The sequence below is a fragment of the Pelecanus crispus genome, chromosome 2, assembly GCF_030463565.1.
Source record: "Pelecanus crispus isolate bPelCri1 chromosome 2, bPelCri1.pri, whole genome shotgun sequence".
NCBI lineage: Eukaryota > Metazoa > Chordata > Aves > Pelecaniformes > Pelecanidae > Pelecanus > Pelecanus crispus.
The window spans coordinates 715,066-776,013 of NC_134644.1; the positions used below are offsets into that span (position 1 = coordinate 715,066).

Sequence of the window (60,948 nt, forward strand, 5' to 3'; positions counted from 1 at the left end):
TTGTGCATTCCCGTGGGCACCCCCGCGTGTAGCCGGTCCCTGCACCCCCGTGATCACGCATCCCCAGTGGGCACTTCCCTGTGCACCCCGTCCCTGCACCCCCGGGATCGCGCATCCCCCGTGGGCGCTTCCCTGTGCACCCCGTCCCTGCACCCCCGGGATCGCGCATCCCCCGTGGGCGCTTCCCTGTACACCCCTGGGTGCCCCTTCCTCTGCACACCGGTGTTCCCACCTGTGGTGCACCCTGTCCCTGCACCCCCGGGGAGCCCCCGAGCACCCCCGTGATTGCTCATCCCCCGTGGGCGCTTCCCTGCGCACCCCGTCCCTGCAACCCCGGGATCGCGCATCCCCCGTGGGCGCTTCCCTGCACGCCCCGTCCCTGCACCCGCCCCGGGTGCTGCATGCACCCCCGGGATTGTGCATTCCCGTGGGCACCCCCGCGTGTAGCCGGTCCCTGAACCCCCGGGGAGCCCCCGGGCACCCCCGTGATCGCACATCCCCCGTGGGGGCTTCCCTGTGCACCCTGTCCCTGCAACCCCGTGACCGTGCATCCCCCGTGGGCGCTTCCCTGCACACCCCTGGGTGCCCCTTCCTCTGCACCCCGACGTCCCACCCGCGGTACACCCTGTCCCTGCACCCCCGGGGGAGCCCCCGAGCACCCCCGTGATCGTGCATCCCCCGTGGGCGCTTCCCTGCACCCCCAGTTCCTGCACCCCCGTGATCGCGCATCCCCCATGGGGGCTTCCCTGTGTGCCCCATCCCTGCACCCCCACCGGGTGCTATGTGCACCCCCAGGATTGTGCATTCCCGTGGGTACCCCCGCATGTAGCCGGTCCCCGCACCCCCGGGGGAGCCCCCGGGCACCCCCGTGGTTGCACATCCCCGGTGGGCGCTTCCCTGTGCATCCCGTCCCTGCACCGCCGTGACCGTGCATCCCCCGTGGGCGCTTCCCTGCGCACCCCTGGGTGCCCCTTCCTCTGCATGCCGCTGTCCCCACCCGCGGTACACCCTGTCCCTGCACCCCCCGGGGGAGCCTCGTGTACCCCCGAGATTGTGCATCCCCAGTGGGCACTGCGCTGCGCACCCCTGGGTGCCCCCCGCACCCCCTTCCTTTGCACCCCGATGCCCCCACCCGCGGCACTCACTGTTCCTGCGCCTCTGGGGGAACCCCCTGCACCCCCGGGATTGTGCGTCCCCCGTGGGCACTTCCCTGCCCACCCCGTCCCTGCACCCCTGGGTGCCCCTTGCACCCCTGTGTGCCGTGCACCTTGACACCTGGCGCACACCGCACCCCCACCCCCAGGGCGGCCGTTGTACGCCTGCGCATCCTGGTGCCCCCCAACCCTGGCCAAATTGATGGGTGCACCGTGAATGGCACCCCCCACCCCAAGCACCCTGTCCTCTGTCCCCCCGTGGGTGCCCCTGGCACATCCCACCCCCTGCACCCACGTGGTGGGTGCTCGTACCCCGTGTCCCACGCGCCCTGATGGGCACCTGGGTGCACGCTGCCTCTGCACCCCTGGGGTGCCCCTTGCACCCCGTGCCCACGCATGCCACGCTCGGTGCACCCCCCTGCACACCCCCGGGAACACCCTCGCCCCCGTTCATTCTGGAAGGCATCCGGGTGCCCCCTGCACCCCTTTGGGGGGGCCCTGGCACCCCCTGCACCCAGATAGACACGTCCCGGTGCGCCCTGCCCACGCACCCCTCAGGGTGCTCGTCGTGCTCTCCGATGCTGCTCAGTGCCCCGTGCACCCCCCTGGGTGCCCCCTGCACCCTCCGCCCCGTGCACCCCCACAAGCAAACCCCCGGGGCAAACTTACCCAGCACCCCAACGGGTCCCTGGGTGCACCCTGTCCCGTGCAACGGGCGCCTCGGGGACCCCGGTGCGGCAGGGGATGGCAGCGGTCACCGCGCCAGGGACAGGGAGCCCATGGGTGCCTCTTAGGGCACACGGTCCCACAAACACAGGGCGGGGGCTGCGCAGGGGACCCCCGGGTGCACACGGGTCGTCAGCCGGGTCCCCGCTGCCCGTGGGTGCTGCCCGTGGCCCTGGTACCCGGGTGGGGACAGCATGCGTCGGGGTGCTGCGGGGGCCCGGGAGCGGCTGCAGTGACCCCAGGTCAGGGCGAGGGAGGGGAAGGGGAGTTTTGGGGTGGCCCCACCGCTCCGGGCAGCCCCGGGGGGGAGCACAGGGGCTCTGCCCGGCTCATGGTGGGGCTGGATGCGACATTAAAATATTACAGCCACCACCCGCGCTGCGCTTTGCTGAATTCTGCTTTTTTTTAATGCCTGGTGCAAACCTCCGGGCACCACGTGGTGACAGCAGCCAGTGGCACCCGGTCCGCCCGAATCCCCGCGGGAAGGAGCCACAGCCCCTGGCGCAGGGACACCCCACGCCCCCCCACCCCAGCAAACACAACTACCCCACTGGGGGCAAATCCCCCCCTGGGAGGCGGCTCCGCGATGGCTCCCGCTGGCTGCAGAAGCGAACGGGGAGAAGGTTTCGGCAGCGGGTTCGTGCCTCCGGCGCTGCCACCGCCAGCCCCCGGCACTGCCGCGATGGGTGACATCCAGAGCGCGGCGGCTCCGCAGCCCCCACGCGCGGTGCTCCCTGCCGGGCACCCGCTTTGCCCCCGAGCCATGCGGACCCACGGCAAACCCCACGGCACAACTCCGCTGGCACTGCCGCCGCGGACGGTGGCCAGGCCAGGCCGGTGACAGCCCCGGTGAGCGCCGGTCCCCGTCCCAGGCACGAGTGGGTCCAGGCATCCGCTCACTGCTTGGGAGGGGTGTCCCCAATGAGGGCTCGCCCGGAGCTGGCCGACACCATGTGCACCACGTCCTCCAGCTCGTAGAAAGCCTGGAAGAGGTCCGGCGAGGTGGCCCGGCACTCCAGGTACCGCCGCAGCGTGGCCAGGCTCCCCCAGACCTCCCGCTCCGAGGGGCAGGGCTGCACTGCCGCCGGCTCTCCCATGTCCTCGCCCTCCGCTGTCCCTTCATCCCCATCCGCCTCCGCCGGCTCCCCGTCGCGCTCCAGCTCCTCGTCCACCAGCGTGCGGTGCTCCAGCTGCTCCCGGCTGAGCAGGCCGGGTGCCAGGGTGAGGGCCGGGGCCTCGGCGCTGGGGCTGAAGCCGGCGGCACGGAAGCAGCTGGCGATGAGCCCCGGGCGCACGTCGCCCCAGGCTTGCGCCAGCATGTGCAGGGCATCCAGGAGGGTCGGCTGCTCCGTGCCGCGCTCCGCCGGCAGCCACCTCAGCAACCGGCGCCGGTAGTGGCCCTTGAGGTCGCTGGCGATGCCGCAGTCCAGGGGCTGGGCCAGGGCGGTGGCCGGCGGGACGAAGACCATCCTGACGTTGGAAAGCTGGAGGTAGGGGTGCGCCTCGTGCTTGGTGAGGAGGAGGAGGACGCTCTTCCCCCGCCGCTGCATCCCCTCGTTGAACTCCTGCAGCCACTCGGCGAAGAGCGAGGCGGTCACGCCGGCCAGGTTGCCGGCGCGGTAGCTCCAGGGCATCTGCCCCAGGTTGATGCCCTGCAGGCAGCGGGGCCGGGGGCTCTCCCCCACCGCCCGCAGCGGGGCCTTCTCCGAGCCGTCGGCGTTGGCGCAGAGCAGGAGCGTCAGCTGGTTGCCGGCGCTCTCGCCCTTGCTGGGGGAGCTGGCTGGGAGGAAGACCCCCGTCTCCCCGCAGGCGTAGATCTCGGACAGCGCGTAGCTGTGGAGGAGGCCGGGAAGCACCGCACCGGCCCAGTGCTCGGCCGTGGGCTGCTCCGCGTCCCCTTTCTCCGCCGGAGGCTTCTTGAAGGCGAGGTTGTGGCGTGCCCCGAAGCGAGCCAGCCAGCCGCCGCTGGGCTCCGGGTCGGGCCGGCCCAGCGCCTCGGCGAGGTGTTTGGCCTTGAGCTGGAGGAGCGGGCCGCTGACGGGCAGGTCGGCGGTGCGGGCCCCTTCCACCCAGCGCAGCAGGGCGGCCTCGAGGGCCGTATCCTTCCCCTCCCGCTTGCGTTTGCGCTCGGGGTCGCCGTTACGGTGCCACTCGCTCAGGATCCGCTCCTTGTTCTTGATGATGCGGCAGATCTGGGGCTGCGACACCCCGAAGCGCTTGGCCAGCTCGCTCTGCGACACCTTAGGGCCCTCCAGCATCTCCAGCACCCGCACCTTCTCCGTCAGAGACAGCTCCTTCCGCTCCTTCCGCGGTGCTGCCGTCCCCTCTGCCGTCCCCGGGGAGCGGCCGGCGCAGGGGGCCAGGCGGCAGGGGCTGCCCGCGGCGGGGGATGCGGCCCCCAGCCCCGCCGGCTCAGCGAAGCCTCTCCCGCAGCGGCCGCAGGCGTGGGCGCGCTCCCCGCTGTGCACCAGCCGGTGCCGCACCAGGTCCGGCTTCTGCCCAAAGCCTCGGCCACACTCGACGCACTCGAGCGGCGGCTCCCCCGGCCGGCAGCGGCGGCTCTCGAAGGCAGGCGGCGGGGGGACGAACCCCCCGTTACCGGCACCAGGATTCAGCTCCGGCTCGGGGACACCGCAGTAGCTGCAGCCCCGCTCCCGCGGTGGGATGGGGAAGTCGCCGGGGCCGGTGCGGCGGGTCGGGGGGGATCCGGGCGGCGGGGACACCCCCTCCTCACTCTTCACCTCCTTCCCCAGCCAGTCCCCTGCGGAGACAGGAGCGCGTTGGGGAGCGACCCGCTCACCGGGAATCCCGCGGGGGCCGACCCCACCGGTTCGGCAGGATTTGGCCCGTGACCCAAGCCCGGTCCCACCCGGCCCCCCGCGTCCCGCTCACCCTGGGAGGGGCCGGCGGGTGCTGCGTGCGGCCGGGGGCTCCGGTGCTCCCCGTAGCGCCCGGCCGCTGCCGCCGCCTCGTCCCCTCGCTCCACCTCGGCCAGGATGTCGGGTTTGGTGACGGCGTAACCTGTCGCAGAGACAAGAGGGCTGGCCGGTGACGCCGCCGGCAACGCCGCCGGCGATGCCGCCGCACGGCACCGCGGCAGCCGGTCGTGACGGGCCTGGGCTGACGTTCCCCCTGCCACGGTTCCCCCATGGGGACGGGGACACCGACAGCCCCGCGGTGACCCCGCGGCTGCCGCCACGCCGGTGTCACCGTGCCGCCGGCCTCGCTCACGGCCAGGCCGTGACCGGCAGCGCCAGGGCTGGTGGCGGGCAGGACCCGCGTGCCTCACCCAGGGCGACGGGGTGCTCGCGGTCCTCCTTCATGGCACCGGCACCGGCACCGGCACCGGCACCGGCACCGGCCCGGCTCCTCGGGGAGATGCAGCGGCCGCTCCCGGTGCTGCTCCCGGCGAGGCCTCGCCTGCGGGAGGGACGGTGGCGGGTGAGCGATGCGGTGACACCGCACGGCCGACCGGCAGCAACCCCGCGGCAAGGCCAGGGGAACGGGGCAGGCGGCGGGGCCGCCGGGGGCGAGCGGCCGGAACCGGCGAGCCCCGGTGGGCCGCGGTACCGGTACCGGTGCCGGTGCCGTACCTGGACCGGGGCCCGGGCCCCGTCCCCTCCCGTCCGGCCGCGCCCGCTGGGGCCCGGTGCAGCCCCGCCGCCGCCGCCGCCCCGCTCGGCCCCGCTACCGGCGGCGGGAGCGCGCCTACGGGCCCCGCCCAGCGCGCCTGACGCCCCGCCCCACTCCACCCAGCCATTGGCCCGCCGCCAGCGGCCGCCGCGCCGATTGGCCGAGCCGCCGTTCAATCAAGCGCGCGGTGGGAGGGGGAGAGGGGGTTCGGAGCCGCCTCCCGCTTTGCTCTCCTCCGCGCCTTTGCGCGGTCCGCCCGCCGCTAGGTGTCGCTGCGGCGGCCGGCCCACCGCCGTCGCCGCTCCCAGCGTCCGCCGCGCTCTCGGCATGGCCGCTCTGCCCCGCCGCTGCTGAGGAGGCGCCGGGCCCCCCGCCGCCGCCGCCCGCCCCGCCCCGCCGCCGCCCCCCGCCGCCGCCGCCCCCGCCGCGCCCCGCAGGGCCATGGCCGACTGGGCCCCCGCTCAGGTAAGCGCTGCCGCCGCCGCCTCCCCCCGCCCTCCACACACGCACCGGCCGCCGCCCCCCCGGCCTGGCCCCGGCCGCCGGGCCCGAGGGCTCGCGGCGCCGGTGCGGGCCCGTCCCGTCCACCGCGGAGCCCCGCTCAGCCCGCAGCCGCCGGGACGTGGGCCGGGGTACCGCCTCGCTCCGTCGGCGAAGCCCACGGCCCGGTTTGTGCCCCCGCAGGACCTGGAGTGGGAGATGGAGTCCCAGGAGCTGGCCCTGGAGCAGCCCCTGCCCGCCCCCGAGCAGGGCCCCGCCGCCGAGGCCGAGCTGCCGGCCGCCGAGATCTCCCTGACGCTGGTCACCGAGATCCAGGCCGTGGACAGGAAGGTGGACGCCCAGGCCGCCCAGCTGATGAACCTGGAGGGGAGGATGAGGATGGCGGAAACCAAGCTGATCGGCTGCGAGAAGACGGCGGTGGAGTTCGGGAACCAGCTGGAGAGCAAGTGGACGGCGCTGGGCACCCTCATCCAGGAGTACGGGCAGCTGCAGAAGAGGCTGGAGAACATGGAGAACCTGCTGAAGAACAGGAACTTCTGGATCCTGCGGCTGCCCCCGGGGGCGAAGGGGGAAGTCCCCAAGGTAACGGTTCTCTGCTCCGCTCCACCTTTGAAACCGGGTTGTTCCGCTCGTACCCTGTGCTCGCAGCCCTGTTTCGGTGCAGCTGCAGTGCTGAGCGGGACACAGCTTCCCTGCAGCGGCGTCTTTCTTTTAGCGCTCGGCGAGAAGCACCAGCGCGGGTCCCTTTGTGTTAATTGCACACCACTCGTCCTATGTGCGTGAGCCTTGCCAAAAAGCATCGGCCGCTCTGTGCAGGGTCGCAGGCTCCTCAGCCTGGCTGGAGCCGTGCGGAATCACGTGGCTTGGCCCTGCGTGCCTGCCCGGGTTTGGTAACACGTGCCCAGTTCCTCTTCAGAGGCAATTGTGGCAGAACCGCGTCAAAAACGAAGCGAGAAAAGAGTCAGCGTCGGACAATGTGCATGAGACGTCGGCCGCAGCGCGAGGGGGCTGAGCAGGGGGCGAGGTGCAGGCAGGTGACGAGGGAGAACTCAGGGGTGAAGCTGCCTGAGCCAGGCACGGGGGACGAGCGAGGCACGTGGGAAGGAGCGGGCGTTGCTGCGTGGAACTGTCTTGTGCAGTGCGTGAGGAGTTTGAATGAGAAAACATCCCCGGCTGTTTTCTTCGACAAGAAGTAAAACATCTGACGCTTCTAATTGCAGGTCCCCGTGGCGTTCAACGACGCTTCGTTTAACTTCTCTGAGGAAGAGTGGAAGAGCTTGAATGAGTGGCAGAAGGAGCTTTACAGGCATATCATGAAAGGCAACTACGAGGCCGTCATCTCGATGGGTAAAGTCGGGCTAGGGTTCGCCCTGAGCCTTCTGCTGCACCAGGTTTTCCCAGGGCCTGGCGGATGGAAGCACCGCTGTGCCTGGCGGGATCAGGGAGGGTGGATGGTGTGCTGGTCTGGGAACGCGTTCTGCCGGCTTTCGATAGCAGCCCTGGCAATTAGTTCAGTCCTCACTAGTTCATTTGAGTGGTGATGGACGTCATGAGCGTCGCCGCAGTGACTGCGACTCCCTGACGGTCTCTGTGGCCGGTAGGAGCCGAGCGAGCACCTGGGTCGTGAGGAGGAGGGGAAGCGAGAGGACCCTCGAGCCAAGTAAAGACGGGGAAGAGGGGAGTTTCTTTGTCATGCAAAGATCCACAGATCCACTGCGCTGGGTGCATCAGCCTGCTCGCCGCTTCGGGCAGCAGAGGGGTGCCCTGCCTCTGAGGGTCCTTCCAGCCCTTTCGGTGGGCGATCGGTCCTTCAGAGCCTTTCGTGAAGGAGGGGAGCCAGGCTTGCCTGCCTTGGTGCTCTGTCTCCCCTCATCCCAGGGAACGATTCTTTTGCAAGCTGTTGCGGTATCTGCTCCTGCGTTGCCGGGGGTAGAGCTGGGGAGAAGCAGCAGGCGAAGGCGAGCTCTGCCTTCTGCTTTCCCCTCCAGCAGCTCAGGGCAGCACGTTCACAGCTAAACGAACGTGCTCTGCTCGCTCCTTCCAGTCCCGGCTGCGGGGATTCCCTCTGGGGGACATGTTGCCTTCATGAGCACCTACGTGTGTTCTGAGAAATGACCTTGCCTCAGCTGGACGTCTGCCTGCCGTGGGTGGGAGCGCGGACGCAGGCCCTGGTAGACAGGCGTCTCCTCCCTGTGCTGAGGCCACTGGCGTGCAGGCTCACCTGCCATCCCGCTCTGGGTGATCCAGGCCTTTTGTCCTTTTTTTTTTTTTTTCTTTCTTCCTTTATTTTTTTTTGGACAGAGATCTTCTGCAGTCCCTGCGTGCAAGGGGAAAAATGTGAAGGATAAATACAGCCCCCCATTCTGCTGTTTAAAAACCTAACCCTGCGCCCTACTCTAGAGGCGCAGGAGTGTAACGGTTCCACTGATGGGGATCTGTGGATCTGAGCCTGGAGCTTAGAAAAATGTATCTGTGCTTCATCTGAAGGTTTCCTTTGAGTAATGAGGTTTAGGGGTTTGGCTTTCATATAAGGCAAACGGATCCACCAGAGCGGCAGTGGAAATTAATACCCAGAGACTCACACTTGTTTGGAAATGAAGTTTTCCGCTCTCCGCCCTAGGAGAGGTTGTGATTGTCCCCTTTCCCCCACCAAAATCCGCAAGCAGCCTGTGACTCGGACGAGTAGGATGGAGCGGTCCTGGCTGGAGGGATCCGTATGGGGAGGGCACTTCCCCTGCTGCCGCTGGCTGACAGCTCTGGTGCTGTCCCTGAGCTGAAGTCCCCATTGTAATGGATCCGCGGACCTTAGCAGAGAGGAGAAGAAAGGAAGCCTGGAGGTAAGCACAGATGCATTTTCTTATTCTCCTCCTCACGCTGCAGGCTGGGAGGTGCTCCTCACCTGAGCAGAGTGTGCTCCTGCAATCCGCTCATGTTCCCAGGGCCCAGACAAGGTGAGCGGTGCAGATGTGTGAGAGCATCTTCTTAAGCCTCTCTTTCCATTACCCGTCATCCCCAGCAGCGAAGGAAGGTTGGTGGGCGAAGGTTTGAGAGTCTCTCTCTTGCAAGGGCAGAAGAAACGTTCTGATCCTCTTTTTATGTGCAGATGCTGCCATTTCAAAGCCTGACCTCCTGTCGCGGATCGAGCAAGGAGAGGATCCCAACGCGGAGGATCAGGACGACTCTGAGGGAGGAGACACCCCTACAGACCCCAGCACCGGTGAGCCATAAGGTTCCTCAGACTCAGCGGAGAGGTGGAAAGCAGGCCCGTGGCTGCCGCTGCCCGCCTGCGCTCTTCCACTTGCCTCTGCTGTTGAGTTTTGCCAGCTCTGTCCTTGGCTACAGGGGTGACTTTGCTTTCCTAGTTGGCTCTTGCCCGATGTGGCCAGCTCTCCTGAAATCCTCTGTAAAGCAGCTGGGAAGCGTGCGCGTGAACTCCTGTCGTTCTTTCTCTTGTGCACAGAGTTTTCCTTTCCTGGTCCCGATGACAGCTCGTGGAGTAAATACGAAGAGACTCTGGCTGAAAGCCACGAGGGCTCTGAAGAAGAGGAAAGCATGGAGGTCCCTAGTACATGTGAGTTAGAAGCGCAGAGCTTCGCTGAGCGCTGCGCAGAGGCCGGGGCTAGAGGTGGGCTTGGGCTTTTGTTGCTTGCTGGGGATTGCCGGGGGCAAGATCCTGCCTTCGCCGTGGTCTCTGCCAGGCTTGCCTCAAAGGTCAGCGCGGGAGCTGAACGGCAGCGGAGGCAGATGGATGGCACGCATGCAGAAGAAGCTGCAGTACATGGGCAGTAGGGTGGAAAAGCAGCTGTGGGCTGGCTAGGGCGTGCAGATCACCTGTACGGTGCCGCGTCGCTCGGCGAGGTAGCGCGTTTGGTCAGCCTTGAAGTGGAGATGAGCAGGAGCATGCGTAGTGCAGGCAAGCTTCGATGGCGTTAGCGACAAAGTTCTTAAAAGGCTTTTCCATGAGTATGTCAAGTGACATTTTTCACAGCTTTCTCTGTCAGCCAAATGTGAGGCTTCTTGTGACGCAGCAAAAGGGGCGTCCTTGTCGCCATCCTGTCGCTCCAGGTCCCTGCTCGGAAGCACGGGGACACGTGAGCCGCTTTGGGAAGCATCCCTTGCTAGGATGTGCTTTTCACTTGCTGGCCTCATTCTCAGAAGCAGCTCAATGTTCTGGCTGATGCTCTTCCAGAGTTTCAGCCTGATGCAAACAAAGCGGCCCAGTTCCAAGCTGCACGTTTAGATGTAAAAGTAGATGTAAAAGTAACAAGCGGATGAAGGACCCTGTGACAGGGAGTGCCGAGTGGTCTTCTCTGGGCACGCAAATGCTCAGCACAGCTTTACCTTCTCGCGTTCTGCAGAAACCTGTGGGTTTTTCAGCCCTCTTCTCCACATCCCCAGATCCTCTGGGCTCTTTTCACCCTCCGTTTGCCAGGGTGCTTTGAGTTACTGCATATACCATGGGAGATCCTTCGGCCCCAGTCACTGTACAAGCCCAGAAGGAAAAGAGGTTTTATTTCCCTTCCCTCCTTTTTTTTTTTTTTTTTTTTTGCCTTTATCCTAAACCACATGTTCTCAAAGACCTGTTCTGCTTCACCTCCTGCTGAGGAACCTGCTTTTTCCCTTTGTCTAGTTACATATAGAGATCTCATAATTGTACTGTCTGAGCTTTCCCGAGAAGTCTTTATCAATGATCTGGACGAGCGGATCGAGCGCACCCTCAGTAAGTTTGCAGATGACACCAAATTGTGTGGGACTGTTGATCTGCTCAAGGGTAGGATGGCCCTGCAGAGGGACCTGGCCAGGCTGGAGCGATGGGCCGAGGCCAGCTGTCTGAGGTTCAACAAGGGCAAGTGCCGGGTCCTGCACTTGGGGCACAACAACCCCATGCAGCGCTGCAGGCTGGGGGAAGAGTGGCTGGAAGCTGCCTGGCCGAAAAGGACCTGCGGGTGTTGGTCGACAGCGGCTGAACATGAGCCAGCAGCGTGCCCAGGTGGCCAAGGCAGCCAACAGCATCCTGGCTTGTGTCAGGGATAGCGTGGCCAGCAGGAGCAGGGCAGGGATCGTCCCCCTGTGCTCGGCACTGGGGAGGCCGCACCTGGAATGCTGTGTCCAGTTTTGGGCCCCTCGGCACAAGGAGGACATTGGGGTGCTGGAGCGTGTCCAGAGAAGGGCAGCGGAGCTGGGGCAGGGTCTGGAGCACAGGGCTGGTGGGGAGCGGCTGAGGGAGCTGGGGGTGTTCAGCCTGGAGAAGAGGAGGCTGAGGGGAGACCTGATCGCTCTGCAGCTCCTGGCAGGGAGGGGGGTCGGGCTCTTCTCCCAAGGAACCAGCGATAGGACGAGAGGAAACAGGCTCAAGCTGCGTTAGGGGAGGTTTAGATTGGATATTGGGAGAGATTTCTTCACAGAAAGGGTGGTCAGGCATTGGAACAGGCTGCCCAGGGAAGGGGTTGAGTCCCCATCCCTGGAGGGATTTAAAAGACGCGTAGACGTGGTGCTCAGGGACATGGTTTAGCGGTGGTCTTGGCAGTGTGAGGTTAACACTTGGACTCGGTGATCTTAAAGGTCCTTTCCAGCCTAAACAATTCTGTGATTCTGTGATTCTCAGTCAAAATACTTTGGTTTTCTTTGTATTCCAGTACTGCTTAGGTAGCTCCCAGACGGGAGTTGCAACCCCGTAGTAGCAGGTACTGTGCTGAGCGTGCAAAGCAGAGACCACCTCTGCCCCGAGAGAATTGCGGTCTAAATAACGAGACAGTTGTTAACTCAAAGAAATGACATGAATGTCTCTGCTCTGCCAGATGAACAGCAGTGTGATGAGGAAGGTCCCGAAAGCCTTGAGCTTCCTAGCTCATTGGCAGGAAAGTGGGAAGAGGTTTTCTCGAGCCCAGAGGAAGAGATGAAGCCAAGCAGCAAGAGCCGTAGCGGATCGACCCCGCAGCAGAGAACCGCAACGGGCAATGGGCTGAGGCGCTCCGCTCGCCGCGGGAGAGACTTGGCCAAGAAGGACGCTCCCGAGGACGCGGCCGCGGTAGAGGGGCCGTACATCTGCTGCGAGTGTGGGGAGAGCTTCCTGGACAAGCAGCTCTTTGCCACCCATCAGAAAGCGCACGCCAGCGAGGAAGCCTGCACTTCCCTGGAGCACGGAGAAAGCTTCAGGCAGAAATCCAAAACAACCCCTACGAAAGCCCAAGGGCCCTCCCGCTCCAAACCGTCCAAGCGCCCCGACGGGGAGAAGAGCTCTGGTTTCAAGTATGGCTTTGTCAGGCACCAGGTGAACAACATGGTGGAGAGACCGTACACCTGCTCCCAGTGCAAGGAGAGCTTCAGCCTGGAAGTGAGCCTTATCCTGCACCAGAAGCTCCATACGGGGAAGGGCGACGGGCCGCTGACGTGCACCTACTGCGGGAAGGACTTCCGAGACCTCTCCAAAGCCATCCGCCATCAGCGCATCCACACCGGGGAGAGGCCGTACCAGTGCACCGAGTGCGGGAAGAGCTTCATCCGGCGGGACCACCTGCTCAAGCACTGGCGGGTCCACACCGGCGAGACCCCCTACCAGTGTCCCGTCTGCGGCAAGCACTTCCGCTACAAAGAGTCTCTCAATTGTCACCAGAAAATCCACTCCCGCAACCCCCGGCCCATGGAGGATTCGCAGCACAACCTGGAGTCGGCAACTCAAACCGGCCATTTCTGCGTGAAAAAAGAAACTAAGCAGTAGCGCTTGCGGTGGGCGGCCGGGGCAGAAGGGCTCGCGGTTACGATAACGGTCTAGCAGGTGGACGTGCAGCATGATGCGGAGGTGAACTTGTATCGCAGCTAATCCATGTGGTCATGCTACAAAGCCCGCTTTGTTGAAGCATCAAAGGAATTCCTCTTAAAAACTCTGATCGGACGGCCTAGGCACCTCTTCGACCCCGCGGGGTTATGTGGGACTTCCATAGCGGCGTAGGCCTTGTACTAGTTGTCCCCTACGCAAGTTTGGATTTTGCCTGTAGAGAATAATCCCGAGCGATTCTCTGGGGTCCGTATTTAGCAGGTGTTTCCCCACCTATCTTTGTGCATATTCAGGAGTGACGAGCTTTCGCTTTCTTTTTTCCACTCGTTTCACCGCAAGGCTGGAAGCGCGAGGGAGGGAGGGAAGGAAGGTGCCATTCCCAGGCAACTGGCCGCCCGCTCCCGTTGCGTTGCCGCACCTCAAACGGCAGCCCCGCGCTGCGAGGCCAGGGCTGGGATGAAGGGAAGAGAGGCGAGGCAGAGACGTGGTTAGGGGCACGGCGCAGGATTTGTCGAAGGCAAAAAAAGCCGAGAGGAGAGAGCGGCAAAGAGCAAGGTGAGAAGAAGTAGGTGCAGGAGGAAAGGACGGGCAGGAGAAGGGGCTGAGGACATTGGAGCTGGAGGAGTCGGGAAGGGCAGCGTGTGGAGGCGCGGTCGGGTAACTCGCCCGAGGAGGACACGTCTCTGTTCTTTTGAAGGATGTTACCGGCACCAGTCGGGCTGTAGTTTCCCTCTGGCCCAAGGGAACGGAGCCGCTGGTCCGTCACACGAACTCCTGTCAATGAAGGCAATTTTATTCTTATTTTTTAACTGGGTTTGGTCTCACACTCAGGTAAGTCAGATGAGTGAAAGCAACTTCTCCTAACCCCTGTAAAGAGCTGTTTGGTTTTTAGTTAATCTAGAAGTAGTATATTATTATTATTATTATTATTAATTATTATTATTATTATTATTATTGTTATTATACTACTACAAGGAAATGTGTGGCACTATATTTCACAGTTGATCTAAAACTCTTAAATGTATGAGATAACTGACCGGAGTTTTTCAGATGTCTGTGTAAATATTGGTTGAGTTCTCGGAGCTAATTGGTGTTGTTCCTGAGGTGGCTGTACGTGGTGTCTCTTCCGCTGTGTTATCGTCAGCTGCTGGTTCGTGATCGTGTTTTGTAATAACTTTTGTAAAGTCTGTCAATACAGTGTTTCCATTCTGAAGCCCGTGTCGGGTGAGTGATCGCAGCCCCGGTCCCCTCGCTGGCCTCTGTGTTTCGTCCTTGCTCGCCCCTCTCCTGTGGCGACGCCTGCAGCACCCTTGCCCGGCACCCGGCTGCTCTTTATTAGCGTTTTCCAGGTAACTTGCAGAACTGGGGAACCGTGCAAGCCGAGCGGGCTCTGCTCAAGTCTGTTACTGTCCACGCTGAGCATCCAGGGAGCCAGATCTGGCAAACGCTGCTCGGCGCAGCGCTGGGGCTGCTGTGGTTGGTGTCCGGCATTCGGGGTTCATGTTTTTAAGCTTTTTCTCTGCTGCCGCTATGGCTGGAAGCAGACTTTGGTTTTATGGGGGAATAACGTCGCCGCTCCGGGAGCTGGCCTGCGCCACGCGCGAATAGGACTGCGGCAGCGGCCGAGGAGTCGCCGGTCACAGCCGGGCTCTGCTGCGGCGTAGAGCCGGGACAGTCCCGTGCCGGGAGAAGCGCCGGTGTGTGCGGCCGCAGCGCTGCCCTGCACCTCGGAGCTAGGATGTCGTGGACTGGCCCTCCGGCACTGACTGTGGCCTACCGCGGTGGGCGAGAAGAGCCCCGGCGTGCTCTGCTGAGGGTCCAGCCGCCAGCGCTGCGGGTTCGTCTTTCGCCAAACGGTGTGACCTGGCCCCCCATGGCATCCCCACGGAGCTGGAGGGACCTTGGCACGCGGGGCCGGGCTCGCTCGTGCCTGCTGCCCATCGGAGCCGCCGAGCCGCGCTGGATTTGCATCGCCGCTTCTTCCTCACTCGCACGTACCCAAGCTCTTTGTACCGGGGCTGCCAATAAACTCTTCCTGCCAGGCCTGGCCCCGCGGGGCAGGGCGCCGTTTTGTCTCGCTGCGCCAGGCCCTCGTGCGTCCCGGGGAGCGCGGCGTCGGCGCTGAGCCGCGTGGCCCTGGGGACATGGGTGCCCTGCGGTGTCCCAGGAGGGTCCTGCCCTTCCCCAGCAGCGCGTCCCCCAGCGCTGTGCCCGGTTGGGCTGCACCCCTTCGCCCCTCATCTCACCGTGGGGCGTGCCGGGGGGGTCCCCTCTCTCCTGGGGTGTTTGCGGAGGGGAGACTGGCGCAGCCGCAGGCCCCCCTGCCCGGAGGCTGGGTCCTGCTCGCCTGGCACCAGCGTCCTGGGCTGCACCCAGACCTCGCTGCCCTACGTCCCCTCTTCCACCTTCCCCCCGTGCCGTGACCTGCTCCTGCAGGGTGGTGGCCGCGGCTGCAGCAGCTGGATCCCAAACCCTGGCTGGTGGAAGCTCCTGTTTTTCCCCGTTCCCATCCTGGCGCGGGTGCAGGGCAGCCGCCCGGCTTCCGCTCCCCTCTGCAAGGAGCTGCCGGCCGTGCCGGGGTGCCCAGGCAGTGCCACACACGGGGTGCTGGGGGGGACTCCCCAAGGCTCTTCCCTGCCGGAGCCCAGCACGGGGGCACGGTCCCCTCTCCCAGCCCTGCCCGCGGTGCAGCCTGGCCTCACCGGGGCACAGCCCCCGGAGCTCTGCCGAGGCCCGAGGGGTTGTCCTGGCTTGGGACCAAACGCGGGACGTGGACAGGGCAGCCCGTGGGGCCTGTCTGTGGGTCAGAGCTGGCGCAGGGACGTGGCACTCGTGGCCCAACAAGTCCCCGGCTTCACTGCCGGGCTGAGACCGGAGGGTGCCCGGGCTCCTCAGCCATCCCAAACCATGCCGGGTGCCCGCAGAGCCGGAGCGAGCGACCCCAGCCCAATCCCGCTCTCTGGAGCGAGCAGGGATGGGGCTGCTCCGTGTGGGGATGGAGATGCTGGGGGTGGCGGGGAGGGAGAGGAGGAGGGGAAAGGGGTGAGTGCGTGGGACGGCTGGCGGCAGGGGAAAAAGCGTCGTGCCGGATCCGGCAGCCCAAGCGCAGGGCGGCTGCCAGCAGCGAGGCTGAGCCCGGCTCCGGGTACAAGCACATGGGGACACCATAAATACCCACATTTTGTGCTTTTATGGTGTATGCGTGCGCTGTCTGTGTGTGTGTATACTCATATATTCATGGCTGGCAGCACAGGTCACGGATGCACAGCGCTCTCACGGACACAGCACCAGCAGCCGCGTCCTGATCCCTCTCTGGCTGATCACAATGCGGATCCACTAGTGGGAAATAAATATACGGGATTAATATACATTTATATCTTTCCATATGTACAGCGCGGGTGCCTCCAGCAGCCGGGCTCAGGCACTCCCCCTGCCCAGTGCCTGCTGCTGGGTCCCAGTCTCCCCAGTTGCGCTGTACGAGCCCCGGGGCAGTGGCCCCCCTGTCCCATCCCCAGGGCTGCTCCCGGTGTCCCGGCGGGTGTCACCCCCGGCCGGGATGGGGCTCCCTGGGACAGCCCGGACAGGGGGTCCCTGGTTGGGGTCCCCACCTGCCATCGCTCCTCTGTGTAGGTGGGGATGGGTGTTGTACCCCCCCCAAAGCATGGGTGCCGGTGGGCAGCCCGTGCCCCCCATTCCGCTATCGTGGCAGTGACGGGATGCGGCCTCATCCTGTCCCCCTCATCCCCTCCCTTTTTCCGCAATCCAAAGGGTTTCCTGCCTTTCCCTGTGTTCCGTGTCACTGACTTCCCCCCATTGTCACCCTGTGCCCGGGGGTCCCCGAAGTCGGGACCGGGAGCGAGGTCGTGTGCCCGGGGGCTGCTGCCATGCACGGGGCCCTGCCGGGGCTGTGTGCGGGTGCGCGGCTGCACCGGGGCGGGAGGGGACAGGATGGGATGGGATGGGACAGGATGGGATGGGACAGGGTGGGACGGGACAGGGCGGATGGGATGTGATGGGGTGGGACAGGGTGGAATGGGACAGGGGTGGTGGGATGGGATGGGACAGGGCAGGCTGGAAGGGATGGGACGGGATGGGACAGGATGGATAGGACAGGGCAGAATGGATGGGATGGGATGGGATGGGACGGGACGGGACGGGACGGGACGGGACAGGGCAGGCAGGAAGGGATGGGATGGGACGGGACAGGATGGATAGGACAGGGCAGGATGGATGGGATGGATGGAATGGGATGGGACAGGATGGATAGGACAGGGCAGGATGGATGGGATGGAATGGGATGGGACAGGATGGGACAGGATGGATAGGACAGGGCAGGATGGATGGGATGGAATGGGATGGGGATGGAACAGGGCACAAGGGAGTAGGATGGATGGGATGGAATGGGGACAGGATGGGATGGGACAGGACAGGGTGGATGGGATGGGGATGGGACAGGGGCGATGGGGTGGCACAGGGCAGGATGGATGGGGTGGGAGGGGATGGAACAGGGTGCAGTGGGGTAGGATGGGATGGGACAGGACAGGGTGGCTGGGATGGGATGGGACAGGGTGGGATGGAATGGGACAGTGTGGGATGGGATGGGACAGGGTGGGATGGAATGGGACAGTGTGGGATGGAATGGGACAGGGCGGGATGGAATGGGACAGGGCGGGATGGAATGGGACAGTGTGGGATGGATGGGGTGGGAGGGGATGGGGATGGAACAGGGTGCAGTGGGGTAGGATGGGATGGGATGTAATGGGACAGGACAGGATGGGATGGGATGGGACAGGGTGGGATGGATGGGGTGGGAGGGGATGGGGATGGGACAGGGCACAATGGGGTAGGATGGATGGGATGGGACAGGACAGGGTGGATGGGATGGGGATAGGGCACAAGGGGATAGGATGGATGGGATGGGGCAGGATGGCATGGAACGGAGACAGGACAGGACAGGGTGGATGGGATGGGGATAGGGCACAAGGGGATAGGATGGATGGGATGGGACAGGATGGCATGGAACGGAGACAGGACAGGACAGGGCAGGATGGGATGGGATGGGACAGGATGGAGCTGGATGAGACAGACGGGATGGGACAGGATGTGGTGGGCTGGACAGGGTGGGACGGGACGGGATGGGACAGGAGCGGCCGTGCCGTGCCGGGGGGTCCGGCGGGAGCCGCGGGGGGGGTGTGGTGTGTGGGGGTGCCGCTCGGTTTCCATGGCGACGCCGCCCTCCGGCCGCCATTTCAGAGGCCCGCGGGGCGCGAGGCCGCCGGGCGACGGGGGGGGCGGTCTCGGGGTGGGGCCGCCAGGGGGCGCCCGCGCCAGCCACGCCCCCGGCCATGGCGGCGCCCGACGGGGCGGGCCGGGCCGGGGCAGCCGCCCCCGCTGCCCCCCGGGGCCTCCCCAGGGACCCCCCCCCGGGTCCCCGCGCCGCCCCCCGGCCCCCCCGTGCCGCACCGGTCTCCCCCCAGTTCCTGCCCAGCTCCCTCCGGTCTCTCGCGCCTCCCCCTCACCCCCCCCGTCAGCCCAGTCCCCCCGGTGCCCTGCGTTACCCCCGCCCCCCCCCCAGCGCCCCAGTTCCCCCAGGGCCTTCCCAGTTCCCCTTCACCCCCCCCCTCCAGTTTCCTCAGCCCCTCCCCAGTCCTTCTCCAGGCCCCCCAGCCCCTCCAGCCACCCCAGTCCCTAATCCAGTCGCCACCAGCCCCTCCCCAGTCGCCCCCAGTCCTCCCCGGCCCCTCCAGCCACCCCAGTCCCTAATCCAGTCGCCACCAGCCCCTCCCCAGTCGCCCCCAGTCCTCCCCGGCCCCTCCAGTCACCATAGTCCCTCTCCAGTAACCCCCAGTCTCTCTCCAGTTCCTCCCAGTCCTCCCCAGTTCCTCCCAGTCCTCCCCAGTTGCCCCCAGTCCCTCCCCAGTTCCCACAGTCCCTCTCCAGTTCCCCCCAGTCCCTCTCCGGTCACCCCCAGTCTCTACCCAGTTGCCCCAGTCCCTCCCCAGTTCCCCCAACCCCTACAGTCACCCCAGTCCCTAATCCAGTCGCCCCCAGCCCCTCCCCAGTACCCTCCAGTCTCCCTCCAGTTCCTCCCAGTCCTCCCCAGCCCCTCTCCCCAGTTGCCCCCAGTCCCTCTCCAGTCACCCCGTCTCTACCCAGTTGCCCCAGTCCTTCCCCAGTTCCCCTAGCCCCTCCAGTCACCCCAGTCTCTCTCCAGTTCCCCCCAATCTCTCCCCAGTTCCCCCCAGTCCTCCCCAGTTCCCTCAGCCCCTCCAGTCAACCCAAGCCCCTCCGCAGTGCCCCCCAATCCCTCCCCAGTTCCCCCAGTCCTCTCCAGTCTCTCCCCAGTGCCCCCCAATTCCTCCCCAGTTCCTCCCCAGTCCTCTCCAGTCTCTCTCCAGTTCCCCCGGTCCTCTCCAGTCCCCCCCCAGTGCCCCCCAATCCCTCCCCAGTTCCTCCCAGTCCTCTCCAGTCTCTCTCCAGTTCCCCCGGTCCTCTCCAGTCCCCCCCCAGTCCCTCCCCAGTTCCTCCCAGTTCTCCCCAGTCCTCTCCAGTCTCTCTCCAGTTCCCCCGGTCCTCTCCAGTCCCCCCCCAGTGCCCCCCAGTCCTCCTCAGTTCTCCCCAGTCCTCTCCAGTCTCTCTCCAGTGCCCCCCAATCCCTCCCCAGTTCCCCCCAGTCCTCTCCAGTTCCTCCGGTCCTCTGCAGTCCCCCCCAGTGCCCCCCAGCCCCCCCCAGTCCTCTCCAGTCTCTCTCCAGTTCCCCCAGTCCTCTCCAGTTCCCACCAGTGACCCCCAGTCCCTCCCAGTTCCCCCCAGTCCTCTCCAGTCTCTCCCCACCGCCCTTCATCCCCCCCCAGTTCCTCCCAGTTCCCCCCAGTCCCCCCCAATCCTCCCCAGTTCCCCCCAGTCCTCTCCAGTCTCTCCCCAGTGCCCCCCAATCCCTCCCCAGTTCCCCCAGTCCTCTCCAGTCTCTCCCCAGTGCCCCCCAATCCCTCCCCAGTTCCCCCCAGTCCTCTCCAGTCTCTCTCCAGTTCCCCCAGTCCTCTCCAGTTCCCCCCCAGTGCCCCCCAGTCCCTCCCCAGTTCCTCCCAGTTCCCCCCAGTCCTCTCCAGTCTCACTCCAGTTCCCCCGGTCCTCTCCAGTCCCCCCCCAGTGCCCCCCAATCCCTCCCCAGTTCCTCCCAGTCCTCTCCAGTCTCTCTCCAGTTCCCCCGGTCCTCTCCAGTCCCCCCCCAGTGCCCCCCAGTCCTCCCCAGTTCCCCCCAGTCCTCTCCAGTCTCTCTCCAGTGCCCCGCAATCCCTCCCCAGTTCCCCCCAGTCCTCTCCAGTCTCTCTCCAGTGCCCCCCAATCCCTCCCCAGTTCCCCCCAGTCCTCTCCAGTCTCTCCCCAGTTCCCCCAGTCCTCTCCAGTTCCCACCAGTGACCCCCAGTCCCCCCCAGTTCCCCCCAGTCCTCTCCAGTCTCTCCCCACTGCCCTTCATCCCCCCCCAGTTCCTCCCAGTTCCCCCCAGTCCCCCCCAATCCTCCCCAGTTCCCCCCAGTCCTCTCCAGTCTCTCCCCAGTGCCCCCCAATCCCTCCCCAGTTCCCCCAGTCCTCTCCAGTCTCTCCCCAGTGCCCCCCAATCCCTCCCCAGTTCCCCCCAGTCCTCTCCAGTCTCTCTCCAGTTCCCCCAGTCCTCTCCAGTTCCCCCCCAGTGCCCCCCAGTCCCTCCCCAGTTCCTCCCAGTTCCCCCCAGTCCTCTCCAGTCTCACTCCAGTTCCCCCGGTCCTCTCCAGTCCCCCCCCAGTGCCCCCCAATCCCTCCCCAGTTCCTCCCAGTCCTCTCCAGTCTCTCTCCAGTTCCCCCGGTCCTCTCCAGTCCCCCCCCAGTGCCCCCCAGTCCTCCCCAGTTCCCCCCAGTCCTCTCCAGTCTCTCTCCAGTGCCCCGCAATCCCTCCCCAGTTCCCCCGGTCCTCTCCAGTCCCCCCCCAGTGCCCCCCAGTCCTCCCCAGTTCCCCCCAGTCCTCTCCAGTCTCTCCCCAGTTCCCCCAGTCCTCTCCAGTTCCCACCAGTGACCCCCAGTCCCCCCCAGTTCCCCCCAGTCCTCTCCAGTCTCTCCCCACTGCCCTTCATCCCCCCCCAGTTCCTCCCAGTTCCTCCCAGTCCCCCCCAATCCTCCCCAGTTCCCCCCAGTCCTCTCCAGTCTCTCCCCACTGCCCCCCAATCCCCCCCCAGTTCCTCCCAGTTCGCCCCCAGTGCCCCCAGCCCCTCCCCCGTTCACTCACCCCCCCCCGGTCCCCCCGGTCCCCCCGCAGCCCCGCCCGGCGCGGGGGCCCCACGGGCCCGATCCCGCCCCCCCCAGGGCCGCCCCCGCTCCTCTCCCCGCCGGGGGGGGCCGGCGGCGGGGCCGGGCCGGGCGCTGCGGGCTGGGGGGGGGGCGGGGGGGGCGGGGGGGGGGCCCTCGACGGTGCGCGGCGGCGGCGGCGGCGCGGTGATGCCGTCGGTGCGGCAGGGGGCGCTGCGGCGGCGCCGGCCACCCCGCTCCGCCCCGCCCGGCGCGGCCCCCGGCGCGGCCCGCGCGCGGCGGCGGCGGCCCGCCCGCCCCCTGCCGGCTCGGCGGGGCAGCGGCGGGGCCGGAGCGCCCAGCGCGGAGCGGCGGAGCCGGGACCCGGAGCCGTGCTCGGTCTCTCGCCGCCGCCGCCCCCCCCCCCCCCCCGCCCCGGCCTTCCCCTTCCCTCCCCCGGCCGGGCTCGGGTCCGGCCGCGCCCCGCCCCGCCGCGCCGCCCCGCCGCGCCCCCGCCCCGCCGCCGCCGCCCCGCCGCGCCGCGCCGCCCCGGGCCCAGCCCGATGCCCGGCGGCGGGCGGAGGTGAAGGAGCGAGCGGGCGCTGGATCCTCCCGGCCGCGGCCCCCGGGGCCCCGGGCAGGGAACAAAGGGCCATGGCCGAGGGGGCTCCCGCTCAGGTAAGGGCGCCCCGCCCGCCCCGCGGGTCGCGGCCCGGCCCGGCGCCGCTCGCCCGGTGCCCGCGGGCCGCACGTCGGGGCGGGCCGCGCCGTCGGGACCGCGGCGGGGCGGGAGGGCGGCGGGGGCTGTCAGCGCGCCGGGCCGCGGCCGCCCCCCCGGGGGGACGGGCAGGGACGGGCAGGGCCGGCGGCGGCGCGGGCGGCCCCGGGGGGGCGGCGCGCCCGAGCCGGGCCTCGGCGGCCGGCGGCGCCCGAGCTGCCGTCGGGGGCCGGGCCTGCCCGTCCCGCTGCCCCCCCCTCCCCGCCCCCGGCCCGGCGGCCGGGCCCTGCGCCCCCCCCCCCGCCCCCGGGACGGACCCGCCGCCCCCCCGGTGACAGCCCCCCGCCCCCCCGTGTCACCGCCCGGTCCCCATGGCGACGGGGCACCCCTGCCCTGACAGCACCCCCGGGGTGTCCCCGTGCCCATGGCAACGGGGCTCGGCTGTCGCCTGTCCCCCGCCCCGCTCCTCAGTGTCCCCTCCCCGTGCTGTCGGGGTGCCCCCCCCGCCCCCCCCCTCCCCACGGCGGGTCCTGCCCGTCCCGTGGGACCGTAAGCGGCTTAGCGGGGTCAGCGCCCTGCGGGGACACGGGGACGGCCCTGCCGCCCCGGGGAGCGCTGGGCTGTGCGGTGGCCCCGTCGCCCCCCGCCCCGGGGGTCCCCGTCGCTCTGGGGGGGGGGTGTCCCCCCCCACACACACCCCCACGGTGACCCCCGCCCCCCTCTGCCCGCAGGCGCCGGAGCCGGTGCTGCAGCCGCGCTGCCCCTCGCCCCTCCGGCCGCCGGCCGGCCCCGAGCGCACCTCGGAGCGGGAGACGCAGACGGCCGAGCTGTCCCTGACGGTGGTGGCGGCCGTGCAGGCGGTGGAGAGGAAGGTGGATTCCCACTCCACCCGCCTGCTCGACCTGGAGGGACGGACGGGGATGGCGGAGAAGAAGCTGATCGACTGCGAGAAGACGGCGGCGGAGCTGGGGAACCAGCTGGAGAGCAAGTGCGCGGCGCTGGGCACCCTCATCCAGGAGTACGGGCTGCTCCAGCGGCGCCTGGAGAACATGGAGAACCTGCTGAAGAACAGGAACTTCTGGATCCTCCGGCTGCCCCCCGGCAGGAAGGGGGAAGTCCCCAAGGTAACGGTATCCTGGGGTGCGGGAGCCCGGGTCTGTCCCCGAAACGCTCCCAAAACGCTCCTGGGAGGGCGGGACGAGGGGCGAGACGCGGTGGGTGAGCGGGGACAGGCCTGGCGCAGGCGAGTCGCTCGCCGTCGGGACCTGGAGAGAGCGGAGCTGCCCCTCGCAGCTTCCCAGCGTCTGCCCCGCTGGGACCCGCCTGCGGTGGGAGATGGACCCGAGGGGAACATCCCTCCAAACTCAGGCTGGAGGTTTCAGTTCTGCTTCATCACGCTGTGCAGCCTGGGAGCGATTGACTCTTGGTGTTTTTTGAACCACCGTTTGAGAGAAACCCTGCCGATTTGGTGGTTCTTTGGGTTTTTTTTTTTTTACCCACCATTTCTTTTACCACCTTGGCGCTGCGGTGGAGGTCTCCTGGGCCAGGGAAGGAGCAAGCGGGAGCTGCTGCTGCGGGGAAGGGGGAAACCTCTGGGATCCAGGGAAATGCAGATGAGCTCCCTGCGCTCACACTTGGGCTTAGCCGAGCATCGGAAGGAGCCAACCATCGACATTAAGTTCCTACTTCCATTTCACGACCCTCTCGCTAAAAGAAAATTTGCAGATGGGACCGTGGGAGACACGGCAAAGCAAATGTCGCCGCTTCGCCGGAGAGAGCGGAGGGGGTCTGGAGGCGCGGGGGGTTCGTACCCTGACACCCCGTTAGCACGGTCGGGGAGCAGAAGCCGAACGCAGCCTGGCTCACGCATCCTGAATTTATCCTTCAAAATTATTGCTCGGCAAACAAGCTTGAAAGCTGTGGTCTGCTCCCGGCCCGTTTGCACACAATAGCTAATGAAAACTGGGAGCCCTTCAGGCCCGGGTAGAGTTTTCCCTCGAGTTCTGGGGTAATTGAATCTGGGGTTTTACGTCAGCTCATCAATAGAGATGAGGTCCAGCCCTAGTGCCCGATTTTTATCTCCTTTACTTTGTCTCCAGGCGGGCGCAAGCCCCGTCTCCTCTGCAGAGTTGTCTCTGCCGGTGCGGGGACCGAGAGGAGGAGGTCGGTGTCATTTGCTCTGGGTTCATCACCAGGAACCGGCCATTTGGCTGAGAACCTTTAATCTCATAGAAATACGTTGTCCAGGAGTTGTTTTAAATATAAGAACCAACTCGTTGATGGCCGTGAAGCAGCTGAAGCCAAGCCACGTCCGAGCGGGAGCAAGCTGCCGCTGCCAGCGGCCGGAGATAACGTGCTGGGCTCCTGGGGAGCGAGGCAGCCGCTTGAGCCCGTGCTGTTTGTGGTTGCAGGTGCCGGTGACGTTTGACGACGTGTCCGTCTATTTCAACAACAAGGAATGGGAGAAGCTGGAGGAGTGGCAGAAGGAGCTCTACAAGAACGTGATGAAGGGCAACTACGAGTCGCTGATCTCCCTGGGTAAATACGGGGTGTCCTCGCCCTGGTGAAGGGCAGGTTCTCTGGGGCTGCTGGCTGCCCGCAGGCTTGGGCATCTTCCGCGTCCTCCTCAGAGATCCCCTGGAGACCCAAATGTCCCATTTTAAATGGAGACTTAAAAACGCGGGAGGACGTTTCTAGTCTGGGTAAGGGCATCCCTCCAGCAATGTCCGGGTTTGTTCCCAGCTCGGGGCGCGGGGCTGTCCCGGCTGGGTGGGGGCCACCCATGGTTTCGTGGGCTGGAGACCTCCTGAGGCTCCTTCCAGCCAGGGTTACTCAGTGAAAAAGCGGCACCTTCCCCGTGTCTGTTGGAAGGACTTCCCTTCATCTTCTGGGTCAGCAGCGGTTACCAGCCCATGCATCCCTTTAGAGGCAACTTTTGCAGAGTGAAAAGTTGTCTGATACGGTCTTAGCTACGCTCCTTTGGGGCATTTCCTACTGAAGCTGCCGGAGGAATTCTGGCTCTGCTGGGGCCAGAGGTGAAATGCTTTTGGCTTCAGGAAAGCCAGGAATTTGCCTGAGAAGTTCTAAAACCCTGCCAGAAAAATGCACAGGTTGGGTTTCTTCTCGAAGGTAGTTCCTCTCTGTGTGGCACCTCAGCTCCTGCCTCCGTGAATCTCTCCTGCCCGTCCAGGGAGCCCGGCCTGCCTGCAGCACCAGGCTTTTCTGCCTGCAGCCCCTTTGGTGGATGTTCCTGAGCGTCCTCACATGTCCCCTGGGGCACTGGGGAGAGGTGGAAGCCGATATTAGGATTCCCTGTGCAGTAATCCCTCCCTCCGTCCCTCTGTCTCTCAACAGACTATGCAATTTCCAAACCTGGTGTTTTGTCTCAGACCGAGCAAGGAGAGGAATCGCGGGTCGGGAATGAGCAGGACTTGGAGGAGAGCGAGATCATTACCGATGCCACCGCAGGTGAGACGGCAGCTTAGCGCGAGGGGAGCCGTAGGTTGCATTCAGAGGAGCTGCTCACCCCGAGGCTAAAGCAAGTGTTGCTGAGAGCCGTGCCCGAGGAGGTTATCGGGAGGATTGGGAAAGGTTTGGCTGGTGAGAGATTTGAAGTCCAGGTACGGCCCAACATATAAACCACGGCAAGCAGAACCCGGAGAGTTGGGCACTAGAAGCCATCAGCAAGGGGAACATCTGCAACCAGACCAGGTCCTCAGGGAGCCGGCGTGCCCGGCAAGAAGGGAGAATCGGGTCCCATTGGGAAAACCCATCCACTCGAGGGAGCCGTAGCCTTCCCAAAAAATCCTCTCCACCCTCTCTGGCTGTGTGGATGGTGCCTGGGTTTATCCTTGGAGCATCCCCCCGGGGCAGGAAAGCCTGCTCCCATCCTGCGTGCAGGCACCCGGGGTGCTGAGGGGTTTCTCCAAGGGCAGGGCTGGGCTGGGAGAAGGGCAGCGGGGACCCCGAGTCCCGGCGTGACTCCCGCTCTGAGATAAGGGGGGGCTGATAGGGAAATAAGGAGGTGTCCTAGAAGAGATGGTGTCAGCTCCGCTGCTGGTTGCTGGCCCCGGGCTGCGGACGTGGGGTTGCTCCGCCCCCCCCGTCCGTGCTCTTGGTCATGAGGATCTTGAAGTTAAAATCAAGGCCAACGGGAAGAGAAAAATTATCTGCTGCCCGCAGGGAGCTGCCGGCCCAGCACTGCGACCAAGGGGTGTGGGGTGGCAGAGGGGTGCTGAGCGGCAGGCGCTGAGCCCCCAGGCCGGGCAGAGGGAGGCCCCTGTGCCTGTGGAGGATCCCGGGCGAGAGGCAGGAGCGTGGAAGGGGTGGTGGAAGGGCAGGGGCTGAAGGGAGAGCAGAAGTGACCGAGCAAACAAAACCCCTCTGCAGGATCAGCGGCCAGAGCCGGCCCGGGGGGAGCCGGTGGGGATTGTTGCGAGCGGTTTCTTCGTCCTGGCTCCCAGGAATGATGGTGGGTGGGAATCTCTCTTTGCTGCAGCTGGTATAAGGGTTGTGATCAAAACGGAGGAGCTCCTTCCTGAGGACAGCCCTGAAAACCCCGAGCTGCACGGGATGTCGGGGCAGTCGGAGGGGAGCTTCCAGAGTCCGGATGAGGAGGCAGCCTGCGAGAGCCCCTACGGCTCCGTCTCCCCTCCGAGGGACCTCCCAGGAACCAGCCTGGGTGACTCGTCCGAATACGTCGCTGACTTCAACGAGATCCAGAGAGTCATCGTTCACCATGGGAGCTGCACAGGTGAGGTGGTCAGCACGCAGCTCTGCGGCACGTGGCACATCGCGGGGGCTGGAGACCCAGGAGGGGCTGTGGTGGGTCAGGCAAAGGTGGGGAAAGGGTTGGATGAAAGAGAAGGGTTAAATCCCCCCAAAACCAGCACCAGAAGTAAAGTTTCTGGCTGCAGCAACCTCAAGAGCAGCTGCGGTGAGACCTCGGGCCGGGAGGAGGAGGCAGCACACACGTGGTGGACATCAGAGCGTGGTCTCTGAGGGCACCTGACCTGCTCCAGAGCGGAGCGAGCGGTGGCTCAGTCCTCCACGGGTGGGAAAAGCCCTTGTTACACACGGAGACCACGGGAAGCTGTGTCCCAAGCAGTGTTTTATAAGAGCCCCAGTGAGCCCCCACTGCCAGAATCCCACCATTGCGGAGGGCAGGAGGTCGGTCGAGGACTCCCGCCCGGGTGTTAGTCATGTGGAGGAATGGTGTAAGCCGCTCGGGCACGTACACCCCAGACTGTGCAGGAGGAACGTGCGGGGTCCTGCACGTCGACCAGCATGGGGGTTGCTCGGGGCAGGTCCGGAGGACGGGGACAAGGGTGGCCGGAGGTCCGTGGCACATGGGCTGCTGGGAGGGAAGGGTGCGGTGAGGTTAGTGGAGAGATGAGGCGATGGCACCGGGTGCTTCACGTGTAGAGGTCCACCAGCTGGGCGGCAGATACAGTCCAGGTTCTACAGACGTGCTTCGAGGGCGAGAGATGGGAAAGCATGGAGATGGGCTGTCGGGAACGGTGGGTTCCCTGCCTTCTGACGGCTTTGCGATGGTGTAACGCAAACCGAGAAAGATAGAGTTGGGCTACTGAGGTCCTCCTCAACTCCGTCTTGTGGATCCTGTGGTCTTCTCATGGTTTTCTAAAGGAAACCAGTTAAGCCACCAGCAGGGGTTGGAGCCGATCCTCATCCAAGAGCCAGCGCCTCGGCCGATGTGCGGGGCCCCGGCTGGTGGGGCTGAGCAGGAGCTGCAGCAACGCTCTGACCGGGCTGCAGGTGCCGGTGGCCAGCACTTGAGCGGTGATAGCCCCTGGGTCTGCATAGGAGAAGCTCCTTGCTGCAAGCAGGTGGGAAGGAGCACCTGGGGATGCGGGTTTTCCCCACTGACCCCTCCGTCGGAGGGGAGAGGCTTGCGGCTTTGATACGTCTGTCCTGTGCCCGTCGGCTGCCTCTTCTTGGGAAAGTGTGGCTGCTCTTCCTGGAAAAGTACATAGGCCTGGCTCAAAGTCCAACGCGGGGTGACGTGCGAGGGATCCACCGTGGGCCTTTCCTCGGGGCGCACTGGCTGCACGCGTCCCCGATAGGGCCGGTCTCGCCAAACAAAAACACCAGGTCACCGCCGGCGTCGGTGACGCAAGGGGGGAGCCTGACACACGTCCGTCCATCCCACCGCTGTTTGCCTCTGGGAAAGGGAGGGGGTCTCTCCCCGCACCCCATCGCAGCGAGGCCGAAGAAAGGGGACAGGCCTGGGATGGGCACGTCTCGGGAGCTGGAGCCCGGCAGCCCGGCGCTGTGATTCCGTCGAGCAGTGCCATGCCGCGCGTGGGGAGCGTTGTTGTAGCCCAGCAAAACGGCAGCAGATGGAGCTGCTCTGAAATCGCTCCTCGCAAACCAATGGTGCTGTTATCCCTTCCGTCTCGCAGCGTCGCGAAACTGCAAAACCCTTTGGCAGGCAGGTCTCACCGCAGCATCCAAAGGAGTCTGTCCAGGAGGCGGTTTGTCTGTCCTCCCTGTCGCGGGGGGTGCACGCAGGCTCACCTTGCCGCCGCGAGAGGACGTGCCCCGTGCCAGGGCTCCGGGCTCCGGGCTGGAGCCAGCTCGCGTCCCGGGCGGTCGGGCAAAGCAGACAGTTGCAAACAGCTGGAGAAGCCCACGCAGATGTTTCTGTAGCAGTCGCTAGGTGTGTAAAAGGCCACCCCGTCCCACTGGATGACCCTAATGCTGTTGTGGTTTTTCCCCGCAGAGGACGGGATCGTGATCAAGACGGAGGAGGAGGAGGAGGACGACCCCGACACCCTGGAGCCATGCGCCATGTTCTCGGGCAGGACCGAGCCGCCGGCGTTCCCCAGCCACGAGGCCGGGCTGGGCTGCGAGGCGCAGTGCAGCTCCAAAACGCAGCCCAGGAGCCTGGCGACCGCCCGGGTGGGGAAGCCCCCCGCCTGCGAGAGGGACTCCGGGGAGATGAAGCCGGCCATCGCCCAGCAGCGGAACCGGACGAGGGAGAGACCCTACATCTGCCCCGAGTGCGGGAAGAGCTTCATGCTGAAGATCAACTTCATGATCCACCAGCGCAACCACCTCAAGGAAGGGCCCTACGAGTGCCACGACTGCGACCTCAGCTTCCGCAACAAGCAGCAGTTCCTGCTGCACCAGCGCAGCCACACGCGCCGGGGCGTGGGGGTCCCCCGGCGCCCCGAGCACGGTCTCAAGCCCCAGCCGCGGCCCCCGCCCCCGGGGAAGCCCTACAAGTGCTCCGAGTGCGAGAGCAGCTTCAGCCACAAGTCGAGCCTCAGCAAACACCAGATCACCCACGTCGGGGAGCGGCCCTTCACCTGCGGCGAGTGCCGGAGGAGCTTCCGCCTGCAGATCAGCCTCATCATGCACCAGAGGATCCACGCCGGCAAGAGCGAGATGGCTTTCCTCTGCCCCCAGTGCGGGAAGAACTTCACCCGGCCCTCCCACCTCCTGCGGCACCAGCGGACTCACACCGGCGAGCGGCCCTACCAGTGCAGCCAGTGCGAGAAGACCTTCAGCGAGAAGTCCAAGCTCACCAACCATTACCGCATCCACACCCGGGAGCGCCCGCACGCCTGCGCCGTCTGCGGGAAGGGTTTCATTCGCAAGCACCATCTCCTGGAGCACCAGCGCATCCACACGGGCGAGCGGCCCTACCACTGCACCGAGTGCGGCAAGAACTTCACCCAGAAGCATCACCTCCTGGAGCACCAGCGGGCGCACACCGGCGAGCGGCCCTACCCCTGCACCGAGTGCACCAAGTGCTTCCGCTACAAGCAGTCCCTCAAGTACCACCTGAGGACGCACATGGGAGAGTGAGGGGCTGCCGACGGCTTCCTCTCCCTCCCCTCCCTCCCTCCATCCATCCCTCCAGCCCTCCTCCTCCTCCTCTTCCTCCTCCGCTCATCTCTCCCACCCTCCCTCCATCCCTCCCCTCTCCCGGCTCAGGGCATGGACATCAAGGAAGCTTTGTGTGGTAGCGCCGCTGGTCTGGTGGAGACGGCTAGGCTGATTGGAAATAAATTAATTAATTAAAGCAAGCAACGCGCGGCAAAATTAAAAGATTATATATATATAAAATTAACAGAAGCAGCTGATTTAGGGGGAACCCTCACCATCAGAAAAAAAGCAAACAAACCAACAACGAAAGAAACCTGTACAGGGTGTTTTGCCGGAGTAGGACTCTTTAACTGCTTTTTAAATCTACTGTTTGGTTTTTTAATAAATGTGGAGGAACTTTTTATTTGATAAGCAAACTTAGGATCGCCAAGATTTTTTTTTTTTTTTTTTTTTTTTTTTTTTAAAAATGCTCTGTAGGCTGATTCTGGCACAGTCACTTTTGTCCAGGAGCTCTGCAGAGGCGCTGCCTCGTCCCAGCTTTCCGGGCTGGACGCGACAGCCGCTCGGCAGCGCGTGGCGACAAGGAGCTCCCATCCAGGGGGAGGTGAGTAATAAATAGATCCAGATGACGAGGAAGTTCTCCGTGTGTGTAGATTGGAAGCGCTGATAGGTGCCTGCCCGGCTCTCGGGGCTGTGATGCACTCATGAATTATACAATAGAATAAAATACTAGTTGCAGTAAAAGAACCTTTTTCTGGTAGGACCCCATCAGCAAGGCTCCTCCAAACACTCATTTCTAGCGCTTAATCCTTCCGCAGCGGCAGACGCCTCTCTGGCGAGCGGCGACGCCAGGCGCCCGGCCCTCCCGCCGCTACGAGAGCTGCACCGAAGGCATCGCCGGCCGGCACGAAACGCGGGAGCGGTTTGTAGACGTGGGTCTCGCCGTGGGGTGCTGCGGGGTCGTGATGTACCTGTGCGCAAGACAGCAACGCGTTTAACTGCTCTTCTGCTGTCTTTGAAACAGCGCTGCGGCGAGCGGGCTGCCCCCGCCCTTGCCGGTGGCATCGAGCGGGCACTCCCCAGCGGCAGGAGCAGCGGGACTCCTGCCCCAGACGGAGGAGTAGGTCCTGGGCTGGCTCCGAGAAAAGCCTCAGCCAGCTCGGGGCTGCCTGCAGGAGACCTCCCGGCTCCCCGGCACCCGCTGCCGGGGTCCCTCGCCACGCGGCTGTGGCTGTCGTCGCGGTGGGTGGGACACGGGTCAGTCTCCTTGCTGTTGGTTTGAGCTCCCGTCTCCGGCGGCTCGGTTCTCCGCGGTCCCGGCTCGTCCTCCTTGTCCCGTAGTTGGGCTGCGGCTGGGTGAGAAGCACCCGAAGGGCTGGGCCGTGGCTGGAGCGGTGACGCCAGCTCCCCCGGTGCACGCCGGGCTCCTGGCCGACGGGTGCCGTGGGGAAGGCGGTATCAGATCTCATGTTGGACAGTGGCATCAATAAACAGAGCGATGATGGGATAAGTTGTCAGGACCTGTTAATGCCTTTGCAGAACCAAAGTCCTCACTGCAGGACTTTCCGTGTGTATGAACCCCTCCTAAATTTGTAATTTACAGCCTCTTCCGCGCTAGAAAGAGTGTGGAGCGGCTGAGAGCCCACTGGCTGGTCACCGCCGCGGAGCGAAGCATTTTGGGGCTGCCAGGGCAGGCTTCTGCCAAGATTCCTGCCTTCCCGCTGCCGGGATGGTGCTTGAAACTCCCTGGGAGCAGTTTGGGGTTTGAGGTTGCGGGGTGCAGTCTGACATGGCTTAAATGTGCTGCGACGGGGCTCATGTCCCGGGAGGGAGGTGCCGGTGCAGGACAGGAGGGCCTGGCTGCAGCCCCCAGCCCCGTGCCCCTCAGCAGCCTCCCTGCAATCGGGACTAAATGCAATTAGGGGGAATAAAGAAATTAAAAGCAGAACCGACTCTGGTTCTCAGCAGCTCACGTTCATCACGCTGGCAGTGCCACAGACCTGGCGCTGTCCTTTTTTCTTCCTAAAAATGGATGGATTCAGCTTTTTTTTTTTGACAAAGCAGCCACTTAGGCCGCTGGGACCTGCCCGGGGAGCCTCGGGGACGGGCAGCCCCCTCCTCGCCTCAGCGCGGCCCACGCTCTGCTCGGTGCTGCTGGGCCCCGTGCAGCGACTGCTCTCCTGCTCGCGCTGCTCCTCGCCGGCTGCGTCGGTCGCTGGACGCTGCCAGGTTTTAACAACATCCAGGTGACCTTCAGCAGCTCGAATGTCAACAGCCCGTCTGCAACCACAGCTCCCACATGGTGGGGGGGGACGCGCAGCCATCGCCGCCCCCGGCGGGCAGCGAGCACGAAGCTCAGGGTGGCAGCGGCACCGAAAAAAACGCAGAAGCGGTGGTGCTGCAGGGCGCAAATCTGAGGGCGGCACGTGCCGGCGAGCAGCCTCGCCACCCCCCGAGTTGTCTGCAGGTTATCGGCACCCTCCGCTTCGTTGCAGGCGGGTTCGTTTGGGGAGTGCTGAATGCTGCGCAGTCCTCAGCTAAAACACCGCTCAGCTACGGGGGTTAATGGCACCATCCCGCAGCGGACCGACTCTTTGAGGGTGCACGTTTGGCCCTGTGGCGTTCACCCAGCCCTCCCTGGCCCAGGGTGCTGGGAGAGCTGGACGTGGCCGCACGCAGAAGGCAGCAGCCCTGGGGACAGGGGACGAGCAGGAGCCACCGCCGTCCCCGCTTGGGTGTGAGGTGGGCAGTGTAACCCCGGGGAAGCACCCCAGCGCCGCCCGCACCGCAGCCCGGAGGCTCTGGCCGAAACCAGGCTGTCAGCCCAGGATGCCGAAATGCTGGTGAAGAGAGGGCTGAAAGCATCCTGCCGACCCCACCGCAGCCGCCGGGATGGAGTCTGGGGACCCGTGGCGGGGAAGCAGGCAGCGGGGTGGCAGGGGCTCCTGGCAGGGCACAGCCCACGGCAGGGCAGTAACCACCCGGGGAGGGAGGGTTATTCCACTGCTTTATTGCCAGGGACAGCCCAGCTGCTGGCAGCGCGTGGGGGCACGCACGGTGCCCCCAGAAATGCTGGGGTTGCTCCTTGGGCCCCGGCTGGCAGCGAAGCAGGGTGGCAGAGGAGCAGAGCCAACGCCTGCACACGGGGGCCTGATTTTGGGTGCCCACCGCCCGCAGGGGGCTGAGCCCACCGGCGGCAGCATGGAAGGGACGTGCCCCCGCAGCCCGCAGAGCTGCCAGAGGGTGCTTGGGGGGCTACCAGGGCCCTCTGCTCTTCCCTAAGCACCACTGCTGCCCTCCGGGTGTTTTGGGGCTGGGGCAAGAGCAAAGGAGACATCGGGAGAGCCGCTGGCGGCCGTGGGGTGCAGGGATGGAAGCTGGACCCCCCCTGCCCTGGGGCAGCCGCTCGGTTTGGTGGGATTTCACGCATGCGGGAAGGGGCCAGCAGCACACAGCGAGGCAGCCGGGCCCCGGGGAAGCGGCTCAGGGACCGGATTACCCTCGGCTCCCGCGTGTCACAGCTGCCGCGCTGACACAATCCCTTAAACTGCATTAACCCCCAAACCCGGCGGGTGGGAAGCGGCTCCTGCAAGCGCGAGGCCTCGGGAAGGATCCTGCTCCGCACCTCCAACCCGCCCGTGCTGGCCCGGGCTGGGGCAAAGCTCCCCCGGCGCTCCCGGGAAAGTTTCAGGTTATAAATGATTAAATTTATTTAAGCAGCCAGAGCACCGCGGTGGCTGGCAGCGCTGCGCTGAAGCGTGCCGGGCTTGCAGCCCTGGGTGCCCAGGAGGGCTCCGACTGCTCCAGCGAAATGCCGCGTCCCTTTTTTTCAACAATTTATAAAGCGGAGAGGGTGAAAACCCAGCGGCAGGCTCCAGGCTGGGTGTCCCACAGGGTTCAAGGGACCTCCCCGTCTGGGAGCTGCTGGGTGGCGGCGCTGGAGGGCACGGGCCGGCAGCGGGGTCTGGGAGCAGGGCCCGTCTCCCCACCCCGCTGCACCCCATGGCATGCTCTGGCTCTTGCACCGATGCCCCGGCGCAGTGTGGGATGAACACTCACACTCACACCAGCCCTTCCCGGGCTGCGGCCGCAGCGCCATCCCTGCTCCCGTGGGCTGCCCACGGCCACGCGTGTGTGCAGACACGGCACACACACCGCACGCAGCGGGGCCCTGTGCTCCCGCCGGCAAACGCTCCTTCCCCGTTTGCACACACACACACAGAGGACACACATGTGCTGAGATCCAGGCACATGAACATCCAAAGGGAGAGACAGAGACACCCCCACACGTGTGCAAACACACACATGCATACAGACATGTAATGACACGGGTGCACACACACAGACACATAAACGCACACAGATGTACCCCTACACACCAACAGCCAAACGTGTGCATGGAGACACGCACACAGACACATGCGCCCATAGATGTGCGCGCACACACAAATGCATGCACACACATACATGCATAGACATACATGTACACACAGACACACGGCCATGAACAAATGTGCACCCACACGCAGGTGCACACATACAAAACCATTCGCACTTGCACGTGCACGCACACAAGCATGCACGCAGCGCACACGTGGACACACTGTGCACATGCAGACACCACACACAGGGGTAAACAGATGCACACAGACACACATACACGCAGACATGCCTGTATGCACGTGCGTACACACACAGACACGCACACAGACACGTGCACAGGCATGTCAATATGCAGACGTGCACAGACATGTCAATACACAGACACGCACACACACTCACACAGCAACATGCAGGCGCATACCCACATACATGCACGTCAACATGTTGCACAGATACACACAGACACACACAGAGGTCTGTATGCACACACACATACACATACAACATCCACATGCACACAGATGCATGTGCGTGCAACATGTACATACATGCATGCACAGGCTAATGTAAAGGCACATGAGTATGCACACACATGCATGCACACACCAACACACATGGCCACACATAGGCACATGCATGCACACATCTGCACGGAGATGCACTGACATACATGCGCATGCCAATGCACACACCATACATTTATACACATGCACACATATACACATGCATGCAAATACACATACATGCACATGCCAACACATACACATGCACACCCCAATGCAAAGAAACACATGCATGCACGCATCAACACGCAAGTACACTTGTGCACGTACATGCCCGTGGCTGCACACGTGCACACACACAGACATATGCATGCACACACTTGCACGCAGATACACGCATGTGCACATGCGGGCACACAGGCACACCCATACACACACGTATGTGCCGTGCACAAACACACATGTGCGTGGACAAAAACACACACGCACACCCCCGCAGATTGGCCCTGGCCCACGGGACCACAGCGCACACCCCCACGGCCCCATGTGTGTGTGTGTCCCCAGCCCCACAGTGCCCTGTCACCCTGCCCGTGGCCCTGCCTGCAGCCGACCTGCCTGCAGCCCTGCCTGCAGCCTCCCTGCCCGTGGCCCTGCCTGCAGCTGCCCTGCCTGCAGCATACCTGTCTGCAGCCCTGCCTGCAGCCTCCCTGCCCGCAGCCTCCCTGTCTGCAGCCCTGCCTGCAGCCTCCCTGCCCGTGGCCCTGCCTGCAGCTGCCTGCCTGCAGCAGCCCTGCCTGCAGCCCTGCCTGCAGCTGACCTGCCCTCAGCCGCCCTGCCTGCAGCAGCCCTGCCCGTGGCCCTGCCTGCAGCTGCCTGCCTGCAGCCTCCCTGCCCTCAGCCGCCCTGCCCGCAGCTGCCTGCCTGCAGCTGCCCTGCCCGTGGCCCTGCCTGCAGCTTCCCTGCCTGCAGCTGACCTGCCCTCAGTTGCCCTGCCTGTGGCCCTGCCTGCAGCAGCCCTGCCTGCGTCCTCCCTGCCCGTGGCCCTGCCTGCAGCCTCCCTGCCCTCAGCTGCCCTGCCTGCTGCCCTGCCTGCAGCAGCCCTGCCCGTGGCCATGCCTGCAGCTGCCTGCCTGCAGCTGCCTGCCTGCAGCCCTGCCTGCAGCTGACCTGCCCTCAGTTGCCCTGCCTGTGGCCCTGCCTGCAGCAGCCCTGCCTGCAGCAGCCCTGCCTACAGCCGCCCTGCCCTCAGCAGCCCTGCCCGTGGCCCTGCCTGCAGCTGCCTGCCTGCAGCATACCTGCAGCCTCCCTGCCCTCAGCCCTGCCCGCAGGCTCCCTGCCCGTGGCCCTGCCTGCAGCCTCCCTGCCTGCAGCCTCCCTGCCCGCAGGCTCCCTGCCCGTGGCCCTGCCTGCAGCCCTGCCTGCAGCCTCCCTGCCCGCAGCCCTGCCCGCAGGCTCCCTGCCCGTGGCCCTGCCTGCAGCCCTGCCTGCAGCAGCCCTGCCCTCAGCAGCCCTGCCCGTGGCCCTGCCTGCAGCTGCCTGCCTGCAGCATACCTGCAGCCTCCCTGCCCTCAGCCCTGCCCGCAGGCTCCCTGCCCGTGGCCCTGCCTGCAGCCTCCCTGCCCTCAGCAGCCCTGCCCGGCGCAGCCCAGCCCAGCCCAGCCCAGCCCAGCCCAGCCCAGCAGCGCCCGTCCCCCCCCGCAGGGCCGTTCCGGGAAGCGGGGCCCGCCGGCAGCATGGCGCGGGCGGTGCTGGAGCTGGGCGAGAGCCTGCAGGCCGAGACCACCTGCCCGGTCTGCCTGGAGCTCTTCTCCCAGCCCGTCATCACCGAGTGCGGCCACAACTTCTGCGGGCCCTGCATGGCGGCCGTGCTGGGGGCCCCGCCGCGCCCCGCCGCCTGCCCGCAGTGCCGCGCCACCGTGCTCCCCGGCTCGCTGCGGCCCAACCGCTCGCTGGGCGCCGTGGCGGGGCTGGCGGGGGCCCTGGGGGACGAGGCGCGGCGGCCCCGCTGCCCGGCGCACGGCGAGGCCCTGGGGCTCTTCTGCGAGAGCTGCCGCGGCCCCGTCTGCCCGCTCTGCCGGGAGGGGCCCCGGCACCGCGACCACCGCGCCCGCCCCGCCGAGGAGGCCGCCCGGGAGCTGCGGGTACGGGGGGCGGAGCGGGGAGCGGGGCGGGGGGGCTCTGGGCGGCGGCTGGGGGCCCGCGGGGAGGGGGATGGGGCCGGGGCCCTTCCCCGGCGTGGGCTGGGGACCCTCGGGGCACGGGCTGGGGTCCCCTGTGGGCACAGGTCAGGGTCCCCTCTGGGCACGGGTCAGGGTCCCCTCTGGGCACGGGCTGGGGTCCCCACTGGGCACGGGCTGGGGTCCCCACTGGGCATGGGCTGGGGTCCCCACTGGGCCCACATTTGGGGTCCCCTCCATGCACGGGCTGGGGTCCCTGCTGGGCACAGGCTGGGGTCCCCTCCATGCACGGGCTGGGGTCCCTGCTGGGCACGGGCTGGGGTCCCCGCTGGGCACACATTTGGGGTCCCCTCCATGCACGGGCTGGGGTCCCTGCTGGGCATGGGCTGGGGTCCCCGCTGGGCACACATTTGGGGTCCCCTCCATGCACGGGCTGGGGTCCCTGCTGGGCACAGGCTGGGGTCCCCTCCATGCACGGGCTGGGGTCCCCACTGGGCACACATCTGGGGCCCCCGCTGGGCACAGGCTGGGGTCCCCGCTGGGCACACATCTGGGGCCCTTTCTGGGCACGGGCTGGGGTCCCCTGTGGGCACGGGTCAGGGTCCCCTCTGGGCACATCGGGGTCCCCTCCATGCATGGGCTGGGGTCCCCTGTGGGCACAGGTCGGGGTCCCTGCTGGGCATGGGCTGGGGTCCCCGCTGGGCACGCATCTGGGGCCCTTTCTGGGCATGGGCTGGGGTCCCCTGTGGGCATGGGTCAGGGTCCCCTCTAGGCACATCGGGGTCCCCTCCATGCATGGGCTGGGGTCCCCGCTGGGCACACATCTGGGGCCCCCGCTGGGCACAGGTCGGGGTCCCTGCTGGGCATGGGCTGAGGTCCCCTCTGGGCACATCGGGGTCCCCTCCATGCACGGGCTGGGGTCCCCACTGGGCACACATCTGGGGCCCTTTCTGGGCATGGGCTGGGGTCCCCGCTGGGCCCACATTTGGGGTCCCCTCCATGCACGGGTTGGGGTCACCACTGGGCACAGGTCGCGGTCCCTGCTGGGCACGGGCTGGGGTCCCCTCCATGCATGGGCTGGGGTCCCCGCTGGGCACACATCTGGGGTCCCCGCTGGGCATGGGCTGGGGTCCCTGCTGGGCACACATCTGGGGCCCTTTCTGGGCACGGGCTGGGGTCCCCTGTGGGCATGGGTCAGGGTTCCCTCTGGGCACAGGTCGGGGTTCCCTCCATGCATGGGCTGGGGTCCCCTCTGGGCACATGGGGGTCCCCGCTGGGCACACATCTGGGGTGCCCGCTGGGCATGGGCTGGGGTCCCTGCTGGGCCCACATCTGGGGTCCCCTCCATGCACAGGCTGGGGTCCCCACTGGGCACACATCGGGGTCCCCTCCATGCACAGGCTGGGGTCCCCGCTGGGCACACATCTGGGGTCCCCGCTGGGCACAGGTCGGGGTCCCCTCTTGGCCAACATCTGGGGTCCCCTCCATGCATGGGCTGGAGTCCCTGCTGGGCACACATCTGGGGCCCCTTCTGGGCACAGGTCGGGGTTCCCTCCATGCATGGATCTGGGTCCCCTCTGCACATGGGCTGGGGTCCCCTGGGGGCCTGGGTCAGGGTCCCCTCTGGGCCCACATCTGGGGTCTCCTCCATGCATGGATCTGGGTCCCCTCTGCACATGGGCTGGAGCCCCCTATGGGCACGGGCTGGGGTCCCCTCCATGCATGGATCTGGGTCCCCTCTGCACATGGGCTGGAGTCCCCTCAGGACACAGGTCAGGGTCCCCTCCACGCACACATCCGGGGTCCCTCCCAGGCACAGGTTGGGGTCCTCTCTAGGCAGGGATGTGGGTCCCCTCTGCACATGGGCTGGGGTCCCCTCGGGGCACAGGTTGGGGTCCCTGTCCAGCCACAGATTTGGGTCCCCATCCAGCTGTTGGCTGGGGTCCCCATCTGGCCAGGGTTTGGGGTCCCCATCTGGGTATGGGGTTTAGGGTCCCCATTTGGGTATGGGTTTGGGGTCCCCATCTGGGAATGGGTTTGGGGTCCCCATCTGGGTATGGGTTAGGGTCCCCATTTGGGTACAGGTTTAGGGTCCCCATCTGGGTACGGGTTTAGGGTCCCCATCTGGGTATGGGGTTTAGGGTCCCCATCTGGGTACAGGTTTAGGGTCCCCATCTGGGTATGGGTTTGGGGTCCCCATCTGGCCATGGCTTGGGGTCCCCATTTGGGTACAGGTTTGGGGTCCCCATGTGGGTACAGGTTTGGGGTCCCCATCTGGCCATGGCTTGGGGTCCCCATCTGGGTATGGGTTTGGGGTCCCCATCTGGGTATGGGGTTTAGGGTCCCCATTTGGGTATGGGGTTTGGGGTCCCCATCTGGGTATGGGTTTGGGGTCCCCATCTGGGTATGGGTTAGGGTCCCCATTTGGGTACAGGTTTAGGGTCCCCATCTGGGTATGGGGTTTAGGGTCCCCATTTGGGTATGGGTTTGGGGTCCCCATCTGGGTATGGGGTTTAGGGTCCCCATTTGGGTATGGGTTTGGGGTCCCCATCTGGGTATGGGGTTTAGGGTCCCCATTTGGGTATGGGGTTTAGGGTCCCCATCTGGGAATGGGTTTGGGGTCCCCATCTGGGTATGGGTTAGGGTCCCCATTTGGGTACAGGTTTAGGGTCCCCATCTGGGTATGGGTTTAGGGTCCCCATTTGGGTATGGGGTTTAGGGTCCCCATCTGGGTACAGGTTTAGGGTCCCCATCTGGGTATGGGTTTGGGGTCCCCATCTGGCCATGGCTTGGGGTCCCCATGTGGGTACAGGTTTGGGGTCCCCATGTGGGTACAGGTTTGGGGTCCCCATCTGGGTACAGGTTTGGGGTCCCCATCTGGCCATGGCTTGGGGTCCCCATCTGGGTACAGGTTTGGGGTCCCCATCTGGGTATGGGTTTGGGGTCCCCATTTGGGTATGGGGTTTAGGGTCCCCATCTGGGTACAGGTTTAGGGTCCCCATCTGGGTATGGGTTTGGGGTCCCCATCTGGCCATGGCTTGGGGTCCCCATTTGGGTACAGGTTTGGGGTCCCCATGTGGGTACAGGTTTGGGGTCCCCATCTGGGTACAGGTTTGGGGTCCCCATCTGGCCATGGCTTGGGGTCCCCATCTGGGTACAGGTTTGGGGTCCCCATCTGGGTATGGGTTAGGGTCCCCATTTGGGTACAGGTTTAGGGTCCCCATCTGGGTATGGGGTTTAGGGTCCCCATTTGGGTATGGGTTTGGGGTCCCCATCTGGGTATGGGGTTTAGGGTCCCCATTTGGGTATGGGTTTGGGGTCCCCATCTGGGTATGGGGTTTAGGGTCCCCATTTGGGTATGGGGTTTAGGGTCCCCATCTGGGAATGGGTTTGGGGTCCCCATCTGGGTATGGGTTAGGGTCCCCATTTGGGTACAGGTTTAGGGTCCCCATCTGGGTATGGGTTTAGGGTCCCCATTTGGGTATGGGGTTTAGGGTCCCCATCTGGGTACAGGTTTAGGGTCCCCATCTGGGTATGGGTTTGGGGTCCCCATCTGGCCATGGCTTGGGGTCCCCATTTGGGTACAGGTTTGGGGTCCCCATGTGGGTACAGGTTTGGGGTCCCCATCTGGGTACAGGTTTGGGGTCCCCATCTGGCCATGGCTTGGGGTCCCCATCTGGGTACAGGTTTGGGGTCCCCATCTGGGTATGGGTTTGGGGTCCCCATCTGGCCATGGCTTGGGGTCCCCGTCTGGCTGTAGGCTGGGGTCCCGTATCCCCGCCACCCTTCCGGGGCTCCTGGTTCTCCCGGGGCTCCCACTGCCTGTTGCCTCCCGCCAGCCCGTCCAGGGGCGCAGGTCCTTCTCGCTGCTCACCCCTCTGTGGCCTTGCGAGGTCCCCAGTGCCCCGTACATCCCCAGCCAGGGGATGGGGTCCCCCCCCAGGATGTAGGCAGGGGTCCCCCCTGCCAGCAGCTCACTCTGCTGCAGGGCAGGGCTTGGAGGAGCACGAGCTTTTTTTTTTTTTTTTAATACTCCAGCGAATTTATGGAGTGCGTCTGAGACACGGTGCTGCTGTCTCTGCAAACCTCTTCCCACAAATCCCACTTCCAACGCCAAAAGTTGTTTTTCCTAATTAAAGAAAAAAAAACAAAAAACAAAAAACCACAAACTTCAGGGTTTCCACATGAAGCTATCCCAGAAATGTTTCTGGCCAAAACAGCCGCACATGGGGATCTCCCTAGGCTGGCTGTAACGCGTGCCTGGGGAGAGGTGGGTGCTGTCTCTGAGCTCTTCCCCACAGAGCTGAGCTCAAAACCCAGCCCCGGCGACCCCTCCCTGCAGAGCGGTTTTGTCCCCAAACAGCCCCTGTGGGGACATCATCTCACTCCTGCAAATGTAACCCCCAAATCACCAAATACGCTTCCCCCCCGGCCCGCAGGAGACGCTGCAGAGCAACCTGGTTTTTCTACAAAAAGAGAAAGAAGAATTTAAGCCCAAAGGAGAAAGTAAAAGCGACAGCCTGCTGGTATGTGTTTCTCTCTCCGTGCGCGTGCCGTGCCCCCCTGCCTGCTTACCTACCCGTCTTCATGGGTGAATCCCATTTTCCCTCTCCCTGTACAAATTTATCTCCTTTTCTGTAACAACGCTATTTTCTCTCTCCCTCTCTGCCCTTCCCATATATCCTTCTTCCACCCTGCTCTCATTCAGACTCCGCTGTCATCTTGGGTCCATCAACATCCAGACTTGCCACCCTTCTCCCCCCTCCACTCTTCCAGCTTTTCCTCCCCCAAAAAACCTCCTCTCCTTTTCCCCATGATCCTTGCCCCCCTCTTTGCAGCACTGGCTCCCCGTGCCCGCACGGAGGCTGCCGGAGGACGGGATGGCTCAGGGGCCTCCGCGCGGGTGCCTTGCAGGGGACGGTGGCCTCGGAGCGGCAGAGGCTGCGGGACGCCTTCGAGCAGCTGCAGCAGTTCCTGCGGGAGCAGGAGGGCGTCCTGCTGGCCCAGCTCGACCGGGCGCATGGGGAGCTTGCCAAGGAGCGCCGTGAATACGTCTCCAGCGTTTCGGAGAGGAAATCGCTGCTGGGCACGCTGATTGTGGACATAGAGAAGAAACGTGACCAGCCGGTGGTTGAATTCCTTATGGTGAGGCTGCGTTGCCCACCCGGGCACTGTGACCCCCCTGGCACCCGTGCATCCCGGTGCCCGTGCAGCCCAGAGCCTGGGAGCAAGGTGCAGCACGGTGCCGGCCGGCGTGCCAGCGGCCAGGCTGTGACACCGCGGTGCGTGGTGTGGCTGGTGTGAGTCTGGGCCTGCAGCGTGAGCTGAGGGAAGGCAAGGATTTGGGTGAGCAAGTCGCCGGGGAGTCCTCGGGAGAGTGGTGTGACCCGCTCCCCCCAGTCCCCATCACCCTGCTTCGGACGGCAGGGGAACAAATAACTCACTGCCCCGGGGACCGCGGTCCTTCTTGGCAGTGCCAGGGCTGACCTGGTGTTTTTTCTCTTCCAGGATGTTGGCAAAATCCTGAGCAGGTAGGAAACGGGCTCAGCGTTGCTCTCCTCCTGCGCGGCTCTTCCGGGCAGAGGTTTGGAAACGCTGCCGGCGGCCGAGCAGCAGTAGCTGGGGGGAAGGTGGCTTTGCCCTGCTGAGTATTTGGGATTTAATGTGATGTTATCTGGAACCAGAGGCCAGATACAGGTTGCACCCCTGTTAAAGACGGCGCTCCCGTGCCAATAGCTGCGACACGGCTCCCCTGAGTTCCGTTGCTGTAGGGGATTGTCCCCCCGTTGCCCTCCTGGCCCCGGGTGCTGGCTGACTGCGGGGGTCAGAGCTCCTCTCCGTGTTGTTTCCCCCTCAGCTGCGAGGCGGCGAAGGCCCCGATCCCGGAGCCGGTTTCCCCGGAGCTGCAGAGGACCGTTAAGAACCTCTCCGAGATGAGCCAGCTGGTTGTGGATGCGGTGGCCAAATTCAAAGGTAAAGCAAAGAAACAGCGAGCGATGCCTTGCTGTGTGGCCGGTGTCCGGGCCCCAGGTGGGTGTGCTGCTGCCCCAGGGCACGGGGCACTGCTGTCCCTGCACCGTGCTTCCCCTGGGCTCGGCTACAATGCGAGATCCTCACCGCCCACGGCCTCCGCCTGGGGCTCGGGAGCAAAACGCGCCTGCTCCAGATGGGACCCGTCTCTGAGGATGGGCTTTGCTGGAGCCCAGGGCTGTGGGAGCTGGGGAGCAGGCTCTGCGTCTGGCTTGCTGTCCTGATGGGGAGGAGGAAAGAGGCCACAAGAGGAGACTCATGCATCGTCCTTTCCTTCCTCTAGTGAACCTGCTGAGCGAGATGGACAGAGAAAGGGGTAAGTTTCTGGAGCTGATGGGCACAAATGAGGGAGAAAACCTTTCCAGAATAAGCGTCCTTACATCCTTGGGGCAGAGATGGGCGCACACCACAACATCTAAATCCAGGGTCTGCCTAAAAACAGGTCCCTTCGTTTTGACTAGGCGTGCTATAAAAACCCAGGGCCGTCCCCATGTCAGGCAATGCCGAACGACACTGTCCTCTAACAGCAAACGAGGGCCAGGGCAGCGCGAGGGCCTCTGCTTTCCCTGTCTCTGGAGACTTTATGCTTACACCGCGATGTGTGAGACTGTGACTAGTGAAGCAAAGGGGCCGCACGCATTTTGAGCTGGCTTTTATGCACAGATCAGAAATGCCTTTGCCGATGCTCAGGGTCCACATGGTCCTGGCAGCATCGCAGGGCTCGGGGCTGGCTGGAGCTGTTGGCACTGAGGTCGGTCTCTGCCCTCTCGGTTTTTGGGATGAGGGACCTGACGCACAGGATGGGCGTGCCTCAGTTTCCCCTGTGCTGTGGTGCCCGCCCCAGAGGAGTGTGTTTAGGAGAGGGCCTGGGGTGGTGGCACTGCGTGGTGACACCTCTGTGGCCTGACGGGATGGCCGCGGGATGGCAGCAGAACATCCCGCATGAACGGGTGGCTCTGGCCCTGCAGTGAGATTGCCTGGTTACTCGGCGGAGCGGGGTTAGGAGCCGGTTTTCCCTTTGGTGAGCGTTCGTTCCCCCTTGTCACTGGAGTAGGGACCGGCTTGGCACCACTGCTGCCTTGCAATGCTTCCTCACACTCCGGGGATACACTGCTCCCCCACGCCCAGCCTGGCTGCAGCCCCATCACACTTAGACCCAGCAATATCCAGTACAGGATTAGCAAAGCAGGTTTAGCAAAGTCCATTGTGTCTGTGCCCTGCATGTGGGGACGCTGCCTGGCTCAGTCCTGCTTTAGGGAGCATTGCTTCGCCCATGGGTCCTGGCGTGGAGGGCAGCGAGTGCCACCCGAGGGGTCTGCGGGTGCTGCATGTGTGCGCTCGCGGGGCACAAGTGTCTGCTGTGCTCGCAGGACGCATGTCCCAGCCCTGTGGAAGAGGAGGGAGAAGTGCTGGTTCGCTCCTCAGCGGGCAATGGACTGACGTTTCTCTCTATCGTGCATTAGTGAAGGTGACGCTGGACCCAGAGACGGCAAGCCCATACCTGATCCTCTCAAAGGACCGCAAAACTGTGCGGCTGGGAGACGAACAGCAAAACCTCCCTGACACCCCCAAGAGATTCATGGGCAGCCCCAGTGTCCTGGGCTCCCAGGGGTTCACGGCTGGGAGGCATTACTGGGAGCTGGAGGTAGGGGACGGGGACAGCTGGGCCGCAGGGGTGGCCGTGGAGTCTGTGCGGAGGAAGGATTCGCTCAACATGGCCCTGGGGAAGATCTGGGCCCTGCGGCTGGACTGGGATCGCCAGTACACGGCGCTCCACATGCCCCCTGCCCCAGTGGCACTGAAGGAAGAGCCCCGGCGGATCAGAGTCCACCTGGACTACGAAGCGGGCCAAGTGACCTTCTACAATGCGGAGAACATGATGGAGATCTTGCAGTTCAAGGCCTCCTTCACTGAGAAAGTCTTCCCATACTTTTGGCTCTGGTCACAAGAAACCTACATCCAGCTGTGTGCCTGACAGGCTTGGACACCTTCTGGTCCCCTGTCCTGTGCCCTGGGCTAGCTGAGCAGGCAAGAGGCGTGGGAATGACGCAGCATCGCGTTGCAAACTCACAGCAGCTCTGCCTGGGCTGGGTCCCCTCCGTGTTGCTGCATCTCCTCCTGCCAAGTCCTTTGGAACATTAAAGATGTGTTGTCCTGCCTGGGGGTGTCTGCATGCTGGTATCCTGGCCAGATCTCACGGTGACGGTGTCCCAACTGTCCCTGTGGGTACTGAGGACACACAAATAAGCAGGAGAGAGGCAGGGAAGATGCTCTGATTGCCCATGCCGGTCTTTGGCAGCGCTGCATGGCTTGCTTTGGCTCGGTGTGGTGTGCCGTGTTGTGGGCAGCATGGGGATGCAGCCACCCCACAGCCAGGGGCTCGGGGTGGAGCCACGGAGCTGCTAATAGTGGTGGTAACTGCTCAGGTAAAACTAAAAACTCTTGCTTGAAAGGAAAATGTTCAGGGAGGGGACAGGGCTGAGCGGAGAGCTGGAGTGAGGGCACAGCCCAAGCCTCACCAGGCTGGAAGAGCGGCAGCGACGGAGGTGCGATGGGGATCGCTGAGGCCCGGTTGCCTGCTGAGTTTATGCCATTTTTCCCTTCATCTTTCTCCGTTTTAACCATTTCCCCTCAGGCCCAGGTGGGTGGAGGCAGGGCTGAAGGGAGGCAGCCAGAGATATGGCGGCAAAGCGGGTGCCTCAGTGCGGCGGGGACTACACTTCCCAGCATGCAACGCGGAGGAGGGCAACGCGTACGCGTTGCCCTCCTCCGCGTTGCATGCTGGGAAGTGTAGTCCCCGGCACGCATTCAGGCTACTTGAGGCGCCCTATTGGCTGGCTTCTCTATTGGGCAGGAGCGACGTCAAGCAACAGTTGGAGGCGGGGAGTGAGGCGCCCGCCGCCGTTCTTACTGGTCAGAACGAGCGCGGTGGGTGGGGATATTTGAAGAAAAACACCCGCCCCTTTCAAACGCAGGCTTTTGATTGGTGGAGGGGAAGTTTGGCGCCAGCTTCGGAGCGGGCGACGGGTAGCGGCTGGGGTCAAAGCGGTACGGGCCGCCCTGACAGGAGGACGGCAGGGCTCGGCTCCATGGATCCCACACCGGGCTGCTCCTACCGCCGCCGCCTCACGCTTCTCTCCCCGGCTTCCCCCGCTTCGCCCGCCGTGGTCAAGTCTCTTTTTCCCGCCGACCTCTCGCCGGTCTCCGACCTTCGCCTCACCATGGAGCAGCTGGGACGCGGGTCAGTCAAAGCGGGGATCCCTTTTGCTGAGTGCACCCCCTCTTTCTCCTGGCTGAGGGCCTCTATCATCCCCCCCCCCAAAAAAAAAGGGGATCATGCCCCCCCTAAAAAAAAAAAAGAAAAAAAAAGAGGCTTCGAGGGCCTATTCCCCCCTTTCTTCCCTCCCGGACCCGAAGCGAGGCCTACGGGAGCTCCCCCCGCCCCCCCCCCGCCATGCAAGGCCTTCGGAGCCTCCCCCACCCCCCGCTCCCGGGGGCGAGGCCTAGGGGAGATCTTCTCCCCACATTTTAATAAACCCCAAAAACAAGGCCTCGAGGAGTTGTTCTTCTCCTCCCGTTCTGTCCACCCCCACCGCGCAGTGAAGCCTTGAGGAATTTTTCTCCTCCCCGGAGCCTCCAGGAGCCCTTATCCCTCTGCTTCCCCCCAAACTGCAAGGCCTCGAGGACCCCCCCCCCCCCCCCCCCTTTCAGAAGCAAGGCCTCCAGGACCTCATCTACCCCCCAGTCGTGCCCCCCCTCACCAAAAACCAAAAGTGAAGCCTCGTGGATCGCTTCTCCTCTCTCCCCACCCCCCAGTCGAGGCCTGGAGGAGCTCTGCCCTTAATCTCCTCCCCCCAGAAGCGAGGCGTTGGGGACCTCATCCCGCGTTCTCTCCTTCCAAACACCCCCCCTCTCTTCAAACTGAGGCGTCGAGGAGCTGTTTCTCCTCGTCCCCCCTCAAAATGAGGCCTCGAGGTCTTCCCACACCCCGCTGCCCTTGCAAAACCGAGTCCTCCACCACTCCCTTTCCCCCGCCATTCCTGATGCCTGCACCCCTGCAGAGTTCTGCCCCCCCCGCCTGCTACCCCCCTCCCCCAAATAGTCCCCTTTTCTGCTGCCCCTGTCTCCCTCAGGAGCCCCTGTTCCCCTGCCCACGCGTGGCCGTGGCCGTGGCTCCTGCGCTGTGGGCCATCTTCCCCCTGCGGTGTCCCACCTCGGGCCACCATCTTCCCCTGGTTCTGCTCTGGGCACCCACCTTGCTCCTGAACCCTTCCCTATGCCTGGCCCCAGGACTGGCTGCTTTCACCTCCTCTGCAAATCAATGCTGGTACCTTTGTGTCCGTCCTTCCTGCCTTCTGTGCCATGTTAGCTGCATCATCTCAGCTCCCTCTTGCTCCCTGCATGCACCCTCCCCCGGCTCCTGTGCACCCCCTCCTCCTTTACTGTTTCACATATGGAACATGCTGCAGCCTTTGGGCTCTGCCGCTCCTCTCTCCCCGTAACCGGGCAGTTGCTCAATCTGATTTTGCTGTTACTAGTCTCTAACTCCTTCATCTTGTTATTTCTGTGCTAACCTCTACGGTTTGTCTGTTGTATGGCTCCTGTTTTGCTCTGGCCTACTCTCTGGTCCTGACAGCCCTCCTGGAATTTGTCCTTTGTTTGCTGTTTTTATATCACTCTCCTTTCTGTAATCACCTGCTTTCTTTATGATCCTTCCCTCCTTCAGATTCCTGAAATTCCTGTAAATGATTCGCACCAGTCCCCTCTGTGCTCATTATTTGAGTTTGTAACCCTAGCTTGTGCCCTGGCGCATTTTTTTAATTAACCCATGTGACAGAGGAGCCACACTCAAGTAGCTTTCCCCTTATTTAAGGTAATATGGAGTAAGGCTACATATGTTATGCATATCTCTCTGCATTGAAGCCACCGTGGCCACTGCCCATGTAGGAAATGAGCGTGTGTGGCTCAGCAGTCAGGCAGGAGAGCTTGCCTTGTTCCCTGCCTGCTCGCAGAGCCTTGTTTGGACTTGCACACGCATTGGGTCAGGGCCTGGTGTTGCTCAGTCAGGCTCTGAATTCCTCCAGCCCCTTCACCTACAGAATCATTTAGACCAGTCTGATGGTTACGTGAGCAGAGCTTGTTTAGCTGACAATGAGTGCTAACTACTTATAAACATGAGTTTGAGTTAGAAGTTGGGTAGTTTTTCTATGAAAACAATAATTGAGTGGCTGCCAGAGAGAGGGTTGCAGTCCCGAGAAGCATAATGGGGCTGTGATACAGGTCTTTCTAGAGAGCAGTTTGGGAGGTGCTAATTTGATCCCAGGCACCAATATCCTATTGTACATTTAAAGTGGTTTTAGTCCTAAAGTTTTATTGTGAGGTCTGTCACTTTGTTGTATTAGAACTTTTATTTGTGAAGCCAAAAGCTCAGGACAGGGTCTAAAACATAATTTCAGAAAACCCCTCACAGTTAGTATGTCATGGAGAAAAGCTTGGTAGTTTGGTGCAAGGTGACCAGAAAGGCTATCAGGAGAACAATTGTCTTAAATGACGCCCTCCCTGTCTCTGTTTTGGAAGCCTAACTTCTAATATTATCAGCACTGCATGTGCAGGTTTGAAAAAACCCCAAAACCTGAAGTCCCTGTAGGTGTTAGATCTGAGGATATTTGTAAGTGTGGTGATCTTGTGGTGGCATTGTCTGTGCACTCAACAGAGCACAAGAGGCTGCAGTCTGTGGGATTGCCAAGCTGGAATCCTTTCGCTTGGCCGATGATAAAGGTTTCGGAGCATGATTACCTATGTTCAGTCACTGCTATATTGTATTTCTTGCTTCAGTGAGCATTTAAAACAAATACCTAACTTCTGTTACTTTACAGTCAGCATGAAAACGCTGAGCAAGATCTGGGAAACAAGAATACTAATGGTTTACAAAGAACAGTGTCATCAGAATCAACAGACTCAGGTACAACTTTCTCAATTAATAAATAACAAATAAGAAATTAAAAGCATCCTATTTTTACGTGGTTTCCACTGCAAGCAGCTTCCAGGGTTTGGATAGAGAAATAATGCTGCCTGCCTGCCTGCAATTCCCCATTCTTACGCTCCTGAAAGGAGGGAAGCAGGCAAACCATCACTCAGCAAGCTTCTGCAGTTCATGGCTTGGGTTGTGGGTGGCTTTTTTTTTTTTTTTTCTTGTTTTAATTGTCCTGGTGTGTGTTAGCAGTAGAGCTAGCATGGAGAAAAAACTGGTTCTGCCCCCACAGGGGACTCGGACAGAGATGGCTTTTTCCTTTTTTCTTAGGATGGCTGTCAAGACGTGGTTGCTAGCCTGTCATGCTTTGTGCTCCAGCGTGATGTTTATCACTACCATTTTCTGATTGCCTTGATGCTGTGCTCTGTACATGGTAGTAGGTCAACACCTTATCATGAGTGTATCAGCCCTTCTTGCAGTAGAGACGGCTGAAGATGAAGGCTGCTAAAGATAGCCCAAGATAGGCTTCGCTGGTGAATTGGATTCCCACCATTCCCTAGTCTGGGGTGTCTTGCAGATACTGGCTTGTGAGAGTTTATAGTTGCGTGTTGGGGCTGTGGTCTGGAAAACTGGGAGATAGTGTTTTGTTCTTCATTGTTAGGATCCGTTGCATATCTGCATTTGGCTCTGAATGGGACCCATTTGAGCTTCTGGCCTTTGGAGGGTGATAACTTTGATGAAAGCAAGTCATCACGGTGTGGTTTCTCTGTTTAAACCCAAACTGTGCTAACCTGCTCTACACACTCCGATCAAGGCTGTTAAGTAGGGTTTGTCATGTGGCTTGGGTTTTTTTTTTTTGTGTGTGTGTGGCTTTTTGTTAACATGAGCTGATTGTTTACCTGCAACCTGGGGAGCTGCATCTTAGTGCTGATACTTGCCCAGAAGTATTTTTTTCTTCCCAGATGAGATATTTTGTAAGTGAAAATGAAGTAAGTTCTCACCCCCTAACTTGTAGAATCAGGGAAGCTTCTGATACTTCAGTGGTCCAGCCCAGCGATGGAAATCAGTGTCTCCATCTGAATTTATGCACCAGTCTGACTGTGCACGGTACTTTCAGCCTTCAAAGGAACTTTATGAACCGCTAAAATGCGAGTATAGATTATAAACCACAGAGTGGGATAGAATAACCAAGATTGCTAAATCTCCACTCTCTTCTCATATTTTTTTCTTTTTTTTTCCTGTCTCCAAAGCAGGCCTGAAGCGCTTACAAAACGCTCATGATTAAGGTTTCTGCTGTGCCGAGACCACTACCTGTCATGTTAGTCAAATTAATTCTTTGTAGTTGTTTGTTTAGATCAGTCACTGATGTAGCAACAAGTCTTGTCATGATGGTACAGAGTGTATTCTGGCAAGCTGTTGGCCTATCACTAGGGCTTGTGAATATTACCCTAATATAAAAACTCCTTGGGGAATCTGTGTTTAAGTAAGCTTCACATTTGACTGTACTTAAATGCTGTGTAGCTGTAATGTTTCGCTTGGTTTGTGCTTACGGAGTGCTTGCTGTTATTTCCAGTACATTAAGAAGGGCCTTTTGAGTACTTTTTTTGGAACGACCTCAAAATTTCTTCCTATAAAGAGGTGTAACTAAAACCATGGCTTAAAAGACCCTAAAGGACTAAGTTGTTTATTAAGATGTTTGTGTGATAGAGTCAGCCCAAGAGTATTCTGTGTGGTAGTGCTCTCTTCTATACGACATTCTAGGCAGGGCTAGGGGTGCTTTTTTTAATTACTCCTGTTTTTCCCCAAGCAGTAACACCTGATATGGCCAAAACCAATGGTATGGGTTATCTGTAACTGTTATTTATTCCTGCACTGAGGTGAGGCTGCAGACAGGACTTTCCACATTAGTTTCCTGCCTGAGCTCAGGGTCTTTCTGAGGAAAACTGTAGCAGCGTCCAATACTTGGCATTTCCAACGCTTTGCATTTCCTAGATACTGCTCAGTAGAAAATATTCTCTCCTCTGCAGGTTGTGCTTTGGATTCTCCTGGTCCCGCAACCTCGGATGATATCATGGAGGAAACGTATGTAACCATATGCTAAGCCTGACTTCTGGCATTTCGCGTTGCGCCATTAACAAACGTAGGCTGATGAGAGAGGCTTGACGTGGCTTTTCCTTTGCTGGCATGCGTGCAGTGGGCTCTTCTCCCTTCAACTTCTAGAAGTGTGTGCTGTAGTGCTCTGCAGCCTGAGGTGCTAGGCTCTCTGTCTTGCCTGCGTCCCAGAGTACTTAACAAGTCTTGGCTCTGAGTTAATGTGTTGTACGAGCCAGAGCGTTTGAGCATGGCATTGGCACCTTACCAGGAGTCTGAGGCTGCACCAAATTGCACGTAAGTTGCAGTTTTCACTCAACACTTACATTAGAATTTATGCTTGTATGTGCCTTAACTGATACCAAGCAGTTGCTCTTAGCTTTGAATTTGCCACTCTCAATTAGATTATTTTTCTTTTCCTAATCTTCTACCCCAGGGATGGGGGACAGATGCCCTTGATCTCTGATTTACTGAGCTCTTCTTCCTTTAACCTAGCTTCTTGTCTAAACAACGCTGAAAAGAAATTAAGGAAAGGAGGCAGAGAAGGAGTCTAGGTAGTGTTTCAAAAACTAGGATGGGATAAGCTGGCTATAAATAGCTTTTGAGAAAGACAAAGTGTCATCAAGAAGCATGTTGGCTTCTGCTCAGCGTAACACTCCATGACTTAAATGCAAGGTTGATTTTTAGTGTACTAACCTTTGGTGCTAACTGTGGGGCATCTCACTTGCTTTTAGGTTTGAGAAAGCAATTCTTGAATCCAGCAGACTGAAGTAAGTGTACTTCTATTTTAACTTCTTTTGTCAGTGACTGTTGCAGCCTATGGAGTTTTACTGGGGGGAGGAATTGAGTTCTACTCATGTTACTGTCTTTTAAAACAAAATATTGAAATAAATCTTGGTTCTTTTTTATTGTAGCATGCGAATGCCTTTCAGAAGAATACATTCACTGCCAGTAAGTGGTATTGGTCTTGTAGAAATGTTAAAGGATTTAGCATGTTAAGTGTTTTTAGTTGGATACGTTCCATAACTTGTTACTTTTCTGTCTTCAAGAACAGCTGCTGTGGTACTTAATGAAAACTGTCAAAATTACAGCTTGTAAACTCAAAATCTCATTTAAGTCAGCGTGAAATTTCAGTGATGTGGCTTTGTCACTAATGCAGTTGAAGTATTTTTGGTTCCTGTACCGGCACCTCAGCATAAAAGCCTCCTGCGCATAGTTTGCACCAATTTGTAGTCAGAGACGTTACAGTCTTTATTAACCCTGGTTTTGCTTAAAATGTAGTTGTGCAAAGACTGTATCGCGTAGTACTGAACTGACGCTTTTGTATGAATGTTGTAGCAAAGCCTCCTGGGATCCAGTCCTGCTCTGAAGAGAAACCATTCCGATTCTCTGGATAGCGATGCTTTTCAACTATTGGAACAAGATGAAAATAAGGAGAATGTAAGTGGTGCTTTCTGTTGCCTCCGACGATCGGTGTAAGAGGTGGTACCAAGGAAGCTGAATTAGCACACTGCTTCAGCAGTGGATGTGGTGGAAAAGGCTTTTTGCTCTCTGCCAGGCTGTAATTCAGATATAACAAAGTTTTGCGGAGCTTATCTTAGGGGAACTTGCAGTGAAGTGTGACAGCACTGATTATAGTGACTGCAAACTGATTACAGGTTAATAAAAATTTGGAAGACTTTGATTGTGCAGCTCTACCTTCGTGCTACTGAACCTGACTCCTTTTAGGCTGTGGCAAGGGAAAAATTATTCGTACTGCTAGCTTTAGATAGCTATGAGGGGTGCCTCCAGAAAGCTGTTTAGATAGATCACCTCATCCTTTTCCACTGCTGGCATGGGGGAGCCCTGGTTCCTCACGGCACAAATGTCCTTTTGCCTACTTGGTCTGAGAGGCCTTGCTGCTGGAAATCCCATCGGTAGGACTCTGGCAGGTCTCTACCGAAGAGCGGGTGTCAGGAGGCAGCCTTGGCTGCCTTTAAAAATGATTTCTTTTGCAGAGAAGTTGACTGACAAAAGAAATAGAAAAGCCTTAAGCCTGTAGGTGATAGCAAGAGGATAAAAGCTCGATTATATCAAATTAATCGCTATTGTAACATCTTTAATTTGAAAACATCCGCCTTCAGACTATTCCTGTTGGCAGCAGGGAACTTAAATCCAAAACATCAGGTAGTTTTTAAAAAATGTAAAATGATCCTAGCAACTTACACAGTTTGTAATTTTGGCAAAATAATCACTTCGCTCCTTTTTAATTCAGGAATCATTTGAGTTTAAGAAGCCAACCAAACCAGCTTCTCGTAGTTCTGTGCATGTCCATTCCCGTGATGGAAAAGGTGTTCCTGGACCAAGGCAGAATTCATCTCCAGCTCAGATAGTAAGTAATACAGTGTTCTTTGCAACTAATTCTCACCTAATCCTCTGCATACCTGCTGTTTGGGAGGATGAAAAATTCCATCACGTTTCTAAGACAATGCTGTTAATCACCACTATTCATGTGCCAAATGGAAAAACTTATCTATCTGCGAGATAAGAAAACTCTCCTCACATTTGGCTCATGAGATGGTCAGAAGTTTGAAACACGGATTGTTCTGTAGTCTGTGAAAGATTAGTCAACACGGAGCTGAGGTTATGAGGTTATGGTTTGAAGTTGTTTTCACTATCGATAAAGTAGATATTTATAGAGGCAGATGCATCTGGAACCATGAAGCCAACTGTGCAGATGCAACTGAATCTTATGTCCAGCTGCGGCATGCAGGAAGAAAATACTGCCTTATTCATATTCTGTCGCTTAGAAAAAGCGACTGAAAGAACATGATGGGTCCTTGCACAGAAACAGAGTTGGGGGCACTAAGTCTTGTCTCCGCTCCTTGAATCTGGTGACTACCAGATTCATCCTGCTTAGTACTCTTGATCTTGTGCTAATCAACTGCAGAGTTTATATTAATTCTTGTTCCTATTGACACCGCCCACTTCTCTCCTTTGCCCCTTTGCTGGATAGCTTCTTCTGGATAATAGGGTTATTGATTAATGAGGCTAATGAAGCACTCTGCTCTTGTAAGGCTCAAATAAAAGTATCGGAACTCAGTTTGGAGTTTGCTCAGGTCGGTGTATTCAAGGTGGTGGAATAACCACCGGTTTTTCTGTAGTACAGCGAGAGGTATGGTGTCAGCTCTGGGGTTGCAGCATCCTGCAGTAAAGAGGAGGAATGTTGTTAAAACTAACTGTCTTGTCTCAGTTTCCCACTGGTGAAATACCCGTGGGTGAACAGGAAAACTACAGGCCAGCTTTCCTGCAGCAGTCTTCCCAGACTTCCTCTGAAAGCGATGATGATGATGGATTCCTAGAGCTGCTAGATGAGCAAGATTTGAAGGTATGTGCAAAGGAAATACGATGGTCACTTCAAAATGTTAATAGTCTGCCCACAATATGTGTCCGTGGCACACGTATGTTCTAGCGGAAGGCAGTGTGGAAGTCAAACCGCAAAAAGCGAGGTACTAGGGAATCCTAGAAGATGAGTTATCATCACCTTTTTCAACTCTTACGTATCAGTGTCTCTATCTTATATGTGCTCTTTCCTAGTGCAGACAATGGGATTTTCTTGGGGCGTGACAGCGGTTAGTTTAAGAATTGCTGCTGTTCCTATTGGTATATGAGCATTTGCTTTACTAGAGAGAATTATTTGAACGGTTGGCATTTTTCCTTAGAAACTTGCTGAAAGAGCTAGAGGTGATATTTGCTTCCAAGCCACTTAAATAGAAGACTGTTTGTAACTGAATTTGAAATGCTTAAAGCTTTGGAGGAACATTGTCAATCAGTCGATGAATTGATGTAACTTACCTTCTCCAATATCTCTCTTCTCGGTTCCGTTACTTCATTGAGTATTGGACTAGTAATTGAGTGAAAGTCCTAAAACTGCTCCGACAGCTGAATTCAACTGGAATGTTTGCCTGAGCTGTGCAGAAGCTGTAGATATTTACAGTCTCCACCCACGGCGAAATAGATGAGAATGAACTTTCTTTTTCTTCGCAGAACGATGAGGAGATGCCATCTGATGTGGCCAGCCTCTGGACTGCACCACTGGTCATGAGGAAAACGGACAATCGGGTAAGTGTTCTGGCAGAGCACAACAGAGCCGGGACGGGGACTTTGTTCTCGCAGCCGTTTTCACTACTGGGACAAGTAATCACACTGTCCCTGATCCTGTAGCCCTAATAACAGCAAAACGAGACATGACATAAACCCCCTGCAGTATTCCGTTATCTCTAAAGCTTGTTCACCTGGAAGACTTTGTCAGTGCTGGACAATGCTCATTGTGTGAGCATTAACTTTCTTTTTACAAAAACACTTCATAAATGCAAGAAGATTTGAATTCCCTTATCAGGTACTTGTTGACATATCTTGAATACATTTTACACAGACTTACCTGGAATGCCTATAGCCCAATCCACTGATAATAGACTGCGAAGGGAGTTTAGACTCCAGCAAAATGCTCCTTAATTTGCTGATAAACTGTCTGCTAATTGGTATAAAGCATCTGCTAGTGCATCTTATTGCTTATGGTGCTCCAGGCTCACCCAGTCCACACAGCAAGAGCCAAGTGTTACTGGAAATGTAGGTCCTGAATTTAGCTGACCCTACCAACGCCCTGCCATTGCTGAGCAGCAGCAGTGCCTTACATAAGGCAAAATTTGTAATAGTCTGAAAGTCTGAGGCTTGCTTAGTTTCTAACCTAAATCTTTGCTAGACAACTCTAACTTCTGTCCTTCCTCGTAGGCCAAACGATGCCGGCTGTTTGGCTCTTCATCTCTGCTTGGTGGTGGAGGAAGAACCACCCAGAAGAGGTTGGAGAGGTCCCAGGAAGAGAATTCTCCAGGAAAAAGCAAGAAGAGGAAGAGCCTGCCTGGAACACCTTCTGAGGATTCAACGGTTGGTGGCTTGGCATCTGATGTGGTAGCAGAGAATTGATTAGGAGGGGATCGAATAGAGGTGTCTAGTTTATGGAGGTTAATAAGCGAGCTTTTTCAGGTGAATTGCTGACCTAGCAAAACTGCGTTCTCCCTGCATAGTGTAGGGGATTAGGGGAGCTGGCACAGTAGTTGCATACTCTTGAGCCTGAGTTTTGCCTTCATCCAAAGGGGAAGCTGGGGGGGTTGTAGTTCAGGGCTTCAGAGTAAACTCTGAGTTTCCTGTTATGCTCTGGGAAAGAGTGGGTCTCTGCTCTCAGTGCTTGACATTGATCTCTAACCTGTGTTCTTCTAGAGTTTGAAAATGGTAAAGACAAAATCCTCCACAGCAGAGATTGAAAGCATTTTGGACAGCGACCAGAGAGATCTTATCGGTGACTTCTCAAAGGTAATTCAAGGGATTTGTTTTAATTGTCTCTTTCGGTAGGGGTGTCTCGAAGCAGCCCAAGTAAAGCACTTCCCTTCTTTAACCGTACATATTCAAATTCCTAGTGAAGGCTGTCAGTGAGAAGGGTGCTTTCACACCTTAGCCATCAAGTGGTTCATTCGTGGTTGTTCAAACAAGATCTACAAAATCCCTTCAGTATAAGAGCAAAAAATAACATTTTGTCCCTGAATTTTAGAATTCTTAGTTCTAACTCTTAGGCTTTGCTGAAGAAATTCTTGTCAGTAAAGCATCTGTGTTACAAAATTTAACTGCTGAACACTGTGCTATCGCCTATGGGGCTCACACCTGGAATTTTCTCAGTTAAAGGCTGTCTGTTTTCTAGGGTTATTTGTTCCACACTGTCGATGGGAAACATCAAGATTTGAAATATATCGACTCAGAAATGGTACGTGTTCCAGGGACAGTAGAAGAATTCTTTACTGGGAGGGAGGGGAAGCCGACACAAAAGCATCTCAAAACAACTGAACTCCTTTTTGTTTTTTCTTGCAGATTGTGTCTGTTCTGACTGGGAAGTTTGCGAGCTTCATCAAGGAGTGTGTGATAATCGATTGTAGATACCCGTATGAGTATGAAGGAGGACACATCAAGGTATGTTGACCCCGTAACAGCGATGTAGAGTTGTCTGAGGTCGCAAACTGGGGTCAGCGGCACGTGTGGGGCCGCTCTTTACTAGCGAGTCCCCAGGGCCACGTGGATATGTTATAGCTGAGGGGCCCGTGTGCCAGGGTCTGGGATCCTGTTATGCCTATGCACTGAGTGAATCTCTGCTCACTGAGCTCACGCTCGGTTCATAAAGTTACTCCTCCCTCAAAGGAGGGAACGTTCTGCTTTCCTTAAGCAGAGGAGGTGGCCTGTGTGGCAAGCAGGGAGTTGGTTCCAGAGGAGGATGTAAGACACTTGGTGTCCAGCATCCTGATATCTGGGGAAGCTAAAATTAGAATAATAAACTTCATTTAAGCCACAGACTTCAAAGAACAAATGGCTGTGCAAAACATAATTGACCTTGAAGTTTGCTGCTCAAGCAAGCTGGCTGGCCCTCTTAAACACAAGGAGATGGGAAGGGAAATCCAGCGAGCCACAACCTACAGCTGTGGAAACAGCCATCCAAAACAGGGCCAGGTCACCCAGCGCCAGCGTTAGACTACCTGTAATGTTCTGCCTGCGTTTGAAGCTGTGTTCCCAACAGCTAGAGAGGGTTGGCAGAGCTCCTTTAGGAAACTAAGATGAGGAGACAGCTTGCAAGGAAGTGGGATAGGTTTGCTACTGTTCTCCTCCGCTCACTGTGCATGCTTGCGCATGACTCTGCCTTAACAGGGTGCTGTAAACCTGCACATGGAAGAGGATGTGGAAGACTACTTGCTTAAGAAGCCAATCCAGCCATCGGAGAACAAACGAGTGATAATAGTGTTCCACTGCGAGTTTTCTTCGGAGCGGGGCCCTCGAATGTGAGTTATCCCACAAACCCCTAGACAAGAACTTCACTGCTGCGCTAGCTGGGAGCAAAGCTTTCGGGGTGGCACTGGTTAATGTGCTGGCATGCTACTTAATAGGCAGTTTATCACGAGCAGACGTTGGCTGTCACCTCTGGCAAGGATGTGACACAACCCATGATGCGAATGGCCCTGCTGAAGTCACAGAATCATCAAATTGTTTAGGTTGCAAAAGCCCTTTAAGATCATCCAGTCCAACCATTAACCTAACACTGCCAAGGCCACCACTAAACCCATTAACGGCAGAGGAATAATTAATTCCATGTTTCCTGGCTTGGGGGATGGATTATTTTTAATGAAAGTAAAACTAGGAATCACTAAGGTTGGAAAGGATCTCTTAGATCATCAGCCCAACCATCAACCCAGCACCCCCATGCCCACTAAACCATGGCCCCCAGTGCCACCTCTGCCCGTTTGTTGAACCCCTCCAGGGATGGGGACTCCCCCACCTCTCTGGGCAGCCTGGTCCAATGCTTGGCCACTCTCTCTCTGAAGAAATTTTTCCTACTATCCAATCTAAGTCGGGCTGGTGCGCTGGAATGCTTAGAGACAGACAGGGACAATCAGTTAGCCGCGGCGTTGCAGCCAGCGTGACTTGTCAGCGTGTTCCCGATAGGCAGCGGCTTGCTTCCATAATCCAAGGGAATGGGAAGTTCTGGCTGAGCGCTGTTTCCATGTGTTATTTGTTGAATGCAAGATTTAATGCAGGATTTTTTCCTGCTACAGGTGCCGGTTTGTGAGAGAGCGGGACAGGCTGGGTAATGAGTACCCCAACCTCCATTACCCAGAACTCTATGTCCTGAAGGGGGGTTACAAGGACTTCTTCTTAAGATGCCGTGTAAGTAACGTTCTCTTTAAATTCATCTCCTTCACACTCAGAAGAGAAGAAATGATAGATAAAGATACCCACGTATTCGTACTTGATCAGACCTCTCTTTGGAGCAGGGTGTGTCTTGCTGGGGTGGGTTTTCCTGCTCTGTTTCGGTGCTCTGGTACTGAGAGCAGCCAAAATCTGGCAGTGAGGCTCTCTAAGCCTATTCCATCCTTCAGAGCTGTCTTGCTGCCGTACCTGGAAAGGTTTTTCCACTTGTTTCAAGAGTAAAATACAAAACTGGTTTCTGCCCTTCTGTAACAAGTAGGAGCTCAAAATTTCATTTGGAGATGGAATTTAAGACTGCCCAGCCTGCAAGGACTAGGAGAGAAGAGAGGCTTGGCAGTGTTTGCCGTACGATAAATGGAGACCTGGAGTCCAATACTGTACTAACATAGCAACATTGAAAAACTCAAGCTTTGAGTTTTCAGCCTCTAATTCAGAAAAGGAAACAAAAAATTGCCCAGCAGCTCTCTTAGCAGCGTTGCGGGGATGGTGTTTCTCGTATTGCTTGGCTTCTACTGCTTCAGCATTTCAGTGCTGCGCTCTCCCCCTCCAGCTAGGACTTCTGCTGTTCTGACACAAAGTAGGCTGTGGCCTGACGGTCACTTCAGTCCCTCTCAGGCCCCCGCGCTTTAGAGTATCTCTTCAATTACCTTCCTGTTCCGTGACTTGGTGCTTTTTCAGAGATGTGAGCTCTTCGGCCTCTCTGCGGCCGGCTGGCTGGAGCTGCCCGCTGTTTCCCAGGGGGGTGCTGGGTCTCCCAGCGTTCGGGCCGCCTCGGGGGATGCCGGTGTCCACGGCAGCGAGTGCTGTCCTGGTTTTTTGGCTCTCCCTGCGATCTGCTGGCTCCCCTGTGGCGGTGGACGCTGGGTTTTCTTTGGGGTCCCGTGGGTGTCCTCTCCTGAGGTGGGAGGACCGAGGGCCTCAAGGTGGCAGCAGGGGACAGCCGACGGCAGCCTTTGCTCTGGGGCTGGCCTGGGAGCAGGGGCTGGCCGTGCCGAGGGACAAGTATTCTCCAAATCTGTGCTATTTCAAGGTGGATGCTAGATGGGCTTGCTTTGTGTATTGGTGTCTGGCAGAAAATTTGGGGCGAGAGCTCTGTATACAGGACTGAAAGTCCTTCACTGAATAGCTATCGCTTCTGAAGTAGCTGTAATCTCAATATCACTTGGCTTTGTTCGTGAACGTCTGGTATGAAACTCCTGCTCAGGGTGGGGGTTCTAGTTCTGTTTATTCTGGCGGTGTTTGTTCAGTGGTCGCTGGCAGGCTCTGTCGGTGAGTCTCAAAGGGATCATCGCTCCTGTGACACACCGAAGTGAAACCAGCTTCTCTTTCCCCAGAGTTTCTGCGAGCCCCAGAGCTATCGCCCCATGCACCACGAGGACTTTAAAGAAGATTTGAAAAGGTTCCGCACCAAAAGCCGAACCTGGGCTGGCGAGAAGAGCAAAAGGGAACTGTACAGTCGCCTGAAGAAACTCTAAGGGATGAACCGAAGAAGCAAAGACTGCCTGTCGCGGGGGGGCTGCGGTGGGAGGGAGACGTGCCTGTTCCTTGCTTGGGGTTGTCAGGTACCGGCTCTCTCCTCGGCTGTCATCTTACCGGGAACACCGTGGAACTTGCGGCTGCAGGCTTGAAGCGAGCGCCCTGGATGCTGGCTGGGAGCTGACTCTTCTGAATACTCTCGTTAACGCTGCTTCGTGGAAACGGCTTCTTGTGTTCTGCGACGTCCACAAACCACCCAACAGCCTGCCCCGGGAGGGGTGGGGAGAGGCTGTCGCGTGCCACGTGCATGGGGCTTGGCTGGTACGTGGCGTAAGCAGTGAGGGTGTCTTAGTGCCTGTTATTTTTTAAATGCTTTATTTTATTTAAATACAGTCAAATGAAGCTAATACTGCTGCCGTTGAATCATCTGGCTTGTACTTAAACCTTGTTTCTGCTAAAGGGTGGCCTGCTGGTGGGGGTGGGGGGGTTAATTCTTTTTCTCAGCTGCAGCTTTGATTCTGCGTTTTGGCAGCGCAATGCGTCGTGGTGATGTAAAATGGGAAATACTTCAGTGCAGCTGGAGCTTCCCACCTCGCCGGGCTCCTGCGTTCCACTGTGGGAAGTCTCCTGAAGACGGTCTAAGGGGAAATTGCTTATTGTATGTAGATATCACATTCACCTTGTCTACTTTATCTAGATTGCTTTCTTTCATAGTAATTTGAATTTAGCTGCTGCTTTAGTTCTAGAGTTGGTGTTTCAAAGTAGGGAGAACTTCTGGGAGTGGAGGGTAATTGAGAAACAGGCTGTCTCGGGCAATCCCAGAAGAACCGGGCGGCAAAGCTGTTACCAGGTTTCTCAACAGCAGCAGTTTGCTGTCGCCGTTCCTTCCAAGGTTGCATATCGTTATCGTGAAACGCG

At 60.3% G+C, this 60,948-nt stretch overlaps 3 protein-coding genes across 3 annotated transcripts; all 3 read left to right on the forward strand.

Annotated features, from left to right (window-relative positions):
- Positions 1 to 6,355: 6,355 nt before the first annotated feature.
- On the forward strand, positions 6,356 to 29,599 carry LOC104029882 (uncharacterized). Its single transcript, XM_075706513.1, has 11 exons — positions 6,356 to 6,596; positions 7,235 to 7,361; positions 9,118 to 9,231; positions 9,475 to 9,585; positions 11,813 to 12,728; positions 14,004 to 14,013; positions 22,498 to 22,890; positions 24,178 to 24,304; positions 25,121 to 25,234; positions 26,265 to 26,519; positions 28,509 to 29,599. The coding sequence occupies exons 1-11, from the start codon at positions 6,369 to 6,371 to the stop codon at positions 29,597 to 29,599; spliced, it is 3,486 nt and encodes a 1,161-aa protein (XP_075562628.1). The 5' UTR covers positions 6,356 to 6,368.
- Positions 29,600 to 36,239: 6,640 nt separating this feature from the next.
- On the forward strand, positions 36,240 to 44,862 carry LOC104038968 (E3 ubiquitin-protein ligase TRIM7). The gene is made up of 7 exons (XM_075705503.1): positions 36,240 to 36,647; positions 41,123 to 41,209; positions 41,598 to 41,828; positions 42,192 to 42,214; positions 42,541 to 42,656; positions 42,997 to 43,029; positions 44,177 to 44,862. The coding sequence occupies exons 1-7, from the start codon at positions 36,240 to 36,242 to the stop codon at positions 44,686 to 44,688; spliced, it is 1,410 nt and encodes a 469-aa protein (XP_075561618.1). The 3' UTR covers positions 44,689 to 44,862.
- Positions 44,863 to 45,802: 940 nt separating this feature from the next.
- On the forward strand, positions 45,803 to 60,029 carry CDC25A (cell division cycle 25A). Its single transcript, XM_075705713.1, has 16 exons — positions 45,803 to 45,954; positions 48,590 to 48,675; positions 50,712 to 50,766; positions 51,510 to 51,545; positions 51,690 to 51,726; positions 52,114 to 52,215; positions 53,030 to 53,146; positions 54,008 to 54,142; positions 54,802 to 54,876; positions 55,546 to 55,698; positions 56,032 to 56,124; positions 56,507 to 56,569; positions 56,674 to 56,772; positions 57,499 to 57,629; positions 58,401 to 58,512; positions 59,889 to 60,029. Exons 1-16 carry the CDS (start codon positions 45,803 to 45,805, stop codon positions 60,027 to 60,029), a joined length of 1,587 nt encoding a protein of 528 aa, XP_075561828.1.
- The last annotated feature ends 919 nt before the right edge of the window (positions 60,030 to 60,948 follow it).

Excerpts from the sequence above, each read along its gene's own strand:
- LOC104029882 (XM_075706513.1), top strand. The coding sequence starts at position 6,369 with ATGAACCTGGAGGGGAGGATGAGGATGGCGGAAACCAAGCTGATCGGC. Across the intron at positions 7,362-9,117 it reads CGAGGCCGTCATCTCGATGG|ATGCTGCCATTTCAAAGCCT; the intron begins GTAAAGTCGGGC and ends TTTTATGTGCAG. Across the intron at positions 25,235-26,264 it reads CATTACCGATGCCACCGCAG|CTGGTATAAGGGTTGTGATC; the intron begins GTGAGACGGCAG and ends TCTTTGCTGCAG.
- LOC104038968 (XM_075705503.1), top strand. The coding sequence starts at position 36,240 with ATGGCGCGGGCGGTGCTGGAGCTGGGCGAGAGCCTGCAGGCCGAGACC. Across the intron at positions 41,829-42,191 it reads CGGTGGTTGAATTCCTTATG|GATGTTGGCAAAATCCTGAG; the intron begins GTGAGGCTGCGT and ends TTTCTCTTCCAG. Across the intron at positions 43,030-44,176 it reads CGAGATGGACAGAGAAAGGG|TGAAGGTGACGCTGGACCCA; the intron begins GTAAGTTTCTGG and ends ATCGTGCATTAG.
- CDC25A (XM_075705713.1), top strand. The coding sequence starts at position 45,803 with ATGGATCCCACACCGGGCTGCTCCTACCGCCGCCGCCTCACGCTTCTC. Across the intron at positions 54,877-55,545 it reads TGAGGAAAACGGACAATCGG|GCCAAACGATGCCGGCTGTT; the intron begins GTAAGTGTTCTG and ends CCTTCCTCGTAG. Across the intron at positions 56,773-57,498 it reads ATGAAGGAGGACACATCAAG|GGTGCTGTAAACCTGCACAT; the intron begins GTATGTTGACCC and ends CTGCCTTAACAG.